Source organism: Chironomus tepperi, unplaced genomic scaffold (assembly GCF_022539635.2).
Source record: "Chironomus tepperi strain 1889 unplaced genomic scaffold, CSIRO-AGI_Ctep_v1 contig_461, whole genome shotgun sequence".
NCBI lineage: Eukaryota > Metazoa > Arthropoda > Insecta > Diptera > Chironomidae > Chironomus > Chironomus tepperi.
This window is the reverse complement of record NW_027226583.1, coordinates 81,428-153,189: the sequence shown is the minus strand read 5'-3', so window position 1 is coordinate 153,189 and position 71,762 is coordinate 81,428. Positions and strand designations below refer to the sequence as shown.

General features: G+C 32.6%; 6 protein-coding genes, 1 long non-coding RNA gene and 1 other non-coding gene across 8 annotated transcripts; all 8 read left to right on the top strand.

Moving 5' to 3' along the window:
* The first annotated feature begins 38,948 nt into the window (after positions 1 to 38,948).
* Positions 38,949 to 42,168, top strand: LOC139099128 (protein takeout-like). Its single transcript, XM_070651529.1, has 4 exons — positions 38,949 to 39,063; positions 39,774 to 40,052; positions 40,287 to 40,389; positions 41,976 to 42,168. The coding sequence occupies exons 1-4, from the start codon at positions 38,949 to 38,951 to the stop codon at positions 42,151 to 42,153; spliced, it is 675 nt and encodes a 224-aa protein (XP_070507630.1). The 3' UTR covers positions 42,154 to 42,168.
* A 3,590-nt stretch (positions 42,169 to 45,758) lies between these two features.
* On the top strand, positions 45,759 to 47,241 carry LOC139099118 (circadian clock-controlled protein daywake-like). The gene is made up of 5 exons (XM_070651517.1): positions 45,759 to 45,890; positions 45,946 to 46,029; positions 46,083 to 46,361; positions 46,583 to 46,686; positions 46,978 to 47,241. The coding sequence occupies exons 1-5, from the start codon at positions 45,830 to 45,832 to the stop codon at positions 47,155 to 47,157; spliced, it is 708 nt and encodes a 235-aa protein (XP_070507618.1). The 5' UTR covers positions 45,759 to 45,829; the 3' UTR covers positions 47,158 to 47,241.
* A 2,316-nt stretch (positions 47,242 to 49,557) lies between these two features.
* LOC139099120 (circadian clock-controlled protein daywake-like) lies at positions 49,558 to 51,226 on the top strand. Its single transcript, XM_070651518.1, has 5 exons — positions 49,558 to 49,671; positions 49,990 to 50,073; positions 50,134 to 50,412; positions 50,473 to 50,575; positions 50,761 to 51,226. Exons 1-5 carry the CDS (start codon positions 49,611 to 49,613, stop codon positions 50,939 to 50,941), a joined length of 708 nt encoding a protein of 235 aa, XP_070507619.1. The 5' UTR covers positions 49,558 to 49,610; the 3' UTR covers positions 50,942 to 51,226.
* Positions 51,227 to 51,893: 667 nt separating this feature from the next.
* Positions 51,894 to 53,501, top strand: LOC139099109 (circadian clock-controlled protein daywake-like). Its single transcript, XM_070651508.1, has 5 exons — positions 51,894 to 51,985; positions 52,044 to 52,127; positions 52,190 to 52,468; positions 52,714 to 52,816; positions 52,978 to 53,501. The coding sequence occupies exons 1-5, from the start codon at positions 51,925 to 51,927 to the stop codon at positions 53,159 to 53,161; spliced, it is 711 nt and encodes a 236-aa protein (XP_070507609.1). The 5' UTR covers positions 51,894 to 51,924; the 3' UTR covers positions 53,162 to 53,501.
* A 411-nt stretch (positions 53,502 to 53,912) lies between these two features.
* LOC139099110 (uncharacterized) lies at positions 53,913 to 55,003 on the top strand. The gene is made up of 4 exons (XR_011545268.1): positions 53,913 to 53,991; positions 54,054 to 54,331; positions 54,479 to 54,581; positions 54,750 to 55,003. It is a non-coding gene; the product is annotated as an uncharacterized lncRNA (long non-coding RNA).
* A 717-nt stretch (positions 55,004 to 55,720) lies between these two features.
* LOC139099057 (circadian clock-controlled protein daywake-like) lies at positions 55,721 to 58,066 on the top strand. The gene is made up of 6 exons (XM_070651455.1): positions 55,721 to 55,809; positions 56,020 to 56,103; positions 56,170 to 56,448; positions 56,507 to 56,609; positions 56,993 to 57,183; positions 58,026 to 58,066. Exons 1-6 carry the CDS (start codon positions 55,749 to 55,751, stop codon positions 58,064 to 58,066), a joined length of 759 nt encoding a protein of 252 aa, XP_070507556.1. The 5' UTR covers positions 55,721 to 55,748.
* A 985-nt stretch (positions 58,067 to 59,051) lies between these two features.
* LOC139099137 (circadian clock-controlled protein daywake-like) lies at positions 59,052 to 60,678 on the top strand. The gene is made up of 5 exons (XM_070651536.1): positions 59,052 to 59,193; positions 59,251 to 59,334; positions 59,388 to 59,666; positions 60,163 to 60,265; positions 60,498 to 60,678. The coding sequence occupies exons 1-5, from the start codon at positions 59,133 to 59,135 to the stop codon at positions 60,676 to 60,678; spliced, it is 708 nt and encodes a 235-aa protein (XP_070507637.1). The 5' UTR covers positions 59,052 to 59,132.
* Positions 60,679 to 65,563: 4,885 nt separating this feature from the next.
* TRNAN-GUU (transfer RNA asparagine (anticodon GUU)) lies at positions 65,564 to 65,637 on the top strand. The gene has a single exon. It is a non-coding gene; the product is annotated as a tRNA-Asn (tRNA).
* The last annotated feature ends 6,125 nt before the right edge of the window (positions 65,638 to 71,762 follow it).

The window sequence follows — 71,762 nt, the reverse complement described above, 5'->3', positions numbered from 1 at the left end:
AAAGCATTTTAAAGAATTTTTGGCAGCATACTAGTGTGATTTAGGCTATTATATCGACTGACATTCTAGGTGACGATCTAACAAAGAATTGTCACTCAAAATTATTACAAAAAAACTTCATCAGGATGAAATTCAGTGTCAATTCTTAGTGAACAAAGATACATGTTAGGAAGGGTTAACATTTAGTAATAGAATGTGTTCATTGGGCGTATTCAGGGGATTTTTTGGGTCAATAAATGAACTAATTAAAGGTAATTGTAAATTAAAGCATTCACAAGTTCGCTATCTCGCCCTTGGTTGGAATCCGAAAAAGAAACGGCAAACAAGAGTTCTAAAACCTACTAAATACAGAACAGAGACCTTGAGTGATGAAAGAATCCCAGTTTAACGTCTGGACAAAGAATGTAAAAACTATGACAAAGCTAACAACAAAGTCAGATAGAAAGCATCTTGCTGTAACCTAAGATCCACATAAGAACATAGTTACAGTACTTAGGTAACAATGACATCTTGTTAATGTTAGAGCAAAGTTTACACTAGAATATGACCTAATTTGAGTAGCATAGTATGAATACCTCTACAGCTGAAAGATAGCTTTAGGTTATACTTGAAGGGTATGCAGATGAACCTACAAATGGTTCATATTGCTTACTTACTTCCTTAACGAGGGCGCTTGATGGCCCATTGCCGCATTTAGAGTTCGTCGGAAGCTGAATCTTTCACAAGATAGCCTCTGCTAGTTCCTAATTTCCAGGACTTTTGCATCATTGCTTACACAGCAATCCCATGAGCTCCTTGGTCTACCATGAGTTCATATTGGTTAATATTACTCTTAAAATAATTAAGACAAACTGCATCCCCATCATCTCCATCATAACCATCAAAAATTCAACATCAAAACTGTGCATTTAAAACTCAAACATAATATAGCACTTTTTATGATGATTAAATAAAAGTGTAGCTTGATGGAAACAAAAAGAAGACATTTGTAATCGAGAATGAGACGTTGATGATGAAAACAGAAGAAAAAAAGAGACTTTGTAAGCATCGACAACATTTTTTATGACATTTTATTGCTTCAACTACGATTACTGCATTAATGGGGGTCCGGAATAAAATAAATAATATTGAAAAATATGGATTTTTATGACTTTGTGACTCTAGCTCTATATACAGCAACTAAATGAGTAAGAATGAAAAAAGAGGAGGCAATAAAATGCCTTTTAATATTCAACTTCACTCCGCTTTTAATGTTTTATTATTTTTATTATTGCAGCTCTCAGCTCTTTTTTTTACTTTTATTTCATATATTAATCTTTTCACTAAAAGGCAAAGGCATACCCCCCGAAATACACACACACACACAAACTGATGTAGGAAATAAAATAAAAATTAAAATCAACGTTGTAAATAAAAGAATTTCGTTGTAAGTCATAAAACATTAGAACTCGGTGGATGAGGAAAGGAATGAGAGAAAAAGAGATAATTTTATGAAAGAAATAAGCAATTTAGTGATGGAGATATGAAATAATTCGTTTAATTGTGCCTTGATATGAATGAAGGGAAATTAGAGATGAGTTTTTGGATGTTTTTGACCAAAATCTTCAGAAAGACGCGATTTAGAGTCCACAATAGTTCACTGTACACTAGTCTATGCCAAAAGTTTTGGAAATGCCAAACTGTATATTTGCCGAATATTGTGTGCGGTTACGATCAATGCTTACCACAATTGATGTTGAGTCCACGTCTTTACAGACTTTACAGACTTTACAGACTTTACGGACTTTACAAAGTCCAGTCTAATATTGTCTAGTCGATTATCCGTATAGGCCATATTCTCGAAGTCGACTTGGATTTTGTATGGAAAAGTTTACTTGGCTCCATATAAACTTCGAGTTGCTCTTTTCCTAAATCTGCCAGATTCTCGGTTGAAGACTTACACTTTACTATCTCAGTATCGAAGTGTTTAGACTACAGATTCTCCAAGTTTCCCTAATTTGCCGTCAAGTTCTTTTAAAATGTCAGTCGTAGTCCATGAGCATTTTCGGATGTGACTTACGACTAAGGAGTGCCGTTGCAAGAAGTGATTTACACCAGGAATTCGAGGATTTTGTTGTAGTCTCGACTGCGGTCTTGATCTTGAATTTTAAAGAGACCGAGATTTCAGCGAAAATCCCCTATCTTTGGATTGATAGCCTATATTTTACTACTTCAAAAACACCAAGGATTATAGGTCACAAATTTGTTAGGACTGAAAGTTTGATGGAAAAGTTGAGTGCTTTTGTGTGGATCGCAGTAATTGAAAGACGTGGGGAAGGAGGGGAGAAAGTTGAGATTTTTGTATCTAAAATCGCAAGCTGATTGAAGAGTTTTATCCAAAAGGAAGATATCACCTTCTAAATCCCCATTGACTCATGAATACGTCTCTAAGACACCGCACTATATTTACAATATCTATAAATATCCAAAAACATTCATTTTTCCCACAATTTTCCCAATATCCATTAAAATTCTTCATTACGTCACTCAACAAACCCTTTATCACCAATTTTAAAACATCCATTAAACCCATCCTTAACATCCATGAGAAAGATTTTCTACACAATAAATCTCAAACTGTCACAAAACTCATGAGAAAAAGCAGACAAACTGCAAACCACACCTCATCAATTCTCAGACACACAAAAAAAAAGATCATTTAGCTAAACTGAAGGAAGACACAGGCATTAATAACTGATTTAATTAAAATTACTCTGCCCAAAACTTTTTCTGAGCACATTTTTGTAGGAAAAAATCTCTGTCTTTTATTGTTTTTATGATTAATCCTTTGTGGCTACGGTAACATGCTGGCATATAAAAAAAAAAAACCCTTTTTTTGCCTTGAATATTAAATTTTATATATACACAATTCCTGCTTATTTCTCGTATTAATATTAAAAACTTTTTTTTTTTATTTTTTATTGTTCTTCACATTAAAAGGGAGAGAATGAAGAGGAAGAAGAAAGAGTTAGGGACAGGTAGGAATGAAAATTTTATGTGGAAACAATAGGGAATATGAGAGAATATAAAGATTGTTCTGAAACAATTTCTATTGTCATCTGCATTATTGTTTGTGCTCTCTTTGAATCTCGTCATGTGCCAAAAAATGTATTTAATTCCTTTTTATTTTGGGAAAGAGGTTTTGTAGAAGTTTGAGTTGATTGGAATGTGATTTGTCTAGTTGACTGGAAAGAAGTTGTCAATCGAGAAGAAAGTATTGCACTAATCAGGAATTTGGCGACAGGGTATGAGGGAATATTTATTTATTTTCACCATGGATCACACTGGATCTTGATCACATTTGATCTGAAGGGCTAAGTAAGTAAGTAAGCAAGAAAGTCTAAATGAATCAGTTCTTGAGGGTTAATGTGGAAGGTTCTTGTAAAATGTGATTTTTTTTTGTTCAGAAAACATCAGTAGACCTCTGCCGACCTGCAGCAGGACTGTAGACCTTTTTAAGCATACGCAGGCTTTCACATCGACTATTTTGAGCCATTTAAATTACCTGATAAGATCGATATCAAACTCGAATAGACAAAAATGAGTTATTACTAGTTAATGACAAGTCAATGTCTAGTTGTAGCAAAATTGATGCAGCCTATTGATGACAGTTCTACGCTGAATCAGATTTGTAGTGTCTTAAGGACATCTAAACCTATATTTCTTCAATGTTTGTACTTTTCCAGTTGTGGTTTGACAAGAGTGGAATCTGAGGTGTTGAACCATATTTAGGTTAAAACCAACTAAGGTATCTATGGTCTCTAAGGCTGACCACAAAACTGATATCTCTAGTTATTTTTAGTAAGTACGTATCTCAATTTCTTTCAAATTTCAATTTCAGTAATTATATGGAATGCTGTCGACATGACAATTTCATGCAGACTCATATGACATTGCACTAGTGTTACAGCCCACAGGATTTTGTAGGGAATAATACTCAAATTGACTATGATTTCATGTAAAATTACAAGGAGCATGCTTAGTAGTATGCTCACAAAATTTTGAGAATGTTTAATTATATTGATAGATTATACTCACGAGCACTCATTTCAGCAAGTGCTCATTTTCTGTTCGGGTCTGAAATGAAGCATTCTATCGAATCTATCCTAATTGACAGCTTGACATCAGAATCTAATACCATAAACTAAACTATAGAATCATTCCTAATAAAAATCACCAAAAACTCAAAAACAATCCCCTTTAGAACTTCTATAAATGCTTCTTTATCCCATATAAATCAAACCTTATAACCCATTCCTAAACTAATCCATTTTCATATGAAACAATCAAGCAAAAATATACGAAAATATAAAAAAAAGAAATCAAATTAAATTAAAAACAAAAGGGAGGATAAAAATGGCAATTTATGAATATTATTGTTTGTTAAAAGCAACTTCCCTTCGGGTATTATTGCAAAGAGCAAATATGAAAATAACAATAAATTTGTTATTTGAGAGGATTTTTTTTATTTCATTATTAAATTGATTCTTTTCTTTGTGTAAATTGCGGATTTGTCAGTCTTTTGATATAAAAAAATTCAATTATCAATTTTGGGTCTATTGTTGCTCGACATTCATGCTTTTTTATTAATTTCCATACATCTGTCATTCGAAATACCAAAGTAATTAAATTTCTATGTGCGCCTGCAATAATAGACTCACTAAATGAGATACAATAAACATATATCCATTATTATTGTTTATCGCAAGGAAATAGCACATTGTAAAAATATCAAAAAAATTAAGTTTTAAATTCAAGGCTGATGGTATAATGTATTATGTGCTGTAAATTAAGTTGAATTTTTGATAGATTGTTGGCATTTTATTACACTTATTGGGCATATGGCTGCATAATAATAGTTATGTAAAGAACCCGAGTAGCACAAATCGGTTAATTAATCAAAAAATTTATCAGACTTTGCATGACTTCTGACGGCAAAAGATGAGGAGAAAACTAAAAGTTCCTGGATTGGATGCACTTGATAAGGACGCCATAAAGCTCAATATCCCAAACTGGCATTATCGAATTTATCCAATAAATAGAGCTATCTACTGTTCTCTAAATGCGACAAAAGACTCACCTTATCCGTGCGTACCATATATGAAGTAAGTAATAGCAAAATCAGAATTGATGCACAAATTTATAACTTCAGGCCGTACTGGCCGTACAGATCAATTTCAGATTATTTGTATTTTTAGATGGCACCTAAAGCTGACTCTATTAACGGCTTCCGATTTTGCTAACCAGAGATTTTCAATTCCAATAAAGTGCAATATGCCTTAAGTATCGTAACAACTTCCTCCCAAGTGTTTTTTTGTCGTCCACGATTCTTTACAATCTAAAAGGAGTCAGATTAAAAGACCTTATTTAATGAAACTTCTGCAAATTTTCTAGAAACATGTCCAGTTCATTCAAGCCTGTTCACTTTGACTCGAGGCTTTAATTAAGCTCTTTATAGAGTTGACCTACCAAGCCGTCATAGTTTAACTACAAGCTAAGAAACCAATTCATGCGAGTCTGAACGAGGCCTATGAACGACGACCAAGACTGCGGTCGGCCTTCAAGCTTAAATCCAGCAACTACCTGAGTCACGCCGATCTAATCTCAAATTTTCAATCAATTACCCAACTTGTGTTATTCGGGCAACAAAATAACTTCCAAAGCCTCATTTTTTGATATAATAATTTCGCATAATAACCCATTGAGACTTTGAGGCACTTGAGGGTAATAAAAAAATTCCATTTAATGAATAGTCGTTAGAATAACGAGGACTTTGCCTTGTTATTATTGATTGTCGGATCGATAGTTTTGCTTGATTCTTTTCGTTCTCAAATTTGTCCTTGAATTTTTGATTTTTTTAAGGGTTCTAAGATATTTTTTTTACCTCTTTCACCTGCTTTCTTGGAAATAGACATGTCTAAAATCGAATAAATCAAGAGAAAATTAATGCTGCAGATGCTCATTTTTTTGATGATTGTTAGAATTGTCTAGTTTGAGATTATAAAACGATTAAGTCTTTTTTGCTAATTTTTAAGAAGAATTTTTGTAAATTTTTTTTTGTGCCTGAATTTATGTGATGTTGATAGACATCAAGAGCATATGTTGAATTACCGTTAAGTTGCTGGATGGATAAAATTTGATGGGAATTTGGTGAATTTTGTGAATATTTGATATGAATTTTGAGAATTTGTTGGGAGATTGAGGATGCATATTTTGGTTAATGTTGCATGCATGGCTTATCTAGGAAGACACTGGGAGCTGAATTATTGACTGAGACACTGGAAAATGTAAGATGACTGCCGGCAGAGTTATCAGGACTCAATTGTAGAGTTACCTCGACTGGAATCTTGACTCAGTTCAGTATTTGTCGGTCTCTAGTGGATATACCTTTTTGGAATTTTGTGGACCGGACTCTTAATGTCCTGTCAACTCTGCCTGCTGGGATATGGTTGATAAAATAGCCTTAAATTGAGTAATTTATCCATAAATATTTGAAAATATATTCGAAAAATTCCATAGGATATTATTAGGTATCCATGCATAAAGTAAGGTAACCTCTAGTTCTGTCTGATTTATTGAGGAACCTTCAAGTACCACTTAGTGATTACCGCTGGAATCAACCATCTCCAGGTCATATCAAACCCCTCCAACCAACCTATTCCGTCATCTCTCAATCTCATCCTAATCAATCAATAAATCAGCAATAAAACTCACCCAACTGCCATTCATAAATTACTACGACAATTGACTCAGCAAAAAATCGCAAAAGCACTTAATCAAGTCAGTAACCCAAGCGAAAAAAAATAGAAATCCATAAAAATTCCATTCACATCAAAATATAATAAAAATACTTTTGATTTCACATCACTTTGTATTATTTTCATGAACTTATCAGCCTTGCACTTGATTCTTATTTTATTTTATTGATCATTTCCACATCATTCATTAACTGGCTTGTTATTGTTCTACTCAAAAGATTTTTTTTAATAAACAGGTGTTAAGTGTGATTGAGATTTGATAAGGAAATGAGTTTATTGCTTATGAATTTAAAAGGGGGCGATAAAATTTTCCATTAACTTATTTTTATTTTTTTTGCTGTAATTAAGTAAAGGTGGCAAAGCTATTGGGCTTTTATGGTATTAAATTTGGCTTCTTGAGTTAAGGAACTAAGGGGCTGATCATTTTAGAGGAGGAATTGGGATTTTGTGACACTTTAGAAGTTCAGGCACAATTTGGTCAAAATTAGCCATCATCGTGTCATCAAACAACGTCGTGTCTGGCCGATACTATTACGTCGTAGAACATTTTTGGGCTTCAAAACTAAAATTTATAATCGAATCGTCCATTGCAAAAGTGAGGTCTTAACTATGGATTCTTGATGCCAAGACCGAGACTTCTCTTCGGAAGTAGCCTTGTATTTGCCTGTGGTTCTGCCTTTGGCTCGGTCTAGATTTAGGAGAATGTCCAGACCAAAATGTGGCTTTCTCAAAAACGACTGTTAATTATTTTCAAAAAAAAAAAATTTTTTGTCGCTTAAATTCAAATTTTTTTGACCGTTACTTACAATTTTCTTCGTAACGTAAATTTTTATTTCAAAATAAGTTGAGTTCAAAATGTTCGAATTCTTCGGTCTATCGGTTCGATTCTAGAGAATATGTCAAGACTGAGACTTCGAAATAGCCTAGTCTTGATCATCTTAGTTTAGTTTGTCCTAGAGCATCCATTAAAGTTCTATCGGATGTGTATCTAAGGTCAAAATTAGAGAGCGTATCCTTAATCCTTGGAGCGTCTTCGGCATTGTATTTGGAGGACATATCCAAGAGCGATCTTAGATTCTAGAGATGTATTCTTAATTGGACAAAATTATTCAATTTGCTAGGATATTTCGAGATGGGTTCCATAACCATCTGTCTTTTCGAGTATCCTGAACCCTTGGAGCGTCTTCAGCTGAGTATTTGGCCAATTGTCATCAAAGAGTGATCTAGATTCCTTCCAGAAGTCGTATTCTTAATTGGACAAAATTATTCAATTTGTGAGTATATTTCGAGATATTTCCATAACCAACTTGTCCTCCTCTCCTGAGTACCCTACGCTTCTGAAGTGTGTATCAATAGACAAAGATTCAAACTGTGCTCATTAGTTGACTAACTTAATACAAGGCATAACTATCAGTGAAAAATCATTTAAAACTTCAACGCCAAATAAGATTGAAGTAAGATGCAATCCACACCTTTATATACTTTTCAAATTTCAATCCCCAATTAACCTTACCTTACAGTCTCATATTATGAGCTCCAACCCCAAAATCATACCAAACCTTACACGCATCAATTTGTGAATAAATTACTTAAAAAATTTCAATTCCAAGTTTTCATCCAAAAAGAAGAATCTCATTAACTTCTCTTACGTAAATCGATTGTAAATTATTCAGCATATCATTCATAATTTTTTTTTTTTCATGACTTAATTTCAGCTTTTAACATTTTATTTCACCAATAATTTCATGCACATGGCAAATAAAATGTCGAAAGATTATTTCATAAAAAAATAAAAATTCGAAATCTTTTCATTGGAATCTCTCTGGCGTATTTAAGCACTTAATACTTTCATAATGAGTTAATAATCAGCATTGTATATCAAAATATATATAAAGGAACTATAATACCAGGTAATACACAATTTACTCAGAATGTTGATTCAGTTGTAAATGAAAAATAAGCACCGAATGAAATAATAAAAAACAATTTTCATGCGTTTATATAGAGCGGATTGTTGGAACTGATAAGCATCTTTTATAGTTTTGCTTAAAGGCAGGAAAAAGAGAAAAAAAGAAGTTTTATGAGCTACGAATTAATTTACAAAAATCACGAAACATTTCATATGAAATTTATGTGAGTTTGAGGATAGTTTGCGTTGTATTAAATGCCGCATGTCGTTGCTTATTAATGAAAATATTCTTTGAGCGTTTCTTGATGAAACTCAGCTCTACTCTAGGGTGTAATTAATTTTTTTTAAATTTCTTTATTTTTAATTTGGGATTATTCGTAAATTACGACTAAAATGATGCAATTTAAATTGGTTTTTGAGTCTCTTCTCTGAATATTTGGGACTTAGCTTTATTTAATGCCAAGTTTTATCCGTAAATGTCTAACTAGTGTTAATTTGGACTCCATAGACTGCTTTAGAAAGGAGCTAGGTTGATGTTAACACGAAATGACAGATTTGATTGATTTTTTTAATAATTTAGTCTCTCCCGGGAAGAACATGGTGTAGGAATGATCAAAAATTCATTTTTAGGCCAACTTGACACTGGCTTGAAACCGAATTTCATCGAATCTGAACTAGGTAAATCTCTAAATTATTATAGGGCTACTGTTGATATAGACAGTATTAAAGTTGAAATTAGTAATTATTTAACGAGAGTCAGTAGGGTTTCCTGAAGCTTCGTTTTCGATAAATTTTTGAAACCGAGACCGAGACCGATACCGAGGTCAAGATTAAAACTACAAAACAATTATTTGAAGTCTTTAGATTTCTAATAAGTCTTGGAGACAGAGACTAGAAAGTCACGAAAACCATGACTATGAAATCTTTATCTTGATTTCAAGAACCCTAAGTAGTCAACAATTGAGACAGCTTTATACGCTATTTAAGTGAGGCTATATACGATATTAATTTAAACATCTATCGAATAAAATGAGTGAGCTTTATCTAGTCAGCCACAGAGCTAGATTACTTCTAAAATCAGGGAATGTTGTCAATCTCTAAGCTGGATTTTTGTATATTAAGATAGTGAGCAATCTGAGGATGATCAAAGAAATCATGAAAGTAAGCCTTTTGAGGTAGAAAAAGTTTTGCATTTGATATTGGAAATTGGCATGTCGTAGCCAGTTGTAGACGACATCTGATGGAGGTCATACCGTAATTGACATAATATCTAGAGACAGATAAATTTCGCATCTATTCTTTGTGAATTTCGCATTTATTATTTTTGAAAATTAAAAATTTCGCTGAAATTTCGCATCAATTAAAAACATGAATTTTATTAAATATTTTGGCAGAAAAAATATAAATAAAGGAATTACAAATCATTATAGCATAACATTGTTGTAATTTCAATGTTATTTTCTGTGAGATTCGCACATAAAAGTTTTAGATATTTTGAATCTCAAAAAACTGTTACTGAAATTCATACCGGAAATTTTTTTTTGAAAAATTTTCATGAGATAAAATTAAATTTTCGTAACAGAAATGACGAAAATTGGGCTCTGAAGTTACATATTCAATTAATTTCCACTAAAATTTCAAAAATTTCGGATTTTCGCTTTTTTTAAAATTATTGTAAATTTCGCATCTATCGCCAAAAAATGCGAATTTTCGCAACAATTCGCAGAAATTTCGTAAATACGAAATTTATCTGTCTCTAATAATATCCAATTATTAAATAGACCTTCCGTTGACCAATAACGTATTCTCTAGAAATTTTCGTAAAATTCGTCATTAGTCGACCTTAAGTCTAGTTATTAATTTGACATTATGTCAAGTTGTCCACTCGAGCATAGATTACAAATGATCTGTATGCCCAACAGAGTAAGTAAGTAAGCACGTAACTAAGCAAGATTATGACCGGAAACATAGTAAAGACTAAAGTGCACTCCATTCACAATCCAAATCGAGTTCACTTTCCTTTAAATAATCAGCTAAAAAACATTTTTAAAAGCGCCAAATGTAAATTTCTATATGTGTTTAAAGTTAAAGATCAGTGCTGTCATGCAATCAAAGAGGCATATAAATATTTATTTAATGAAATATAAATTTATATCTCCATCTCACTTCCATCAACTCTTCTCCGCTCTGATGTTCAATCCATTAAAAAAAATTAATTATACATACAAAAAAAAAAAAAAAAAAGAAATAAGAGAACTAAAATGAAAAAAGATGATGTGAGACGAAAGGAATAAGAAAATAAGCAGCAACAACAACAAAAAGATCCATTCATTCATTATTATTCATTTAAGAAAGAAAATCAGGCAGCTAAATGCACGACAGGCAAGCCTCTTTTCTTCTCTTATTTTAAAAAATGTCACATTGCATTAAGTAGCAATAGCAGCAGCGGCAATTTCATATCAGAGATTTAATTTCATGTGAAATGAAAAGACAAAAAAAAAATCGTATTTTTTTTCTACTCTATGTAATTAAAAGTATGAGATTGCTTAAAGAACATGTCGTGTACGAAAAAATAAAAAATATATTAGTTTGGGGAAGTAGATGAGAATGATTAATTAAGCGCATTTATAGTTGTGGGTGGATATGATGCAAGCCTTTTGTTTTAAATGATGTATTGTATTAATGTTCATTTTAAGTAAGTTTGTTAGAGGCTTATGGTGAAAAATTAGTCAGAACACTACAAATATAAATGATCTTTTAGATTAGGTGATGTAAGTGCTGTACCGAATAGTATTCTATGACTTTAGTGACTCTGGCAAAGTGCCTGATTAAAACAGAATCAGAAAAGAATTAAAACAGTTTTAAGTTAGATTCACGCTGAACTGAGACTGCATTTTTGATCGATTAAGCGATTAATGCTGTTCGGGGATAGTCTTGACTAAAACATTTAGTTTTCTAGTTCTTAATTTCTGAAATTGAAATTGTGGATATACTTGCCTTGACTAAGCAGTCTAAATCGTTACGGTTCACCCAAATATTAACCCCTCTTGATGATATTCTGATGATAATCACTTATCACTGCTCAACAATTTTCTATTGCGTGTCATAATTAATTCAATTCCGCTCTGTACCGGGCCAAAAAGCACACGACGTAAAATAATCCTGAAAATCTGGTGCAAGGACGACTTAATTCTGGTTTGAGACTGGATTTCATTGAATCTGGAATCAGAATGCCGTCCATCTGTAAGCAGTGCAGCTTCCGAGCAGCCTCACCTTCTGGCGTTAAACATCGTCAGTTAAAGACACATAGTTGAATGGAGACAAACGAGGTTCTGAATAATGTACAACTCGTTGTCCTATCAAGAAGTCATCCTTGAATTCAAGCTAAGAGTCCCAATAAAGGAGATCAATAAATGAGATGAATCACAATTGATTTGTACAACCATCATAGTTAGTATGAAACTAATTGACATTTCAAGTTCACTATGGTGTCTAATCTTAACCAAAATATTATCTTTGTACAATTTTAAACTCTCTAATCTCTTAGAGTCAACTAATGAGCATTTACCCGAATATCACAAGTCGGTTAATCGATCGAAAATCCGGCACCAGTGTGTCACCATAGTACCGACGGGACTATAATCCATAACCGGCGGTATTCTGACATCAGACCAACTTAACTCAGTCAATATGTCGGATTTACACTGATTTCTGCTATTCAAATTAAATCGTAAATTTGAATTATAATCGCTCTAAAAACTCAGTTTGTAACAAACTACATTTTAAACAAAATCAGTTTGATCAAAGGCAAACTGCATCCCCCATTACCTACATCATTCACTCAAAAACACTAAAATAAAATTCGAAAAAAAAAAATTAAAATAAAAAAAATATCTAAAGCAATTCTAAATGAACTACAGAACATTAAAAGTGAATGGCAGGCAGAGTCAAAAAAAAAAAAAAAAATACACAAAAAAAGAAGGCAAGATAGATAGATAGAAGGAATATGTTATAGAGTACATCACCATCACATGTGATGAATTATTTTGCCTCGTCTATATTATTTTCTAGAGCACGATGAGTATGTTATTTGAAAAATGTTCGAGTTCTTCATCTATCTCTCATTCACTCACTCCTTTTTTTCACACATGAGATGCATGAAATGTATGTCTATGAAAAATATATATAAAAATGCTCTCCGGATGGCGGCAAAAAAATAAGAACATGTTGAAAAACAAATTACAAGTGGGAGATCAAAATGAAAGTGAAGCTAATGCCTGTACACAGCACTAAATAGCATTACGATATGGTCTTTCGAATTTTGAGATCACAGACAAGGCATACAGGCCATGTGAGACACACTGAGATACGCCGGGGAGGCATAAGAAGAAAATAATCATAAAAAAATATGTCGTCTTAAAAATAAAGGGCACATGATAATACACAGCATGTCATAAATATTCTCTTGATGTGATGTGCCCTCATTATAACTTTTGAAACATTTTATTTAATTTTTTTTTGTCATTATTTGTTTGTTTCAACGTAATAGAGACTCATTTCGTATTACTCAATCGTTGGAATTGAATTATCTTTTTCAATTCTTTTTTTTCTGTTGTTTTACATCATTCTTCTGAGCTTGTTTTCTTGGAATGAAAGTGCTGGTTTGGAGATGGAGATTTTTGAGGAAATTATTTTGAGTACAAGTGGGATTTGGAGTGGTTTGGGGAGTATAGAGTGGGATATATGCTAGAGAAATTTAGAAATTAAGCACTACTCAGAATGAGCTTAGTAATGACTGCTAAAATCAGAGCTTAAAGTGAACTCAAATTTTGTATAGAAATTTCAACTCTAGTCAATTCGGTTCCATACAAAATTCGCGCCATCTTCGAGCTCTGGCTAAGACCTCTTTTAAAATCCGCAAACATTTTACTCTGTAGTGACTGAACAGGCTCTTCTAAATGTGACATATTATTAGGGGAGATATTATTCTCCGGAAGATTATTCCGGGGAATTTTCTTCCGCGGAATATTCCGTCGGGTCCATGCACCTATGCACCTACGCCTATTATTAGAAGACTTTTACATGCTCCGTTAAGGAAGGTTTATAAATCTGACTTTGAAATAGTAAAATATCACGAAGGTGGACTAAGAGTTTATGAAAAGAAGCTGTTGATAGACATTGGCAAGTGGCAAGTGGTAACAAACGATAGAATCAGTTTTAGGTGACTTTTAATGAATATTATGAATCACAAATGATCTGAAAGATTCATTTGAAAGTGGCTGGAAAGTATGTATGACACAAATCCTTTGTATCATTTTTGCTTCTATTTCTGCTGATTTTTGTAATTTTAATGTGTTACTATTATCAACGTGAAGCCTAAGTAAATTATCTACAACTTAGTTTAGAATTGGGTTTCCCGTTGTGTCGTTGACCAACACCCGGTTTTAATCATACAAATATGATTCCAGATTTAAGATTGATTAAACGATTTGTACTATTCGAGATTAATATCGATGGCAATTTCAAAAGATTATGACTTAAAGCAAAAATTGTCTTTATACCATTCATTATGAACTCTGCTATTCCTAAGACGATTAGATTTGACATTAAAGAGTTCAGTTTGAACATTTATTGCAACTGGATAAACTGTAAGTTTATCTCCTGGTACATGATATTCTCAGTTTCACAATAATCACAGTTTCACTAAAGACATGGGTGACTTCATCCAATTATTACTCTAGATACGTACCCTAACAGAGAACAAGACCGCTTTTGGGTACCGTAGTGATATTTCTGTAATATAAAAGTATATTATTTGTCTGTTAAGGTTTTGTAGTTCATGAAACTGAAAATTAATTGTTGGCTAAAAGTTCAATTTATTTTATCATCTATATTTCCTTCTTTACATTGAAATAAGCGGAATTTTAAGTATTAAATTCATCTCAAACATTTGTTTTTCAAAAATTTTATTTCAAAAATATAAATAAAGACATAAAGTCTATCAATAATTCACAAAATACAGCACAAAACTCATTCCACACTCACCAGATTTTGTTCAAACATGTCTCATGCACACGCTTCAAATGTGCTGATAGTCTTATTCTCTTCCATCTTTTTATAGCTCTATCGATTTGTCTGACATAATAAAATGTGACATCAACATGACTTTTTTTTTCAGTTCTGATATTTTTGTGTCTATAAATTTATTTAAAAAAAAAACTAATTTTGACACTCATCCACAGAAATAAAGAAGCAAACTCTTCATAATATATTAAATTTCATAGAGATAAGCAGCTAAGCGATTCTCGTACGAGAAAAATGCCAGTCTTCATTGTCATTTGGCTATTAATAATAATGATAACAATAAAAATAAAAAAGTCAATTTCACGATTCTCATGAAGCAGCTGAAAGCGACAAAATGAGGAATTTTATTAAATCACATTTCACGAACAGCAGTAGGAAGGAAGACAGCATAAAAAAGCATGCACAATATAATAAAATTCTTTTCTCGTTGTTTATTGTGAATAACATCTGTGCAATTAATTTACTTCTTTTTGCAGAAGCATAAAAAAAATAATTTCAGTTCCAACAGTCAAGTTGCCCAATATTTTGGTTTCTGACGTCGAATGGGGAAAAAGACTTGAAAAAATTCATTCGTTCATCAAGACTTGATGGTAATAAATAAAAAAGACACATTCAGCCAGCTCATCAACTGAATGAACTTGCAGGGGAAGAAGAAAAGAATGAGAAGGAAATTAAATAACATTTTTTTGTGCTGTGCCTTGAATGTCTCGTCTTGTTGCGGGGCCTTTTCTGTCAAAAACGAGTAATTAAAAACGACATCTGTACTTGTAATTAAAGATGAACATTAAAAGGCAACACATAGAAGCACAGTGGAACCTTTTTTTGTGTGTGGATGACATAGTTGGTCATTATCTTGGGGTGTCGAGAGAGAACTTCTTTATTGCTTTAGTATTTTTAAGAATTATTTGATGCTTTTGGAGCGACTTGAGGGAATTAGTTTGGAAGGTTTTTGATGAAATTTGATGCAATTTAAGAATTTGATTGAAATTAAGAATGCTAGTGACAGAGGCTGGGTCATTTGCAGATGGCAAGGGGGTTTTGGGTCAATATTCATTGTTTTGCCTGAATTCATTAATTAGTTTTGGATTTTTGAGATCGAAATCACTAGCTCTGAAGGCAAACGGTGTAGAAATGTGCAAAAATCCAGCTTCACGTCAGTTTGACTCTTGAACAAGAAAATATTCGACGAATTACGGTCTCAGACCATACTTTTGTTACCTTTAGCAGTATTTTCGGCCCTTTCTGCGACGTATGCTTTCCGGGAAGCCCTCTCTAAGCCATCTTGGGTACCCTAAAAAGCTAAAGTTGCGCTCCTGGGTAGGGACGTCTTCAGTAGGAATTGAATATTTGGCAAAGTAAGTGCGAGCTTTAATGAGACTCTGGAAAGTCGCTTAACATTAAGTGATTGATTTTCCAGAGATCCAGAGTTAAACACCTAACCATGTTCTCTTAAAGGAGGGAGTTGAGAATAGATCAAAAAGTGAATTTTGGGCATTATGAAGCACCCGAATGACTCCTTAGGAAGCCAATTGATTATCCAGGTAAACAAAGACATAGGTATGGCCTCTGTCTGGTAACATCTTGCAACTTATTTTGCATTTTGCCAAAATCTGCTCGAAATTCTTGATAATCTATGAAATTTCGTGCATTTTTAGTAATAGATTTAGTTTGAAAGAGCCATCTTTTTGACAAGACTCGACTTCATTTCCCATTCTTAACTTTATTAGCAATATCTTTACTAATTCTCTAAAATTCCATGAACCTTAACTCCCCTCAACAACAAAATGTCAAATGACTGCCTCCTAAAATTCCCAAAATGACTTAAAAATTATCATGAAAACTGAGACATTACAGTATATGCCCCCCAAAAAAGTCGTCCATCCTCTCACAGAGCACAAAAAAAAAGTTATTCACAAAATGAATTATTAATTTCACTCGAGAATTCTAAGTAAGCATATTCCCAACTGGGCTGTATTACTGATGCTGCTACTACTCCAATTTCCGTAAGTAGATTAATGAAAAGCATCTCTTTTCTGTTATGCGAGTCGTGGTTGGTATTAGATCAACATTATGTGCTTTTTTAATTAACATTCATTCGCACTTGTTTTTGGGATCGTTGGCGGTTCTAATGTTTCGCAAGAATTTGGGGATTTTTAAGCAATTTTAAAAATTCATTAAAATGTTGATGCACAGCCAAGAATTTTTGTATTTTTAATTTCTCTCGTCACATCCTAATTGCTTTTTTATATCCTCAAAAAAATAAAATGTTCATGTGCATATTTAACGATTTTGTGTCTAATTGAAATCGTGTGTTTTGTGGCGGTGGCTTTAGGTCGATTAAAAATTTATTGGAAATTTTTAAGGAACTAAGTAGTTAATTTGTTGTAAAATGCAGGAAACGTGGGAAATGAATTAAATTTGGAGTGGAATTTAGTGAATTTTTAGGTATTTGGAAGTAATTAATTTGAATTTTTGAAGGAATTTGATGGATGGTTAAGTGGATTGGGGACTAGTTAGAGACTTGCCATTTAGTAGGCTATCAGGAAGCTGTGGTAAGGCTGACAATCTGACAAGATTGCTGACCAACGTCAAGTCCTCCAACTTCCAATTTAGACCCCCTTACCTCACCCAGAATCTAATCCAATAACATCAGAACCTCTAAGCCCCTCTCATCTATCCATCTTTCCGCATCCCATCTGCATCACTTTTCTCTTGCAATGTATTAATGAATGTTTGTGACATTTCTGTCTGACTCATACAATATTTTATATTCCCTTGAATTATGAAATATGAAAAAAACAGAAAAGAAAAGAAAATGAAAATAATAAAAAAGTTTAATATTAATTTATCATGTTTTATTTATGACGATGCTGATGATGATGATCAAAGTCACAGCAAACTTCCTTCAACACTTAATCATTTCAATTAAAAATACACTGTGCTCATTAAATTTGGTGCTTTTTTACTGTGTAGAAATTTAAATGAATTATTGTTGGATGGGTGAGTAAATGAAGCAGTGCATTGGTATGAAGATGAGTGGAATCGATAGAAAATTGGCAGAAATATTATCAAAATTCGGTCAGAAATCCGATCAATCTACCCAAAACAAGTTTCTCAAAATTCAGTTGAAACTCGGCCAAAATTTCATCGAAATTCGGTCAATCTCTCCAAAATTTGGCTGAAATTTAGCACAAATCTCATCAGAAATTCAGCCAATTTCAACTAAGTTTGACTGAATTTTGGCAGAAATCTCATCGAAATGTGTCCAGTTTACCCAAAATTTTGCTAAATTTAGCAAAATTCGTATCAAAAACCGTCTAAAATCTGGCAGAAATCTTATCGAAATTCGGTCAATCTCCCCAAAAATTCGTCAGAAATCTCATCGAAAATTCGGTTGAAGTTTTCCTTAAAATTTGGCTGAAGTTCGTGTGGAAATATCATAGAAATTCGGTCAATTCTCTCAAAAATCGGTTGAAGTTTGACAGAAAATTAATCGAAATTCGGCCGATCTAGTCAAAATCCAGTTTAAATCTCCCCAAATTTCGGCCGTAATCTGTCCGAATTTCAGTAACCTCATGACCCACACCTCTTGCAATAAGTGAACGACCCCATGCATCAACACACTGCCTCAACACAAACTTCATACCAATTGCACTACATTAATTAATCGTCATTGCATGCAATGGATACTTAATGTGATTAAAAGCATGTTATATTTTTTTCTGACAAAAAACCTATGTCAGCAATTTCCAATTGTAATTTATTTATTTTTAGTTACTTTGAACATGCACCAGCAGTTGACATTTTTTTGTTCCATAACATAAACAATCATGAAGTAATTTCGTGTATTTTTTTTATTATGTTCAGGTCGATGTGCAACTGCACATGGATGGAACTACAATAAAAAAATGCTCTACAATAAAAATGTTGCTTCCATTGATGATAATGTTGAATGTTGATGATAGTTTCGCACAAAAAAAAAAAAAAAAGCTATGCGACAACAAATATGCCGAGACTGGTTCATGAGAAATTGCAAATAATTTATGGCTTGAATGGCAAATTGTTTCAATGAATTGTCGTTTAAGTATTTCTTGCCTGACTTGCCATTCAGTCTGAGTGTCTCTGTCTCTTATAATGAATGAGATTGCACAAAAAAAACACAAAAAGTCATTAAAAATGGATGAGTTAAGCGCATTTTTCATGTGATGAGCTGTGAATGATAACAAAATGTGCTAGAAAAATTACAAAAATTGCTGGAAATTGTAATTAAAAATTTAGAGCAGACTGTTTTAATTTGCTTAGCTTGAAGCTATTGGCTGTTGAAAGATCAATTTGTGTTTGATTTTTATTAAATGCTACACGTTTTATGTTCTGTTGATTCAGGCTGAATTGAATTGTTTATTTTGATTCCATTTATTTTGGTGTTGAGTCTTCAATTTTTTTATGGAAATATTATTGCTTTGTACTTGATAAATATTCGATTGGGTCAACATTTTTAAATTAATTAAGTCGAGTCGACTGGATTTTTGGGGGCATGTCATACGATGCTGGACTAGTTTTTACATTTTAGTTGGAATCACAGCCTTAAGGTGCTTTTTGACTAAATAAAATACTTAACAAGCAGTTTGAAACTGGTTACATACTAGTAACTGTGCGTATTTCCCCAAGAAAGTCAAGAAGCAGACCAGCTGACCAATTTTCATTAATAATTAATACTAATATTAATTAATGCAAATAATTGAGCTTTTGGATATAATAAATGAACGACCCGTCACTTACTCACTTCATTGGCTATTCAGATCAACAGTGACTTAAACGACGCCTGAAGCTGACTTAATTGTTGTAGATTTCTTATATCTAGTAAAAATCAAAAAAAAAACAAAAAAAAAAAAACAACCTCATTTAAAGAATATTTTAAGTGCTACTTACTAATTTCCAAAATTCTAAAAAAATTCCAAAAAACACTGACAGTTTTTGAGATTTTTCAAGATATTTTGAATTTTCTCGATTACTCTGAGCCTTCATACTATGTTTATCACTCAGCTGACTTAATTCTACAAGTTAGCCCTTTCTTAGGCTTTAGATATTTTAGGATACGTCCTAACAGGCCAAGAGTATGCGTTCATAGTACAGAACGTACCTGGCATTCCCAAGATACTTAGAAGCGGTCTCCTTGTCGATTAGAGTACGATTTATTTCAAAACTAAACCCGGAAAGCCAACGACGTAGAAATTGTAAAAAATCAGGCACCAGACTGGCAGGACTCAGACTAAAGACCAGATTTGATGAAATATTGCATTAGGACTAGGGGTTTCAATCATACATTTTGATCCCGGGATTGAAAACCCTAATTAGGACAGAGTTAAAACTACTTGTAAAAACTCAGTTGACTTTAAACTCTGGAAACTTCACAATTGAATGAATGTATTTCAGAACCCAAAGCAGATGCCCCATCCAACTCCACAAACGTCAAACCTCTCCAATCTCCCCAATCCACCCAAACACAGCTAACCAGATTAAAACAGACTTTATGAGTGCACAAACAGATAGATGAATCGATAATGGTTAATTACGACTCTTTTTTTTCACTCTGTTTATGTTATTTTACACATAAATGGCAATTGCGCGAAGCAATTGATGACATATCAAGTCAAATTCCAATATAATTCCATCGTCATCCAGTGCAATAAAAAAAGAATTGGAAAAAGGAGGGAAAATTGAAATAAAAATTTTTAAATGAGGTCATAAACATTTGAGACTTGTTAATCAGTCTCTTGACTTATTCGGGGCCTTAAAATAATATTTATTACTATGAGATAAGAAAGTTTATATTTGTTTATGATTTTTTTTTATATTTTATTTGTCATATAAACACGCGATTAAACACAGTCGGAAATGAACCGAAACTATTCTTTTTATTCTCATCATGAGGCTTGATAAGGCTTACGAAACTGTCGAAATTGACGATATTTTTTTTTTGAAGTGTGATATGAATGAAATGTGTGCGGGGTTCTTTGATATTTTCTGGTGGTCCTTCTGTTTCTTTTTATTTGCTGATGAATTTTTTGTGTTTTTTTATGTGTGCTTGTTAGTCATATTTATTTTATGGGAATTCGATGAGAATGTGACGAAATAATGAAGTGCTATTGATGTTTTGTTGTTTATTCTTTGAAATGTCAATATTATGGCAATGTTTTTGACTATTCTAATAATTTAAAATAAGTCAATTATGAATAAGAATATTAAAAAAATATTTACTAACTTCACCAATCTTACTGTTCAATTGTGATTCATGGCCTCTCTTAGTTGGTGTTTGGAGCTAGCTCTATCGCTGGCTTCTCTTTGTCAACTACAAATACCAAATGCTACACTGCCTCTATCAACAACCTCTATTTAACAGTTCTTTGACCGCCCTTGCGCTCTAATAAAGAAATTCAATTTATTGTAGATGATTTATTTGAATTATCTCGGTTTTGTTCTTTATAGGTACAAGAGGCACTTTATGGGTCCTAGAGGGTCTGTACTTCTTGCCTGGATTCTACAACTTAATTGATTAAAGGATTGACCCTAGACTGGCGTGCCTCCAACATGGTTTCAGATTAGGCATATTTTAGAGACAAACTTCATCTATTTTTCTGAGTCTATAATGAGCTTACGAACGAAACTGAGCTTTCTGAGGATGCTCAATCCAATAATAGTGGCATCAGAGCATCAGTGCATCAAAGTTCATCAGAGTTCATCAGAATTGAATGGGATACATTTGAGATTAGTTAAATGGGTTACATGGCTCAGATTAACATGCTCAGCAAAAATTTGGCATGTTTTGAGCTGGCTCTTTGTGCTCTTGGGTTGAATTCTCCAAACTAATAAAACAGTTGCTTTTCACTCAAGAATAAAGTCGAGTTAAAAACGTCTACGATTCATAATGTTTCAATATGAACTAACATGAATAGCACAACACGTATAATCGATCAAAAATCAGGCTTAATTCGGCATGTTTGAGATTTGGCCCTAAATTCTGTTCAAATCCAGAATCCCAGAGTAATACCAACCTAGTTCTGGAATTTAGACCGATTAATCGACTTATGCTTCTCAATTAATGTTGGTCACTATCAATCTCTACAAAATGTCAAAATTACAAGCTTCACAATCTTAAAAAAACTCAAATTAATGTTATTTAATTCTATAATTAATTCTGTAATTTTGAACGCTAATGTAACAATCATTTCCTGTAAACTTCATCAACTTCCTTCCTCTTCCATATCAAGAATCAAAAAATCCCATCCCATTAATAGAACCATTAAAATATTCTCAATTCATTCGAATTGCATCATAAACTGCTCTATCTTATCACTAAAAACAAGCTCATTATACTAGTTGTCTTATGCAATAAAAAAAATTTACAATAAACTTATTTCTCTTCTTGCCCAAGTTCAGTATGTCAAATTATTTTTATTTTATTTTTTTAATTAGCCTCGCGTGTGCTATTGACGTAATGTGAATGCCTCAAAAAAAAAAACTTTTTATTATTCATTCTTTCATTTAAAACGAGTCATGTGTCAAAGTCGACAAAAAATTATTTCTTTTTCTTGTTGTTTAATCAACTTTCTAGACGAGAGACGCATAAAGATTAAAATTAATTGGTTAAAATGTAAAGATCACGACTAAAAGGCTGATAACAGCACGCAAAAATTAGGCAGTAAAGTTTTTTTTTTCAGCGAATTTCTTCTTATTTTTCTAGGTTCCATAATGAAGTATATGAAGTAGAAAAATGGTTAAAAGTTTGAGAATAATAAGAAGTGGAACTAACGTGAATAGGAAAGAAAATCAAGTTAAATATTTCAAGCGAAGTAGCTGAAAATTCATTTGCAGCTCTATTGTTTTATGATCTCAATTTTGTGAATCTCGTGTTGGTTTTTCCTTTAAATTGCCTTCACATAAGCACTGCTCGCATACAAAATTATTCTACGATGAAAGTGAGTTTGATGAGGTGTTTGAGGGTGGATGGTGAATATGGAGCATTTGGGAAGCGTTTGTTATGTGCTTACCCGATATCTGGTTCGATGTTTCCCGGGAAAGTTCCGTCCCAGTCCAGTTCTGAGTCCCGAAAATCTTCTGGGACCGGTATTTCGGAGAAGCATAATTTGGTAGACTAGATCATCAAGTTTGAGATAGAATTTGACATGATTTAGAACTTTTGAAGGTTATTTTGATTCTAAAAGCTGTCGGACAGTAGCAACTCTCCAGGAAGGCTTAAGAGGTAAAAATAATGAAAAATTCGACCTTTTTCCAGTCAACACTTCGATGTTGACTCAGATTTTGTTTGGAAAAGTCGACTCGATTCCATGTAAAACTCAAATCGACTTCAAACTCTGGTCCAATGGGAGTTAGGCTGGTCTAGACCAGGATAACGTCGGCCTATTGGCGAGCTTCTTGCCATTTGTATGCCGTCCGCAAACTTCCTCTTTCTGAAGTGGTTTTGTATCAAAAATGACTCATTTTGAGTAGTTCTGGATCCAGAATCCTAATATTTTCCTGCTTAAAAGCAAACTATCATCCTCTATCCAGTAATAAAACTCTACATTCATCCATCGTCAGTAAAAAGTGATCCAATTCCTCAACATCTCTCCCATAAATTCAAGCTAACGCAAACTAAACAACAAGAGCCATAAAATGAAAATGAAAAACTTTTTTTTTTCCTCTACTGCAATAAAACTAAACTTTTTTTATGTAATTAACGAAAAAACTCCGAAAATGTATATACGGTCTTGATAAATACTCTCAGATAAAATGGTAAAATTATTATCTAGTTTTTTTCATAGCTCTTCGCTTTCGTGTGCGCTATTAATCGACCCCGAAAAAAAAATGTATAACTTTTTTGTAGCTCTTACCCAAATACATAAATTTCTTTTTTTTTCGCTACTTCTTCTCGAGTTTGTTCTTCTTTGCTCTCGGTTCGAAGAATTATTTACATTCATTTCGAACTAATTTTTACACGATATATATTTGAAATTATATTTTTCTTGTGCGGACCGAAAGGGGGGTCGTTTAGTTTTTAGGTAACGTAGTCTTGAGGGAGAGCAGGTCAACACCTTCACTCCTCAAAGAATGTGGATTGATACCTACAATTACCTCTAAGAATGTGTATATTACTTTTACGGACTTACGGACCTAAGGAAGTCGTTTACTTATTAAGTAACGTACTCTCGAGAGGAACCAGCCATCATCTACCTCCATCTATGAACATATGTAGATTAACATCCACCCCACATGCTGAGAGTGCGTATATTTGTTCTTAGAGGATCTGAGGACCTTTAAGGATCTTCAATTATGATTTAACGTATTCTTAGAGGGAACCCGGCTCAAGAAACGTGCATTATCACCTAATCCAGCCACTAATAGCATGGATTATCACCCATTCCATCCGCTAACCACCCACTTCACCCGCTAAGAATGTGTTTATTTCTTCTACAAACCTATGGACCTTAAGGATGGTTATCTTACTGTAGAGCGCTCTTAGGAGAGGATGGTTCACGTTATGTCCACTTTTTGACCCATCCGCTTACTTCTTCATAACACAATCTCTGAATTCAATGAATTCAATGTTTGAGTCATAACAAAATCTCAAGAACTCAATCAATGGTCCAAAGGAGAGGGGGCTAAAAGCACGTCACATAACTATCGAACGACCCCTCAAAACGAATGAACGAAATAAAAAACTCAAAAATTAAATTCTCATGATGATTGCATTGCAAATTATATTGAATGAATGAATGAATGAATACTTTACTCGAGGGCCTCACTTCCTTCAACAAAAGAATCTCACTGTGTGTATATACTCAATGATTTCACTGTTTAAAATAAAAAATTGTGAAAATTTCAAATGTGAGGCTCTATGTATAGTCTCTTTTGATGGGGAGAAAATAACATTCATTAAAATAATTCTTTTTTTTTTCGTACGAAATGAGGAATGAGAACATCAAAAAAAAAGGGTTAATCAAAGTCAATTTAGCGAAAAGGCATAAGTACAACATGATGATCAACAATAATATTCAATCAAAATGGAATAGAGTGAAGAAGATAATGTGATGTGTGCTTATAAATGATTGTGAATAGTTGGCCCTTGTGTTGAGTTTTGGGGGAATGTACTGTGGATGGATTTTGAGTTTTGTGTTGCTTGTTGTATGTTGGCTGTTTCTAACAGACAAAGAGACCGCTTTTAGGTATCTTAGTGGTATTTCTGTACCATGAAAGCATGTTCTAGCAGATGGTTCAAATTTCACTAAAAACTGTAGGTCTAAAGGATGTTGTTCAACAGATTGTTAGTCGCAGTGTCTTCAACTTGCTTTCAACTTGCCTCCAACTTATAAGAGTGGGCCCTTCGAGCATTATGCTTGCATGTTCGTTATGTAAAGGATTTTGTCAGTGTCTATTACTAGTATTAATAAAAACTAACGACAATTAGGTTTATTAATCGTCAGAGCTCAAGTTTGTATGCTCCTTGAATTCTAGATATCCCAAACAGAACAACGTGTTTGATGGGGCTCTACTATGTCCCTGTATCTCTACTACGTATTTGCTAGGGCTCTACTACGTCGCCGTAGTAACAGTTAGACGCAAAATTGACCTGAATTCACCATAACGACTTGTTTTCACTCATGGCTTTATGGTTTATGGCTAAAATTGCAGTTCATCGCATTGTGCTGCTTGAGTAGGTTATTTTAAAGTCTTTGATATAAATGGATGTGCTAAATCGAGTATTTTTTGGAATTTTTGGCAGATTGGTATCTAATGAAAATCGAAATTGACCTAAGCTACACATAATTTAGCTCTATGCTCTGAATTTGAGTAAGAATCACTCTCAAATCTTCGTTGATTATGGTTACATTCCTAAAGTCCCCGATTTGATGTTTACATCTTTATCTTTAAGTCTTACTTTCATCCTTTCAAAAGAAACTCCATTAAATGACCTTAGTTTTGCTATAAACTAACACATCTGCTTTATAGCACTCAATTAATCCTAATGAAATTCTAATAAAATCCTGACAAAATCCATTAATCCACAAATTGATATCAATCTTAAAAATCCACAAGTCGACCTTCAAAATCCAAGAATATTCCCAAAACTCCCATCCCTATAATCATCCCAAGGGACTCCAATAGACACCAATTTTATATCAAAAACTAAGTGTTCAATTAATTTCAATTGATGGTCATCTATTCGATATATGTTCTCTAAATTATGTTCGTGTCCATCACCTAAAAAGGGATCGTTTATTTAGGCAATAAATGTTACGGAAAAAAAGAGCTTCTCATATGAGCCTTACTATAAATATATTTTTTCTAATTTTCCACTCCATTAAATTTTAAATTAGTTTATTGCTTTATGCGCTCTCTTTCTTATGTATATATGTATATACAAGTATGTACGAGACAATAACAACAATAAAGACTCAACATGAAAATTATTGCTCATAAATAAAAAATTGTTGTTGTTGTGTATATCTATCACTTCAAATCTCAAAATGACGTTTAAGCGAGTTGTATTTATTTATTAATATTCCTTCAATTGCTCATTGTTATTTATTATTATCATCATCATCATCATCGCAATTGCCCTCCTCTTACTTCTATTTTTAATGCCGCTATCGTTTTTATACAAAAAAGGCCAAAGCTATGCTCGTCGTTTAATGTCATTTATAAATTTTCTCTCGATGTTGTCTGCTTGTATCGCTGCAATGACTGTTCTTTGTCGCTTTGTTCAAATCATCATCATCGTTATTGAGTCATAGTTAGGGGTCTTGATTGAGAGTTATTGACCGGAATCGAAATATGTATGATGGGAAAATTGCTTTGGATGTGATTAGGCAGAGAGAGAGAAATTTAGTATTTTGAAGATGGATAAAGAGATGGATTTTGAGTTTTTATTGGACTGGAGTTTACTAAGGTAATGTTAGTAAACTTGCAAGGGTCGAACACTATTGAAAAATTTTATAAATCCAATTTTTACAATTTCTTCCATATAGAAATTGTAAAAATTGTAGAAATTGCACTTTACAATTTTTCTCCATATAAAAATTGTAAAAATTGTAAAAATCAAATTTCACAATTTCTTTTCATACAAAAATTGAGAAAAATTTTATTTTTACAATTTTTATGGAATTATTATGCTACACGTGCTTTCTATAATTATTAGAGATTAAAGCGTATAAATTCATTTTTTAGGGGTTTTCACCTTAGTAACAGAAAATTGAGCCTAAATTTGGTTTTCCTGTGGATTTTTCAGTCTAATATAAGAAATTCAATAGAAAATTTGATTTTTCCGATGGGTTTTTCACTTCGAGTAAGAAACCCGAGGCGAAATTTGACTTCTCTGAGAAGTTCTTCGTCCTTAATGAGAAACCCGATGCAAAATTCGGCTTTTTTGAGAGGTTTTTCGCCCTTATTAAGAAACCTGAGGCGAAATTCGGCTTTTTTGAGAAGTTTTTTGCCCTTAATGAGAAACTTGAGGCGAAATTCGGCTTTTCCGAGAGGTTTTTCGCCCTTAATGAGAAACCCGAGGCGAAATTCGGCTTTTCCGGGAGGTTTTTTGCCCTTAATGAGAATTCAGAAGCAAAATTCGGTTTTTTTGAGAGGTTTTTCGAACTTATTAAGAAACCCAAGGCAAAATTCGGCTTTTTTTGAGAAGTTTTTCGGGACAAATTTTTAGAGAAAAATAAATAGAAATTAGAATTTTTCAGAGTTTTCGCTTTGTTTTAAGGAAATCGACCCAAAATCAAAACGAATAACTATGAATTTCAGTGTTTTTAACAGCACTTTCTAAGTGTAAATAATTAAAAATATATAAATTAAATGAAAAATACTATATTTTGTCATTTTAGTCATTAATATCATCAAAAATTATAGAAAGCAATCTGGAAAAATATTTTTCTCTTTTTAAAGACTTGAAAAAATTTTCAGTTAAAATCAAAAAGAATTACAATTTTTACAATTTTTCACAATTTTTTCTATACAAAAAATTGTAAAAATTGTAGAAATTGTAAAAATCCAATTTCACAATTTTTTTCTAAGAGAAATTGCAAAAATTGTAGAAATCAAATTTTTTACAATTTCTTCATACAAATTTTAAGAAATTGCAATTTCTACAATTTTAAAAATAGTGTCTGACCCTTGTAAACTTGTGTACTGAGGAAAGATGAACAAACTTAATTTTAGGATGAGAAGGGATTGTAAGGATTTTTACTTAGCTTAACAGTCAAAGAGACCATTATTAGGTACCGAAGTGTTCTATCTGAGTCATGAAGCCATGAAAGAATGTTTTTTGCCTGTTAGGGTTGGTATTGGTAAATGGTCGATAAAAGACAGATCCAGCACCATCTAAGGGAGGCGATAGATCAATACCAAGGACGCATCCTGTTGGAATGAGGGTCTGAGATGAACCCCTTTTTTTGTAAATATTCATTTTCTTAGAACGTTTCGTAACAAAAATCTTGTAAAAATCCAAAAATCCAAAATTTCAAGCTACAATCCTGATAATAACTAATCTGAATGACCAATTAAGTAAGTATGTAAGCAATCTAAGAGGATCTGTCAATAATAATAATAATAATAATATAATCCTTTATTTACTTCAGTACATAGGTCGGAACAAAAAAGAGTCTAACTTGATATCAACCTCGTCGGTTTTAAATCAAATACATTAATGGAAAGTGATTCGTAATATGACATGATGTTTGCTTTGAGCAATTGAAATGTGGTCAAAAAAAGTTTACAAAAAGACCAATTAGTCTGTCAATAAAAACCAACGAAAATTGAGTTTTTCTCATTGTCAGAGTTTAAAGTCGACTTGGATTTTGAATGCTAAATACGACATGACTTCATTTGCAATTTAAGTTGACTTTAAGCTTCAAATAATTCTCGGCAATGGCAATAAATTTTCCGAGTGGACAAAAATACGTTAGGACTAGACATCAACTGGATATTAACGTTCCAGTAACTAGTTATAACGTAATTTTGTCCACTCAGATCTGTGTCAATCGAACGGTAGATAACATATAATTCCCGTATGTTTTGCAGCCTTGTATCAAGTTTTGTTGCAGTTCATCCACAAAATATTGTTTAACTGCATCAAAATTAGTGTTTAAAAAATTACAATTTCAATCGTAGGAGTGAAATTCGAATAATCATTATTGCATTGAAAAAATCCAAGTTTTTTAATGAAAATTCAAATTTCATTTCAATTAAAATCCCATTTTTTGGATCGAAATTCGAATAATGATTATTCAATAATTTCGATCCTAAAAATTGGATCAAAATTAAATGATTCGATCCAAAGATTTTAATTAAAATGATTTGTATGAAAATTTTCTTTGTGTTTTGAAATGATGAATGGAATGCATTTCTCAAGGAACTGAATGCAATTTTGAATGAGTTACTGCATATTTGAGTTCAAACTGGTCATATGGTCTTTAATAGACATAAAGGAAGTAGTGGAACTGCTTAGTTCCGCAGATCTGACCCCTCTCTAAAATGTCATGAAACGTCCAGAAATGAAATAAAAAAATTTTTTTTTGGCAGTTCCAGTCATTTGGACGTAGCCGATGGACATGGTAAAACATTTTTAAAATTTTTATAGAGAACCGTGAATGCTTAAGACACAATGTAATATCAATAATACTTAATCACTTCCTTTACTGGAGCGCACGAAGGCTCATTGCCGCGTTTAAGAACATCTGTAGAAAGTTCTATCTTTCGATAAATCTGTCCATTGACTATTATTGTAATGTTTAGTGGCTTAAAGTTGTTTAACAAGGGTGGGCTAACCAGGCCACACGTTCATACTTAACCTTCTCCGTTAGTACCGCACCGCTTGAGCGGATTGGCATAGCCAGGAATGAACCATGGGGAGGTGGAAGTAGGTACTTGGGTAGTAAAGGCAAAAGAACGTTGGACACCTGTAGTGTGCGTCAATACCATTTGAAAACCCTCATAATAGCTTAAGATATTACTAATACCAGCACGGTACACGTCGAACTTTAGACTCTCCTGTATCAAGATGGAACCGAGTGGAATGAAACCATAACAGAATTACGGGAATTGATAAACGTACATTATGTATGATTCGATTATCAGTTTTCCCTAACGTTTGATGGTTATACCGGTCATGTCCAACTGACTGGAACTGCCAAAAAAAAATTTTTTTTATTTAATTTCTGGACGTTTCATGACATTTTAGAGAGGGGGTCAGATCTGCGGAACTAAGCAGTTCCACTACTTCCTTTATGTCTATGAAGGACCATATGATCAGTTTGAACTCAAATATGCAGTAATTCATTCAAAATTGCATTCAGTTTCTTGAGAAATGCATTCCATTTATAATTACAAAACACAAAGAAAATTTTCATACAAATCATTTTAATTAAAATCTTTGGATCGAATCATTTAATTTTGATCCAATTTTTAGGATCGAAATTATTGAATAATCATTATTCGAATTTCGATCCAAAAAATGGGATTTTAATTGAAATGAAATTTGAATTTTCATTAAAAAACTTGGATTTTTTCAATGCAATAATGATTATTCGAATTTCACTCCTACGATTGAAATTGTAATTTTTTAAACACTATTTTCAACACAGATTTTTATTTTCAATTCTCACGAATTTCAGTTCTGTCGCTTGTACATCAATTGTCTCTGTAAAAATTGTAATATTCCCCCCAAAAAATACATCGGAGTGATTCTACAAAATGTAGCTGGAAAAACTACATTACTTAATGTAGTGTAAATGATTATTCATTCTGTACATTGACAGATGCTCAATTTATTTCATCCAATAAGAAGCACGACATGTTGACGTTAATGTTTGTGAAAATTGTTGCTGAATTCAAGTGAAATTTAAATTGAACAGTTTTTTTGCATGTTCTTGTAGATTGAATGGGAATTGAAAAATTTTTCTCTAGATTTATATGGTTGAGAAATGAAGAGAAATGTAATGAGTAGATGATGTAATTTGGTTTCTCTTCATTCTCGTTGAATTGACTCTTATGTAATTTTTGCGATGAGATGAAAATTGAATTGAGAAATTTTTTACTTCTTTTATGTTGAGAAATTTGTAGAATTTATATGGAATATGTATATGGGTATTTTGATGAATGAAATGAGATTTTGGATGATGAATCTAATGAAATATTGAATATACATGAGTATGAATGTGTTTGAGTTAGGATGATTGGGTGCCTAGGCTCATTGACTCTTATGTCATTCAGCTAATATTCATTCCTATTCATTGATTTGACTTTATTGCTAGAAAATAACAGTATTGTACCCAAGCAAAAGGTGTGTTCTCAAGATCAGAGCAATATGAGAGTAATGCTCCCAAAAATGTTTAATTCGTGTGTTTAAGTAGAGCTAGTTCTTGAGAGAATGCTTATTTCATGTTAGTAGATGCATTTAGTATTGGAAATTGACAACCGGTAACCAGCAATAGGGCCAGTTTCAGATGACATTTTAAGGTATCAATGGAAGACAATTGTACAATATGTAAAGCCAGCGAAGTAAGAAACTTACTTACTTCCTTGGCTGGGGTGCACGAGGGCCCATAGCCATGCGTAGAGAATGTCTGAAGACAGCTATTTACTTCGAAACCAGTTCTGGCCGTTCGGGATATTAAGGACTCTAGCGTCCTTTTCAATACATCCAATTCAGAAATTCTTTGGTCTTCCCGAACAAGTAAGTAACTAAGCTACTCAATAAAAATCCCCAAATTATCTCAATTTTAAATCATATTTCCATCAAAACACACCAAAATCTACATCACGTACCTAAAAATGTGCGTAAAACCCCTCAAATACTCATAGTCATATTCAATGTTGTACACATCCTACAAGAAAGTCAAACAATGTTGTGCACAACAAAACTCAATTAACCGCAACATTTCCTCCAAAAACCCACACACCAGACTCCTTCAATTGGAAGTAAAATTTTGAAAAATATCAATTTAAAGTAATTCGAAAAACAGAACATCCTGTGCTCTTGAAATTTAATTAATTTTAAAGATTTTTTTAAGAATTTTAACAGCTGTAAAGTGAGGCTGTATAAATTACATCGCATTATTTCTAAGAATAAATGAATTAAAAAATGTAATAAAATTTAATAAAAAATCACATAAAATAAATTAACTCATTTTACAGCATAAAAAGCAATTTTGTCCGTTAATTAAGTTTTGTTAAGTCTTTAAAAGCTAATCATTTGACATAATAATTGCCTTTTTTTCTGCAAAATTATATATGTGCTAATAAAAAGTTTTAATTATCTATTATTCATGTGCAACTATTCAATATTGGTAATGTGAGTCACAAACAACTCATAAAAATTAATCTGCTCGATCGAGGCTCATGATGGAAATAAATAACCCGAGAAACCAGTAGAGGAAAGTCTATTTCTAAGTAATGTCTCAAGTTAATGCGTATAAAAATTTCCTTTAATGCAACATCCAATATGTGACACAAAATATGACCGTTTATGATTACTTCTTATGCGTCACAAAAAAAACTTTTAGGATTGACTTCTGACGATACTTTGGGGTAAAGTTGGGGTAACATTGAGCATTTCAAGTAAATCTCGACAAAAAGACAATTAAGGACATTTTTGCAATTTTTAATTTCTTTAGTTATTTGTTTGCATAAAAACGTGTTTAGTGAATTTGATGTAAAATAATTAAAAAATAGTGGATTAAGTGCTTGAATTGTTTGAAAGTGAAGTGAAAAAGTTGAAATAGAAGGAAATTCACGAATTGGGTGAGTAAAATCAATATAAAACATTAAAATTTTTAAAAAATTTAAAATAATCAAATTAATTCTTCTTTTGTCATTTGTATAGACATTAATCTTTAGTTTATCGTTTTTTAGGTCTTTTAACAGTATTTTAATCATTTAATCATTATTAACATTACATTTTTCAGGAATTTATTAATTAATTAATTTATTTTAAGTGATCTAGGATTAATTTTTCAAGTGTATTTCAAGTGTACGTGCATTAATGTTAAAATTGTATATCATTTTTTAGTTAATAAAATTTAAAATTGCAAATTTTTTAGTTAATTAAGAGAATTAAGTGTTTTTTATTTCATCATTTTGTGGGAAAATTCGGGAATATGAAAGTAATGGGTCATGCTGCAAGTATAACTTTATGTTGACTTCAAGTTAACTTGCAAGTCAGGCTGAAGTAATCATTTTAAATAAGCTTGAAGTTGACTTAGTGTTACCTTGAAGTTACCTCAAGGTTACATCATAAGTAATACATATGACACACTATAGGATAATATATTGAGGACTAGCTTGCGCGCGGACAAAGTATGACTTGAGTCAGTACATCAGACTGCCTGTTATCACTTACTTCTTGTCTTTTATACTTTACTTGAAGTGTGACTTTTAGCTTACTTGTGTTTCTCGGGTAAATAAATAAAATATTGCAAGAATTACATCATTTCGATTTCCGAGGTTCGTAATAAAATAAACAAATGTCTAGAGTTTTATGACTTTTTTTCGGGGAAATGTGCATGAGCTTGCAAAAAATTACATTTGGGGGAATCATGAAAATTATATGAATGAAATTTGAAAGTCGTGAGGCTTTGGGTCATTGAATATTTTTGTGGTATATTTTGAAAAGTATTGAATTTTTAGTGACAATTGGGAATTATAACTATGCATAAATGACTGTCACTTGCCATAAAATTTTCGAAATGCTAGGTTTTGTTCTTAATAGTAGGTTTACAGCATTGGACGGACTATAAACATAACAGGCAACTACTTTCAAATTACATTACAAATTACCCAACAGTACCTGAAAACGGTTTCTTTGCCTGTTATTGGAAGTCACAGACGACAACTGCAAGTTTGTGCATCAAAAACACACGAAATACAGCCCTCTGGTTCTTGGCCGAACTCTACAAAACTCTGATTAATCTATAGAAGCAGAACTATTGGTTTTTGATTTCAGGAATGGAAAATTAGAACAATTTTTGAATACGTTGGATTGCATGAAGGACCAATGATTGAATGATCCTTGCTACATACTCACCCAGAAAGCAAACGGCGTAAAAATGACCGAAAATCTGGCATGTTACATGTACGTTGCTATTCATACAAATCAAATGTTATCCTTGACTTGTCATAAAGGCAAAACCATGCTAACTAAGTGCCTGTTCTTAGCTGAATTCTAGCTTTAAAATGACAAAACCACTAAAAGACAATGAGCATGCTCGTTTATATGGATTCAGTATACTCATGAACACCTTCAATTCGGTTAGCATACTCAATGTCTTTTAGGAAACGTTCTGGATTTTTTCCAAGTTTAAGATTTCATGAAAGACGCGCAACTGGAATATATAGACAAAAATTGTAATTTTAGACCTGAGAAACTCTGACGTTTAGCCGAATTCAGTAAAATTTGAGCCATTTTTCAATATCTTACCCCAACTTCCCATCTCTCGTCAAAGATTAGATCCTAAATTTAATCAGAACCAAAGAAAATTGAAGACCTTATTGTCACTTACTTTTGAATTCAATGAACTAGTGTTGCATTCATTCATTGTTTTTTACTATCAAGCTGCCATCACACTACAATTTGCCACAAAAAAAAACATTACATTTTATTAAAAAATCTCTAAACAAGTTCCACATTAATTCCCACAATTTCCCACAGTTCCCATCTCCATCACAAGCCATAAACATCACATCAGATTGCATTAAATTGAAATAAAAATTCAATTTACTAAGAATAATGTATACACAGTCGTCACTGCTTCTACTGCCTCACATCGATATCTTTCTCATTTATAAAACCCATTTTTTTTTCTCATTCACTATTCCATTTCCGTTGAAATTGTATTTTGTATGTTTTTTTTACATTCACATTCGCCTTGTCGTACTTTGTAATAGTTTTTTATCGGGGCTTATGTGAGCAGAAAGAGGCAAAAAAAAAATGGAAAAAGGAAACATTTCAAATTTAATGAATGAAAAATCTGTTGGATGTTGATGGAAAGATATATATTTATGCATATATATCTACATGTTTATTGCTGTTTACAAAGTAATGTTTAGAGTTACGGGCGGTTTCTTGATCGAGTTTTTGATTTTTTTTCTGTATGAAGTTTAAATTGAGTTGTAGGATCTGAGTGGGGAAAAAAGAGTTTTAATTAAGCGCAGTTTTGATTTGAAATTGAAATTTGTTGTGATTTGTTTAGTTTTAATTTGCATCGTTTCATATTCAATTAATGGAATTGTTTAGTAGTTTTGTAATGAATACAATGTAGTTACACCGTGGGATGCAAATGAAGAAGGCATTGACTCTGTAACTCTTAAGGATTCGCTAAAGCTCTTCTACTAAGACGAAATGGAAGCCACCTCTGTGGTTGAGCCTTCTTCATGTGTGTCGCACTCGGGTAGAATGGATTACATTGTAATCTTTGTCTATATCCAGACTACTAAATCTAAATAGCTCAGTTAACTTGTTTGTGTAATTTATGGCTGCTTTTCCGATCTATTGCTTAGAATTACTTCCTTTACCGCAATTAGAGTAGTCAGAACTTCGGGAGTCCAGACTCTACAATAATCAGACTCTACTTTAGTTGGATTCTACTGAAGTCAGACTATACTGTAGTCGGATTCTACTGAACCCGGGCTCTTCAATAGTCAAGCTCTACTCCGAATTGAAGTCCTTCTAACTCTGACCCCAATATACTCTCAATATACTTAATATACCCTCATTTTTGAGCAATATTTGCATTGTATAAACTTTTTCTCAAAATACGATAATTGAGAAGCCCAAGTCGTTTAATCGATCCAAATTCGTTTACTAGGCCGACATGACTCTGGCACAATGTCGGATTTAAAAATAATCCGACACCAAGTCAGAGTTATGATGAGCTGGGTTAGAATTTTGATTGATTTTCCAATTTGTACTATTTAAACATAATATTAGACTAGTTATATTGATTGGGTATCCCGGATGGTACAAGAAGTAGAAATAGCCAAATATCCGACCTCAGGTTAGCTTGACTATGGTCTGAGATCGGATTTCATGGAATCTGGTTTGGGATCTGAGCCACAATGGTCTGGCCTTGGAGCTAGATTTTCGGCCATTTTTACAACGTGTGCTTTTGAGGTATTTTCATGATCGTTCATTCTCATTCAGGTGACTGAATAAACTATAAAATTTAAAACTATTAACTATAAATGCGGCAATGGACCCTCGTGCATCTTCGCCAAGGAAGGAAGTAAGTATATTCATTTTCAGCAACATAGAGATTCCAGCAAGCTGACTAAAAAAGCGTTTTTTCAACAAAACCCATAAAATCCCTAACCGAGTCCACAAAGCCCTCCACAAACATTCATTCATTATTAACCTCCACTATAATCCGTTCTAATAAAACAATGTCAAATTCAAACAACAACAAATTCCATCAAAACACGACAAAGTCACACCATAACCACATTTCATTCCAGAAATTACAGCCACTCAAAAAAAAAAAAAAAATGAAAAGGAATGAAAAATATATTAAATGAATCAAGTCAATGGCTGAAACATGTAGCTAAATGCCATATCTCGATATATAGACTACTTTTTTTTTATTTTTAATTGATAAATTTATTACTCTCCTCGACATGAAGTCGCTTTTCGTGTTTCTCGCTTTTTTTTCGGACTTAATGAAGTCATGTCAAGTGTGTTTCCAGAACCCGAAATGAAGTTTATATATGAAAAGATATGTAGATAAATAAATATAAATATAAAATATTGTTTTTCAACATATTTTTCGTCTTTGTAAAGCCTGTACGTAGAGTCACTTAATATTTGAACAAATGGGAGAGGCAAAAAAGCCACTTGAAACACTCGTTGTTTGTCGTTGACGTCGACATAATAATGAATGTGAACTTTATGTCATTAGGATGTGGCTTGGGTCTGAAATGTTATGTTTATATGCATTACTTTTCGGGGCTACAATAGGAGACGACTGTTTGTGGTATTAATTCAATATTCATGCTTCTAGTGAGAGAGCATTGCATATATATTTGGTTTTTTTATGATTATCATATTCTGTCAATAATTGTAAAATATACAATGTGACATAAACAATGGATTGGTAAGAAATGGAAACCTTTAAAGACAATCATTAGCTTTGTGAGGTGAGTTTTGAGTTTTTTGATGTCGATTTGGGTAAATGTTTGGATTTTGAATGGAAAAGTTGATTTTTGCATGAAAAAATTTGATTTTTTATTAAAATAGTTTGTAAATTCTTTATTAATAGCTTAAAGCGATATTGAAGATCATGCTTGCCACTTTTTTGAACATTATTTTGCATATTTCATGGCAAAACATTAAGCATAACCAGAGAAATAAGCGAAAAACTTTTCGAAGTGAGAACATCATTGACTTTGGATTATTTTGTTGATTTTGAATTTTCAAAAGCCGTTTAACATTTTTTTAATAAATTTTGAAAAAAATTTTTCATTAATTTCCACGTTGCAAATTTTAACATTTTTAATGCTCTTAACCTCAAAAATGCGCTTTTACCTCAACATTCCCATCCAAATCTATTCCTTCATGGTTTTCGACTTCTTTTTCGATGTTCTTTTTTACACAACAATATTATTTTCATCCGATATTTTGTAATTTAATATTTTTTTTAAGAATGAAAAGAAATAAAATAAAAAAAAAATAAAAACACCCAGCACGTAAATTGAGGAAGATGTGACGTGACTTAAGTTGTGAGATCATGTGAATATACGAAATTTGATATGCTTGTTGAAAATAAATCTTCGCACGTTTTAATATTACATTTATTATATATATTTTTTTTTGCTGTATAATTAATAATTTTTTTTTCACAATTTAGTATTTTCATTAATAATCTTAAGTAATTATGGAGTACATGAACTGTCTTGTCGATGATGATAATGAATATAATTTATATACGCGATTATTTAATGACATGGCAGATTTTTTTTTTGCTCGCTTTTCTTTTAACGGCAATAAAGGAAGTAAGTTTGATAGGAAGTAGAGAGATTTGACGCAAAAACGCAGTGATGATTCCAATTTTATGGAATTTAAAAATAGCAAAATATTCAAAAAATAATGATTACACCCAAACCTTGGAAATGGCTTTAAGTCATAAATTATGAGATTCGAACTCCAAAACTTGATATTGTCAAGTAAATTTTAATAATTTACATTATTTTGTATATAAATCTATTACAAAAAGCATATAAATAGGTTTATAAATTGAAAATCTGACCCCAGAGAGATCTACTTGGTAATGATTCTGCATCGGATCTGGTTTAAGTCCGGCGTCATACCTGAGTGAAGGAATTGCCTAAGTAGAAATGGTTCTCCATGCCGAAACCGATACCGAAATTTCCGAAGGGTAGTCTCGGTTTCAGTCTAGGCTTCGATCTCAGTTTCAGACTCGGTTTTGGGTTCGGTCTCGGTTTCGGTCTCAGTTTCGGATTCGGTTTCGTACTCGGCTTCGGTTTCGATTTTGGTTTCGGTCTCGATTTTGGTCTCAGTTTCAATCTCAGTTTAGGTTTCGATCTCAGTTTCGGACTCGGTTTTGGTTTCGGTCTCGGTTTTGGTCTCGATTTCGGTCTTGGTTTCGAGAATTTGTTAAAACCGAGACTCCAGGAAACCCTACTAAGTAAAGATGAAAATTCAGGATATCCCAATTCTCTATAAATCCCAAAACACCCCCCAAACTGCCATTAACATCCCCAATCACCCCAGAAAACCACACATCGGAAAAAAATTAATTTTAATTAATATTTAAAGGAATTTTTTTTAATATTCATATACAATGTATTAATTATTGCCTTTCATATTTACCGTCACTTCGTCTAAAATGACATTTCACATTTTACTTATAATATAAATATCATGAAATTGTAAGACGTCAGTTCTAGTTAATCGTAATACTTGAAATCTCACTTTTTGAAACATGAATACGAGACAGCTTATATTTATTTTTATAACATCAATATTGAATTGTGTGTCGAATGTCATTTGTATGTAGGTTTTGTTTTCAACAACATTCGAGTGAAAATAAGAAAAAAAAAATATTAAGAATAAAGAATTTTAGTTCTATTAATAATTTTTCACAATTTGTCTAATGATTGATTTTTTGATAGCCGATAATGACAATGAAGATCTACGGCGTTGTAAGATTGATGATGAAGATTGTATCTTTGAAAATGCTAATATTATTTTGAGAAAGCATTTTAAAGGTATTGAAAAATTTGAATTGATTTTTTTGAATAAATTTTAATTTGAAGGTTTAAAAATTGTTTATGAAAATATTAAAATTTTTAGACTAAAATTTAAAAATTTTAATTTGAAAATTTAATTTTTTTTTAAATTTAAAAATTTGGTGATAAATTAAAAATTTGATTTTGACAAATTTAAAATTTCAATTAAGCAATTTTAAAAATTTGATGTTGAAAATTTAAAAATTTGAGTTTGACAAAATTAAAAATTGAAATTTGAAAATTTAAGAATTAAATTTGAAAATTTAAAATTAAATTTTAATTCTTGGCAAATTTTGAAAATTGAAATTTGAAAATTTAAAAATTAAAATTTGAAAATTTAAAAATTTAAAAACTGAAATTTGAAAATTTAAAAAATTGAAGTTTGAAAATTTAAAAATTGAAGTTTGAAAGTTTAAAAATTTTAATTTGACAAATTTAATATTTTGAATTTGATTCCGAAAGTTTAAATATTTGAATTTGAAAATTTAAATAATTTAAATTTGAAGGTTTAAAATTTGATTTGTCAAATTTAACTTTAAAAGCTTTTAAAAATTTAAAAATTAAAAAATTTAATTTTGAAAATTTGGAAAATTTAGAATTCAAAAATTTGATTTTGAAATTTTGAATTTTAAAAATTTTTTGCTTTCAAAATTTGAAAATTCATTAAATTCTCTCCAAAATCCACACAGGCCACGACGAATTAGGACTCCCAGCACTAGATCCTCTTAGAATCGACCAACTATCCGTCATTCAAGACCTCAACGCCGTGAAAGTTGATGCAAAAATTTACGATTTAGACATGACAGGAATTTCAAAAGCAAAATTAGTAAAACTATCTGGAATTCAAAATCAAGAGGTCGAACTAAGATTCGTAATACCCTCTGGTGGCATGTACGGACCATACAAAGTAAAAGGAAAATTACTGAAATTATCAATTGAAGGACATGGACAGTTAAAGCTAACATTTAGTAAGTTATGCAGAAGAATTCTTAAAAATATCAATAAATTTGATTATTTAAGACTTCCTGAACTTATCGACATGAATAAATTTCTGTCAACCGTTAACCTTCAATTTTAAAAATATCAAATTACTGACAACAAAATTAATTAAATTGATAAAAATTTAAATCAATTTTTTACATCCAATCTTGGACATAAATTTAAAAACTAACAACTTTTTTGTTTCCTACTTTCTAATATAGCGAATATGGATGTCGGATTAAAATTCAAGCTTGTTAACAAGACAGTTGACGGGAGGACATATTTTCACGCTGTAAAACCAAAAATGACAATGTCACTTACAGGGTATGTGCTATTTTAGGCCTTTTTCGTATTTATATTATTGTGGTTATGGAAGGTTGGAGTAATGAGATGAGAGTAATTTAAATGGAGTGACATTTTTATAATTTTGCACTGCTCGCATTTCACGTTTTTGACGTGATTGTTGTGCGTCATCAACAGAAATTACAATAGATTACTATTAATACAGTTGTTTTCTCACTAATCGAAATATAAGTGACTCCAAGTGTCACCCTGTGGTAGTAAACATATTAGTAACTTCTGAAATCACTTTGTAGCTAATAAGCTGATATATTGATGAAGTACATGTGACTTATAATATCAAAATATCGATTAGGGTATTCAATATTTAGTTTTTATACCCAAAAATTAATGTGTCTTAGATAAAGCAACAAAATTGAAAATTCCCTTAAAATTCACTTATTACGTTCACTTTTTAGGGGGAGGGGGTGTTCTACGATTTTTTATTGTGTGGAAATTTTGTAACGAATGGGGGTGTTTGTCTAGAAATTTTTTTTTTGCGCAACATATTAAGTGAACGGTCCATAGAAAGCTAAGAACATGCTCTCAAAAGCAGATTAAGCTAAGAGTAAGGCTCTCAAGCATGCTCATCTAGTTTATTTTATTCAAAATTGCTACAAATTTGTTAATAGCTAGTTAGTGTCTAGCTAATGACTAGTTCTAACTGTGTTTTGTTCTATCCGAACTGGCAAAGCCTGGTAAACCAGGTTGACTCATCCCATCAAACTATAATGATGATTAAATGGATAGTCAAGTAATTTTTATGAATATGAATCAAATTGTTTTGAATTATAATTCGAGTATAAATTTTATAGTCTGAATTTTAATAGTAAAGTAACCAAACAATTTCAAAGTTAACAGTCTTGGTTCTGACAAGAGTCTAACAGGAGTCTAAAGGAGATATGTCTTCGATGATATGTCTTCAACTCTGATTCAGACTCCCATCTGAAATGAGTGAAAAAACTATCATTGATTTTTGGTTCATGATCTGTTTATGCCTTTGAAGGTCTAAAGGGACCACTTTTAGATACCGTAGTGTTTATGCTTTCACGCTATCGTGATCCGAAAAATCCCGGGATACCGAAAATTTCAAAAGTCGGGATCAGAATTGAAAATTCCATTTATAAGAGGACTTTTACATTTTAAATGCCAATTTTTAAAATTATTTAGATTTTTTTAAAGGAAAGTACCATGAAAGCATTATCTTTGTCTTATTAACGATTTTTTTTCCAAAAACTAACTTTAGCCAACTATAGAATTCTCTCCAGCAGTTTTCCTTAAACGTAGTGCTGCATATGCCACACTATTGACCAGTGATGAGCAACCTCTGACTCTTCGGGGCACACTTTGGTGGTATACCAAGGCCGAAACCCCATTTAGCTTATGTTTAATGACATTTTCAAGAATTTTTGGTGGTACACTAGTATTTCACTAGTATCACCGGTCCATAGATTGCCCTTCACTGCTATAGAAACTACAGATACCCCTAAACACAATCTCCATATTCAAAACAACTTAAAAAGTATCTGACCTATAACTAGATTATTAACCTCAATAAATTTTAATTCCAGTGGAACAGCAAACTTGTCACACCTGGGCTCAATAGCCAATTCATTCATAAATTGGAGTTTCGTGACATTAGTGAATGCCGTCAAAGATACATATTGTAAGCCAATGTCACTGATTTATATGGATAAACTTAATGCAATGTTCCTTAAAGTTCCAATCGATGACTTATTTTTACAATAAATAATAAAAAATTGATAAAAAGCACGGAATTTTAATGGCTTTATTTAGTACTGATTAATTAGTATTCAGTGTAAAGTATTTTTTTGTATGATATTAATGAGTGTCATAGGACAGATATACAAATAATTATAACTTATCGTCCTTCTCACAACGACTTTATTTCCCCGTACTAGACTTCCACAGACTGTATAAATATGAGATGAATTCTAAAATACAGCTTCAAATCTACATTTCATATTTCAGTGCTAAGTAACACATTTTTTAATAAAAAAAAAGCAAGTAGCGTCAGATTCTTGGCGAGTGATGTTGTTCACATATTTTATAATCTTTATTTTATCATTTCTAAAATGTACAACATATGTGTTATGTAAGTATGACAACAGAGAACAGTCGTGTCTGCTCAAAAAAAATATATAATAATTTACATATATTCATTTTTCACATGAAAAGAGGATCAACTTTCATATTCTTCAAAAAATATAAAAGATAAATAAAAATTAGGGATGTTTATAGTTATGAATGGATGTTTGCATGTCATGTGGTTTTAGATTTACTAAGTCCGAATAGCACAAATTGGTTAATATATCAAAAATCCGATCTCGTCCCTGATGAGACTCTGAGAAGGTGTTGATTTAGGTAGAATTGCTTAGGTTCTTGGTAGAATCTTCGACTTCGTTCTTAGTTGAACATTTCAACTATGCAATATTGTAGTCATTAAATTGACCTAGTTTTGTCACCAAAAAATTGATGGTCTAAAAATGGCAATGAATCCGACTGACCCACCGTGAATTTGACCTGGAATCAAGATTTAGTGAAATCCGGCCTTAAACAAGATTGAATGCCGACCTTGAACTAGATTTTTCGCTTCGTGCGCATAAAACTCAAAAGCTCATCTTGAATTTGATCGAATCCGACTCGAAGTCAGAGTCACAAACTATTTACTGACCTTTTCAGGCCGTGTGCTTTGCGAATATGTTACTAATCCGGAAAGCACACAAAGTAGATATGCTCAAAAATCCAGTTTCAGGCAAACTTGCTGACTTTTTCTAAGCCGTATTTCAATAATTGAGACGTGATTCAAGAGTCACTCTGGCCTAATGTTGGATCTTCGGTCATTTTTATGTCGTGTGCCTTCTGGGTAAGCCTCTTAAACGTAAGATTCATAAAGTAACTACGAATGCTCTTAAGACAACGTCAAGAATACTTAAAGTAGATAAAGCAGCAGAATGTGACAAATCGCATTTTTCGCCGTTAAAATGAGTCAAAATCAGCCATCATGGTGCCGTTAGGGTATCTTTGCACCCTTAACAAGTAAAGCAACTATAAATTTCCTTAAGACAAGTTCTAGGGCTAACCAATGCAAGTGCTTTTATACCCTCAGAAATCATAACTGCTGTCTATTTCTTAACCTTTCCTGCTTTCAACCAGAATCCTCATACACAATTAAAGACCTCTAAAATTCACAAATTCATTCTGATTTTCAAACTTAACGAGCACTCAATTCTAGCCTTAAAAATAGCAATAATAATAAAAAGTAACATCCTCTCCAAAAAAGCAGCATCTTCAAGCATTGAGAGATGTAAAGTGAGTGACGAGACGTGCATATTAAAAGTGGCGAATGATGTGCTGCATGAGAATTATGAAGGTATTTTGCCTCAAAAAATATTTTCTTTTATTCTTTTTTTTCTCATGCTTCTGTTTCTACAGGAAATTCAGATATTGCCTTACAGTCAATTGATCCCATAAGATCCAATGTTATGCGAGTCATTCAGGATTCCGGTCCGGTTATGATTGAGGCAACGATGATGAATTTAGAGATTTTTGGATTTTCAAAAGGAAAATTTTACAAATTTAGAGGATTTGAACATAATAAGCTTGAAATTGGATTAAAAGCACCAGCAGGGCTGTTTAAAGGTCCATATAAAATTAATGGGAAGATCCTCATCATTCCAGTGACGGGTGAAGGCACAACAAAAACAAAATTCAGTAAGTTTATGCTTAGTTCCTCAAAATTTATTGATTAATTTATTATCAAGTCATCAACAGTCGATCTTGACATGAAAATAACATTGCCCTTGACAAACACAACAAGGAACGGCAAAACGTTCTATAAAATTGTCAATCCAAAAATGACATTTGACCTTTCCGGGTAATTAATGACCATGATTATAAAAATAATCTATGCAAATGTGTGACTAAACATTTTTTTTTTTTGCAGCGGCGACATCTATCTATCGCATTTAAGCTCATTCGCTAATACATTCATCAATTGGAGTTTTGGTATTGTTGTTAATGCTGTTAAAGGTGCTGTCAGCATACCGATGGTACAACTTATTACGGAGAAAATGAATGCTGTGTTTGATAAAGTGCCATATGAAGAATTGTTCCTTGAATCGTGAGACTTATTCGGTATTATGGGTATTAAAATTAAATAAATTTTAGGATGTGATAATAAATGAAATTTGTTTGAAAATTGTGGTTTTGGTTCTCTTAAATTTTAAGCATGAATAGCTCAATTTGGTTGATTAATCAAAAATCTGGCAAACAGGTTGACGTGACTCTGGAATGACTGTGATAAATTTAGCACCGGATAGAACCGAATTTGGGGACTAGAAAAACGATGTGTCCCGGCATTCAAAAGCAAGTTAGAGGCATAATGTTATCATAAGATGTCATAATACCTAACTTCAATCAGAGACCCTTGAAATGGTATTGATTTAAGTCAGAACTTGGCAAGTTAGAGGCATTAACATGTTATCGGATTCAAACCGGACCCAGCACCAACTCAAGTCAGAGGCATGATCATGAAATGAAACTCGAATTCAAACAGAACTCAAAACAAATCTGAGAAATGACCTTGAAATGGTATTGGATTTAATCCGAATCCGGCACAAAGTTAGAGGCAAAACCTTGACAATGTTTAACTGATTTGTGTTATTCTGAAACCTTGAAGACCCAGGCACCAACCTAGGCAAGTCTTGAGACAATGTCAAAATTGATATGAAGTAACTCGGATTCATCAAGATCGAATCTGACACTAAGTGTCTATAAATTGAGTCACGCATTCAGCCTAATGCTGGATTTTTCCCCCAAATGGTACAATTTCGGTGCCATAAAAACTCGAGTCTTAATTGTGGCGCATAGTGATCATTTAGTGTGACAGCCTAGACATTCGAATATTCAAATTCATTCAAAAATCAATTTCTCGAGTGATATGTCACAAGGCGGCAGATCGCTTATTTTTTCAAAAAACCCTTAACAAATTGTTACCAAAATTCGCCTTGAAAAATTGTACAATCTTCGAGTCTTAGCATTGATATATTTATTCTTCCTTAACTACCTGCTTAAGTGTTAAGTGTGTAGCTTAAGTAATTTAAAATCATTAATGAAGTATTCATGACAAAACAGATTCTCTTAAGGGGTTTAAACTCTCTCTTAAAACAATACAGCAACAAATTAATTTTAAATAAATATGCAAAATTTTTAATTAATTTGCTGTTGAGAGAATCATCAAGAACTGATTAAAGTCATTAAATAACCAATACTTTTAAGAAAAATGTCATTAATATTTTTATACACAAAGATTTGCATTTTGGAATTAAAAAACAAGATATTCCCGAAAAATTGATTCAGTTTTGAATCTTTCTACATTGAATCCACAAGTGTTTCCGTAAATATGCCAAGATTTTTGAAGTTTATTGTTCTTTTAGCATTTTGTGATACAGTTTTTGCGCTACGTGAGTGCTAAACATCCAAAAGTTGCTTAATAAACAGGTTTGATTCTTTCTACAGCCAATGATATTGAAAAGTGCAGAATCAATGATGAAAGGTGCTTAATAAATTCATCAAATAAGGTTTTGAGGAAGTATTACGGAGGTGACATTTGACAGAATTTTTGAAATTCTAAGTTAATATGTCTAAACTTCCAGGAATCACCGAAATTGACCTACAATCTCTTGACCCATTTATGGTTGACAAGCTCAAAGTTCTTCATGATTACGGAGTTATCCAAGGCAATGGAACTTTGTACAATATTAAATTGTATGGTCTTAAGACTGCTACAATTGAACGAATTTATGGATTTGACAAAAATCAGCTAGAAATTCATTTCAAAGTGCCAAAATTTCATTTTAAAGGATTATATAAGGCACAAGCATATGTGTTTGGATTTCATTCACAAGGCGAAGGGGTTTTCACCCTGAATTTTTGTAAGTTTGTTCTAGAGTTTGTTCACTTATTGCGGGATGAGGAAAATTTGCAATTTTTCGATCTTGTCCTCTTAGAATGGTTGTTCCTCCCAATTCTTGAATGGGTAGGGGTCCCTTCGACAATATCGAAATCTCCTCGAACCTCATCTTTGTGCAATAAGTGACTTCACAATATGTAATGTAATTAAGCAATTAAGTTAAATGATTTATTTTCAAATCAGACGACTTTGCCGCCAAATTAATTATTAAACTCCAACGATACACAAGAAATGGAAAAACATATTTCAAGACAGTTGGATCCGATATCTCATCTACTGTTAGAACGTGAGTATATTGTAATGAATCTTAGTTAAGTATTTCCATAACTTAATCAGATAAATCATTCAAAAAAGTAATAATAATCATTAGCATTTCTCATTCTGTCTGTGACTCCAGTCTAAGCTCAGCTCCATTTTTTTAGACCATTTTGATAAAGTTGAGCTTCTTAAGCCCTGATAATTCCCATAGAAATCCAAATTTTATCCGTCCTGTTTGATGGGATTGTACCCTATTTTATTTTGTTTTTAGTCAATCATTTCTAATCAATACTGTCTAAAAACTTAAATTTTCTTTCTAGGGAGATATTGAAGCAACTTCATTGAGTCGAGCCTTAACATGGCTAGTAAACCAAGGTTTCGATGCGGTTCTAAGAAGCAGTATTAAATCATATGTTGGAGATGTGTGGACGCAGTATTACGAGCAAAAAATCAACAATGTTTTGAACAAGGTTCCAATCGAAGAGCTGTTCTTGCCATAAAATAGGGCCAAAATCAGACATCACGCAGTCGTCATAGCGGTGGCCTAGCAATTACATTATACTGGTCGGGCATGAATTTAAAAATAAAGGGATGATTTGTTATTTAATAAAAATTCAACAAAATACAGATGTCTATTTAATTATTTTTATAATTTCAATTTCTCCATAGCTGCATGAATTCAGCACATTATAAAGTTTCAGACCCAATTACCTTCATAGTGCTCAAATATACATATTTTCCCAGTTTCAATACCAATCGATTATTAATAATCATGAAAATAAAACAGAACATTTTAAAAATAAATTCAGTTGTTAATTGATATTCGCTTAACCTACAAGTGCCTTTAAGATGCGAAAATTATTTCACGTTGTAGTTTTCTTCACATTTTTCGATAAATTATTTTCATGGCGTAAGTTTTTGGTATTATTTCTGTTACAAATTCCAAATTTATATGTTAACAGCACAATATATTGAAAAATGTAAGATTGATGACGAGGCTTGTTTACTAAGATCTTCAAATACAGTTCTACAGCGCTACTATGGAGGTGAAATTTCAAAAAAACATATTTTAAATTCAAAGTACTAATTAAAACTGTCTAAAATTCCAGGAATCACCGAAATCGACCTTCAATCTCTCGACCCATTTATGGTTGATAAGCTCAAAGTTCTTCATGACTACGGAGTAATCCAAGGCAATGGAACTTTATACAATATCAATTTGATTGGTTTAAAGACTGCCACAATTGAAAGATTTTATGGATTTGACAAAAATCAGCTAGAAATTCATTTCAAAGTGCCAAAATTTCATTTTAAAGGATTATATAAGGCACAAGCATATGTGTTTGGATTTCATTCACAAGGCGAAGGGGTTTTCACCCTGAATTTTTGTAAGTTTGTTCTAGAGTTTGTTCACTTATTGCGGGATGAGGAAAATTTGCAATTTTTCAATTTAGTCTCCTTATGAAGTGTGTTAGAACCGATTCCTCAGAGGATAGGGGTCTAAAACCTTAAACAATTTAGAAATCATCCTAAACCTCATCCTTGTGAACGCAATAAGTGAATCCTCACCATATGTTATATAAATAGGCAATTAAATTAATAGATTTATTTTCTTATTCAGACGACTTTAGTGCCAAACTAATCATTAAACTCCAACGATACACAAGAAATGAAAAACATATTTCAAGACTGTTGGATCCGATATCTCATCTACTGTTAGAACGTGAGTATATTTTGTTAGAACTAACCCTAACAGACTAACAGACAATGAGAATTCTTATGAGTATGATCACAAAATTTAAGGATGCTCAACTTTATTAATTGAGTTTTTTCATCAGCACGCTCGTTTAGTTGAGGATGATCATTCTCAATAAGATAATAGACATTAACTGGGTTGGTCCTTGCCAAGGCTCAGAAACTGGCAGAAACTCAAACAGAAAATTGTAAAATTGCACAATTTTTATGGTTGCCGGAGCCTTGGTCCTTGTTTAAGTAATATCCAAATAAAATTGTCTAATTTATACTTTTTATTTCTAGTGGAGATATTGAAGCAACCTCACTAAGTCGATCCTTAACATGGTTAGTAAATCAAGGTTTTGATGCAGTTCTAAGAAGCAGTATGAAATCCTACGTTGGTGATGTTTGGACGCAGTATTATGAGCAAAAAATCAACAATGTTTTGAACAAGGTTCCGATTGAAGAGCTGTTCTTAGTTTAATATGATTGCAGATTATTTAATAAGAAATGATTTATAATTTATTAAAAAACTAGTTAGTGATTTTTGTTCAATAAACTTGTTTTTCAGAACAGAAATCTCTTGAAGATTTTTCAAATCACCCTTAGGGTCAAGCGTCTATGATGTCTAATGTTTTAGTTGGAGGTAAGAGTATGAATGTTTTGAATGACAGTGAATATAGTCACTTAAGTAAGCATGCTCATGAGTATGTTCACAAAATTGAGTTGTTTCTTATCTTTTCGGGTACGCTGATTCATGAAGGTATATAGTGGGTTACTAGAAAGTAAATGACGTGAACTGGCCAAAATCCGGTCCCAGATTGACTTGATTTTGGCCTAAGGTAGAATTTATCAAATCAGCCTAGCAACAGAGTCACTGGCCTCTAAATCCAGATTTCAGCCAATTCGATGTCGTGTGCCTTTCGGGTAAGTGACAGTTAGATCAGTGTGATCATGATCAAGCCTTAGTAGTGGGTAGCTGAGTACGAAATCTATCAATCAGTGAAAAATCTAAATTTCTTAATGAACATCACACATGAACAATTCCCCATTTCAGATTAAAAATTAACACATAACATCTTTTCAAAATATATATTCAAAATGTCAAAGGACTTTAAAGAATGCAAAATACAAAAAAAAAAAACTTGTAGTATTTTTTTTATATTCCAGACGTTCATTCGTGTTTTAGCGGTTGTAAAAGTAAAAAGTGTCTTTAAAGATGTTTACAGTTTTGAAGTTTCTATTCATTGTTTCAATTTGTGATCTAATTAGTTCACTTCGTAAGTGTTTAGTGAAAGCTACATGAGTATAGGGGTTTATTTTTGATTTTTGAAGGGGTTTGACTAGTTTTTGATCGAGATCAATAATTTTTGGGGAATTTGAGGATTTTTGTCTTAAAAATTCCTACAAAATTGAAGAATTTTATCCAATAGGATGGTTGTTGGGGTGTGGGCTAGTTATGTGCACTCTGGGTCCATCCTTTGCTAGCTGTGTGTCTAATATCATAGATAACAAAGTGTATCCCAACGATTCATTCTTTTCCGAATTTATATCAACATATTATCCTAATATCCCCTAAATTTTATTAATATTTACAGCAAATGACATTGAAAAGTGCAGAATTAATGATGAAAAGTGCTTAGTTAGATCATCAAATTTAGTTTTGAGGAAATATTACGGAGGTGACATAAGCTGACATTTTCAAAATCTTAATAATTCAAAAAAGCTTTCAAAACTTCCAGGAATCACCGAAATTGACCTTCAATCACTCGATCCTTTCGTGGTTGACAAATTCAAAGTTCTTCATGACTATGGAGTCATCCAAGCTAATGGAACAGTATATAATATCAAGTTAAGAGGACTTAGAACTGCCACAATTGAACGAATTTTTGGATTTGACAAAAATCTTCTCGAAATTCATTTTAAAGTGCCTGAATTTCATTTTAAAGGATTCTATTCAGCATCGGGAGTTGTCTTTGGATTTCCTAGTAAATCTGATGGAATTTTTACACTGAATTTTTGTAAGTTTGAGTTGATAAATTAGAATTTTGTTTAATTTTTGATTTTTACAATGAAAACAGATGATTTTGTTGGGAAGTTGAAGGTCAAACTTGAACGATACACAAGGAATAATAAGCAGTATTTTAGAACTACTGGATCAGACATAAGCTCAACTGTTAGAACGTGAGTTGAACTTATTGACATTTGCAGATATCTGCAAAATATAAGAACATTAATTTAACTATAGAGCAGTGGTGGACAATCTGTTTTGTGCCACGGCACATCTCAGTCCTAACACATTACCTGGGGCCCACAGGTTGCCCATCACTGCTATAAATAATCTTTATCATCCTTATATTTCTTTACAGAGGAGACATGGACGCAACGACATTGAGTAGACCAGTAGTTTGGTTGTTAAATCAAGGTTTTGATGTTGTCCTGGGAAGCAGCCTTAAATCTTATGTTGGGGATGTTTGGACTCAATTTTATGAGAAGAAAATCAACAATGTTTTAAACAAAGTTCCTATTGAAGAGCTGTTTTTAGTTTAATAAGTGTTATATCGAGCATCATAATGCAAACTATTTAGTTTTTTATAATAATGGGTCAAATTCAGCACGATGCAGTTGTTAGGGTAGCGTTATTATATTGTGCTGCTCGGATATACAAACACGAATTTAATAATAAAGGAATTATTTGTGATTTAATAAAAAAAACTTAAAATTCAACAAAACACTTTAATTTTTTTGACAATCCCAATTTTTCCTTAGCAAAACTGAATCCATACATCATGAAGTTCCTAGTCATGATATACATTCCACTGATACTATTTATGAATAACTAAATTCAATCTTAAACTTTTTGCATTTAACTTTAATGCAGTCTCAAAATATGCAATTACATGTTTTATCGGATACAATTCGTCACCTTACGATGACAGCTTACATTGTAAAATTCAGATGCTTCTTAAAAATGTCAAAATAGCAACAAAAACATTTTTAGCAAGGTGTATAGCATTATAAACTAGATAAATAGTTGCTAATTTAACTCATTCCAAAATTACTGGTCCAGTAAGTAACAAGTGATGAAAATGCAAAAAATATTTAAATTTATTGTTCTTCTCGTGGTTTTGAATAAAGGATTATCATTACGTTAGTATCTTGGTAGTTTTTTAATCCTTTAATATTGATTAATTTTTATCTTCAAAACTAAATTTTTAATAAATGCTGTTTTAAAATGAATTAAATTGTCATTTTTGGGTGTCATTCACTTATTACGGAAGGCTCCCAGAGGGGTTTCATTAAAATTTCAGCTATTTCTACTGAAATCTTGTTATGTAAGTGACAAGGGGGCTCAAAATGTAAATTTTTCGCATCACCTAACAAGTGAACAGCCCCTTACGATGAATTACGATAAAATAATCCTTAAAAATGTCAAAATGCCAGGTATTTCAGAGAGATACAAACTAGATATTTGCAATATTCTTCTCATTCGTGAGTGACTGGTTTTATAGCCTACAAGTGTTTCCACAAAAATGTTTAAAATATATCAGTTTATTGTTATTATTGTTGTGGCTGATAAAATATTTACATTGCGTGAGCATATTGAAGTTATTTTAATCACTTATTGTTGACTTTATTGTCTCGATTGCAGCCAATGACATTGAAAAGTGCAGAATTAATGATGAAAAGTGCTTATTGAGGTCATCAAATAAAGTTTTAAGAAAATATTACGGAGGTGACTTTAGCTGACATTTTAAATGTTCTAAAAATTAATTAAAATCTTCAAAATATCCACAGGAATCACAGAAATTGATTTGGTTCCACTCGAACCGTTTATGGTTGACAAAATTAAGCTTAATCATAACATTGGTGCAATTAAAACTAAAGGAAATGTCTATAACGTAATGTTGCAGGGATTTGCGACCACAACAATAGAAAGTATTTCAGGATTTGACAAAAATCTTCTAGAAATTGATTTTAAAACTCCAAGATTTTCATTTAGTGGATTTTATAAAGCTACTTCAGAGGTCTTGGGCTTTCCAATAGTGTCGGAAGGCAAATTTTTGATGAATTTTTGTAAGTTTTGTTTTAAAACTTGTCTATTAAATTTTCAGAACTTGAATTCGACTCGGATTTTGTATGAAAAACTCAACCTTGTATCGATTCGACTCCTTTCATCCCTCGAGTTTGCTCTTAAGCCTGATAATTTACCTAGCTCTTGTTCTTGATTTTAGCAAGCTATTTGCCTGTTTAGGACTTCGATACAAAATTCGAGTAATTAAATGAGCTCTGAAGCTCTAACTTCTAAAAAATTTGAATAGATGACTTTGCCGGCAAATTGAAAATAAAACTTGAAAGATATACAAGAAATGGCAAAACATATTTCAGGACCAATGGATATGAAATCTCGTCAACACTCAGAACGTAAGTAGTTTAATAGTACAAGACGGAGCTCGATGGGACTCAGATTTTTATGGAAAAGTCTACTTGATTCAGACTGGACTCCATAGTTAAATTCTAAGTCGACTTCGAGCTCTGGTTTAAAATTCTTGGTTAGCACTATAATTTCCAAAATTTCCATACAGTGGTGATGTAGACTGGGATGGCGCTGGGCGATCAATACTTTGGCTAGTTAATGCAAGTTTTGATCTTGTCATCAAAAGCACTTTGAAGTCATATGTTGGCGACTTGTGGACGGTTTATTATGAGAAGGCCATCAATAGAGTGCTGACAAAAGTGCCGATTGAGGAACTGTTTATAGTGGATTAATTTGACAATATTAAATGATCTAGATCATGCATGTAACCAAAATGATCCTTATGTATTACGTTAATGATTCTGAGGAATATTGATGCAGTACATATGGAACATTTTGGTTACGTGAGCAGTGATGGGCAAACTTTTATGTTTTGCGGAATATCTTGGCTACTAAACCTCAAACAAAAGCGCTAAGGACGTACGGTTTGTGGCAGGTAGCGGTTAACAGGTTGCCCAACACTGATCTAGATTCTAGGAACTAAGAATTTGCTAGAAACTATTTTTATCTATAATAAATGAGCTCACTGTCTATAAAGAACTAAATTTTCAATAAATGCTGTTTTAAAATGAATTAATTTGCTATCTTAGGGGTAATTCACTTATTACGGAAGGCCTTCCGAGGGGTTTCATTGAAATTTCAGATTTTGCTACTGAAATGCTGCTGTGGATGCGGCAAGGGGTCTCATAATGACAATGTGAACATTTTGAACAAGTGAACAGCCCCTTACGATGATTTACAATAAACTAATCCTTAAAAAATGTCAAAATGCCAGGTATTTCAGTTTATTAAGAGATACAAGCAACATTCTTCTCATTCGTGAGTGACTGGCTTTATAGCTTACAAGTGTTTTTACAAAAATGTTTAAAATATATCAGTTTATTGTTATTCTTGTTGTGGCTGATAAAATATTGACATTGCGTGAGCATGTTGAAGTTATTTTAATCACTTATTGTTGACTTTATTGTCTTCATTCCAGCAAATGACATTGAAAAGTGCAGAATTAATGATGAAAAGTGCTTATTGAGGTCATCAAATAAAGTTTTAAGAAAATATTACGGAGGTGACTTTAGCTGACATTTTAAAAATTCTAAAAACTCATAAAAATCTTCAAAATATCCACAGGAATCACAGAAATTGATTTGGTTCCCTCGAACCGTTTATGGTCGACAAAATTAAGCTGAATCATAACATTGGTGCAATTAAAACTAAGGGAATCGTCTATAATATAAAGTTGCATGGATTTGCGGCCACAACAATAGAAAGTATTTCCGGATTCGACAAAAATCTTCTGGAAATTGATTTCAAAACGCCTCGATTCTCATTTGGTGGATTTTATAAAGCTACTTCAGAGGTTTTGGGCTTTCCAATAGTGTCGGAAGGCAAATTTTTGATGAATTTTTGTAAGTTTTGATTTAAAGTTATTTATTAAGTTTTAAGGGAGTCCCTAATAGAGCTTGGAGTCGACTAGAATTTGATAAAGAGTCGAGTCGACTTGAATCCAAAATTGGAGTCGACTTTGAACTCTGACCCTTTCAAAATTTGAACAGATGACTTTGCCGGCAAATTGAAGATCAAACTTGAAAGATACACCAGAAATGGAAAAACATATTTCAGGACCAACGGATATGAAATCTCGTCCACCTTAAGAACGTAAGTTCCGAATAGCACAAGTCAGTTATTCCATCATAATCAGGGACCCAGTCAGAATCACGCAAGACTAGAGCCGAATTTTTGGTTGATTGACTAGCTTGTGCTGTTCAGGAGTAATTTAAGATTCCTTAATAATAACAATAATAAATATCCCAAATTTTCATACAGAGGTGATATAGATGCGGATGGCGCACCCCGATCATTACTTTGGCTTGTTAATGCAAGTTTTGATCTTGTCATCAAAAGCACTTTAAAGTCATATGTTGGTGACTTGTGGACGGTTCATTATGAGAAGGCCATCAATAGAGTGCTAACAAAAGTGCCAATTGAGGAGCTGTTTTTGAACTAAATTTAAATGGTTTTAATAAAGAGTGAACCCGAGTGGACAAAAATACGTTTTAACTGGTTGATGACTAGTTAATGTCAAGATGGCAAGTTAATGCTCAATTGACGACTAGTTCTAAGGTTTTTTCGTCCATTTTCGGGGAATTAAGGTATTAATTTTTGGAAACAGATAACACATTCTGAAGTTAGGTTTAAGCGTTGCAGATACATGTAGTTAATGTAGTTTCAAATATTTAAATAAAGAAAATCTGGTAAAATTATGAAAAAATTCATACAAAATTATTGAAAATAATCAATATTGACAGCATTTTTGATGCACAGATCTGCAGTTTTCTGCTGTACCTCATAGCTCATCCAAGGTTTTAGACCTGCGATTTCGGATGATCCCCACAATTTTTACATAATTAGCTTACAAATTAAATTTAAAGAATTTGTAGCTGATTATATTGAAAAAGTCTAAAATGAATTATGAGGAATGCCTCATTAAGTCATAAAATGAGGTTCTAAGGAAATATGCTGACCAGTGATCTACGTTCCAGAAGGCATACACCATTAAAAAACAGATCCCACACTACATCAGCACGTAATAAGTGAACGACCCCAAACTAGTTTTGTTAAATAATAAACAGAATTAAGCAGATTCCTTTAACGTGTTCTTTTGGTCAAATCAGTGGCATTTCTCAAAAATGTCAAAACTTAAGCAGATTATTATTAAAAAATATATTATTTATTTATGGGAAATATTAAAAAACACAACTTGATTCTCAAATATTATTTCAGTATAAAACTGACGTTTCTCTAAGCTACAAGTGCCTTTTTGAGATGATAAAATTGTTGCAGGTTGCTATTCTTGTCTTATTTTGGGATGAATTGTATGGATTACGTGAGTTTTGAGTATATTGTCCTAGCAGGTTGATAGGTCGAGTCGAGTGATCTTGACATATTGTCTAGGTAATAGCTAGAGCTACGGTCGTCTAATGACATAATTTATAGAACATTCTAGCATTAGTTGACCGTAGGTGTGGCTATTAACAGGATATTGAGCCAAATTGCCCACTCAGCTAGCTCTGATCCTAATTCCACCTTTTTACAGCCAACGACATTGAAAAATGCAGAATAAATGATGAACAATGCTTAATTAGATCATCAAACAAAGTTCTAAGGAAGTATTATGGAGGTAATTTCAAGGCACAAGCATTATCCTTACTAAAATTCCATTACAACTACTTCTCATCAATTTCAGGAATCACCGAAATCGATCTTCCATCACTCGATCCATTCATAGTCGACAAAGTAGATTTGACACATGATTATGGAGTCATTAAAGCTCGAGGATATATGTACAATGTTAAGGCACATGGATATTCAGCAGCAACAATCATAAAATTTTCAGGAATTGACAAAAATCTTATAGAACTTCACTTTAAAGTTCCAGTAATAAAATTTACTGGATTTTATAAGGGAAGAGGTGAACTTTTGAGTATTCCACTGCAGGGTACAGGGCCATTCACTGTGAATTTTTGTAAGGATTGATACTTTTGATATAAATTTTGGTAAATTAATTAATTGCTTGACTTTAGATGACTTTTTGATAAGATTGAAGATTAAGCTTGAACGTTACACTAGGAATGGGAAGGAATACTTTAGAGCTGTTGATACTGACATTTCGTCGACTGTCAGAACGTAAGTATCTTGGAAGAATCGAGAGAATCCGATCCCAAGCTAAACTGTAGTACTTACTGTACTTACTTTACTTACTGTACTTACTGTACTTACTGTACTTACTGCACTTACTGTACTTACTGTACTTACTGTACTTACTGTACTTACTGTTGTACTTACTGTACTTACTGTACTTACTGTACTTACTGTACTTACTGTACTTACTGTACTTACTGTACTTACTGTACTTACTGTACTTACTGTACTTACTGTACTTACTGTACTTACTGTACTTACTGTACTTACTGTACTTACTGTACTTACTGTACTTACTGTACTTACTGTACTTTTGGAGTGTACCTGACCCGTACTTAACATCACTAATTAAACCATTTATTTCACAGAGGCGACCTAGATCTTCCAGAAGTCGGACGAGCTGTAAATTGGATTTTAAATACAAGCTTTGATGTTGTCCTCAAAAGTAGCATGAAATCTTATATTGGCGATGTATGGAGTAAACTTTATGAGAAGAGATTTAATGATGTTTTTAATAAAGTTCCTATTCAGGATTTGTTTTTGGTTCGATATAAGAATTGTTTGAATTTTTTTGGGATTTTATGTAGATTTACAGCATTTTGTGGCTACTGTTTGATTAACGAGAGTGGGCTCGCCGGTCCTCAAAGTCAAATTTAACCTGCTCAGTTAGTACGGTACCTCTTTAGCGGTTGGGGATAGACAGGAATGCACCACGGGGAGGTGGTTGAATGGTCGAAGGGTTAATCGCTGGACCAGTCTGGATTTATTCTATTCTAAGCCCGAACAACACATGCCACACCCTAACAGGCAAATATACCGCTTTCAGGTACCGTTCTGGCCTTTTTGTACCGTTAAAGCATGCTCTTTGTCTGTTAGGGATATTCATGGCATGCCATATATTTCGACATAATAAGCCATGCCCTTGTGTGCATGCTGTGCCCTTCGAGGTGCTCTTTGAAAATTCTAGTTTTAATTTACAGCTTCTTGGTGTCTAGCTTCTTAAACCATCAAAAATGACACCTCAAAAATTACTTCAAATCTCATAATTAAATCAATCATCTTTAATAAGCTACGGCAATTACCTCACTTAATTCTTCTAAGAACAATTTTCATATTCCGCTGTCATTTGCAAGTCATTCATCCAAACACCAAAAATGATGTATGTACTTCAACTTGGTCTTATTAAACACTTTATACTGAGTAAGATCAAGAGATTACATCAATGTATAAATTATACTGTTTAATCAGCTGAATGTCTAATAATAAAAAAGTAAATCTTGACCGTCCTCAACACACAAAAAAAAAGTTCTCATGACAAGAGACTCATTGCCATTTCGTCCATAAATCTCGCGATTGTAGAGAGCAAAAAAAATTTACATTTTATGTTGAAAATTTTTGCAGATACAATCCTTAGTACCTTGACATCAGATCGTAAAAGTTGAAATAAAAATTGTCAACTACAAAATTTATTGACTTAGGGATTATTCGTAAATGAGGTTTGTGGAAAAATTAAACTTCTTGGCTCTTTGTTGCTATGAAATTTTGAGCATTTTATGGCAATTGTACCTTAGTTCAACTTTAATTGCTACAAAACAGAATTTTAAGTTTAGGGAAGGTTAAGTAAGCTAACATGGACTGATGATGTCAATCGCCGGTTCTTCCGGTGGTTCTACGATACAGTAGGTACGGCATATGAACAGTACAATTGTGCATCAGGTTTGGCTAAATGCTATATCTGTCCCATACCAAACGATGCACCGATGACACGGTTTAGTGGAATAATGGTTCAGTGTACCAATACTGTTTCATCCTACCACCGGCACCTGTATCGCACCCTTCTCTAATCTCGTGCACCAATATTGTACCATCGCATCACTTTACCGTGTCACCGGTGCACCATCGGAATTCCACTGGTGTATCATTGGTTCGAGACAAGAATACCACTTTGCATACAAGGTGCATCATTGCATCGTACCAATTATATACCTTTGCCGTACCGTACCCCACCACCCAGAAAAATTGGCTCGTAATGCAAAAATTCAAGGAATGAGGTAGGGTTTAGGAATATTTGAATAAGCAACTCGAAGAATTCATCCAAAATAGCATGAAGGGATGGTAATTTGACCTCTGCCCGTCACTCAAACTCTCATCTCTTCTACTAAGCATTAGACGTCATTCTTAGACGACCCTTCTGCGCGTAGCTCTGATTGAATATGTCTGGACTATGTTCTCGTTTTGTTGTTTTAATATTTTTTTTCTCAAATAATATTTTGACGTCAAGTGTTAAGCAATTAATGGTCATACCTATTGTTCGGGACAAAAAAAGTCTATAAAGAAGCACCAAATAAAATAAAGCCTGGTAAAAATGACGAAATTAAAGATCGGCAATTAGATAGAGGCTCTTGTACAGTACATGGATAGTATAAAACCTCAAAACTTTGCAAAAATTATCTCATTTGAGACTCATTTGACCAGCTGTTGGATATACATTTTTTTGTGCTAGGTACGATGTCTAGATACGCTGTTATTCTCGTGATTCTTACAATTTGTGATAAAATATTGACATTACGTGAGTGTTTGATTAGATCACATAATCATGATAATAATCATATATCTTACTTTATAGCCAATGACATTGAAAAGTGCAGAATTAATGATGATAAGTGCTTACTTAAATCATCAAATAAAGTGCTGTGGAAACATTATGGAGGTGAATTTTGAGTATCTTATCATAAATTGTCATTGAGAATGTGTCATTTTTAGGAATTAAGGAACTGAATCTTGCACCACTTGACCCATTTTATGTGGATTATGTAAAAATTGTTCAAGATGCAGGAATTGTTGTTATCAATGCTGTTGGAAATAATACAAGTATTTATGGATTTTCAAAAGGAAAATTTGAAAAAGTTACAGGATTTGATGTCAATAAGCCGGAGATTGTGTTGAAAGCACCAAAGTTGAACTTTAGTGGATTGTATTCATCAGTTGCAAATGTGCTAGGGCTGTCGATTAATGGAAAAGGAAGTTTTAAGGTGTCTTTTAGTAAGTAGAGTGTAGAGTAAGGTGGTTAGTGATAATGGCTTCTAAATTGAGGTTTTGGATCTAATGATCCAATATTGGTTAAATGCAACTGCATTTTGTTATGATTCTTAAAAATTCAAGGAAATTTGTCAGGAAATGTCCTAAAATGTCGCGGTTTTAAATTTCTAACTACTTTCTTGGAGAGGTCTTCCCGAAGTCTGATTTCGGAATTTTCGAAATTGAGATCGGAGATTGTAATCGAGACAGAGACATAGATCAGGACTCAAACTGAGAGAAAGTTAATTACACGAACCGATTTCATTTTGACTGAAATCTTAACAGACACTAAACAGATGCGTCTGTTAGGTCTTGGTGGTCTCAAAAATCTTTACTTTACGGTTAATTCTAACCGAACATCGACATGTCGCTTGATGGACCTTCCCACTCAAATTCTGAAAACTCACCAAATTCATATAACATGAAACTGCAACTGTTTGAAAATTCTCTTTAATTCTAGATAACTTTGTTGGAACTTACCGGATGAAATTGGAGCGTTATCAAAAGAATGGCAAAGAATACTTCAAAGTTTTGAACTCCAAGTTGACGTTTGACATATCTGGGTAAGATTCAATTTACTTCTACTTGAGTGTTGCTTTTAAATCACAAAATTTAAAACTGAACTTCAACTTTACACGAACTTTTTAATTTTTGAAAAAAATTTGAAATTGATGAAAATTTTGAAAATGCCAACTGAGATTTTTACCACAACTTTTTGAGTTTAGAAAAGAAAGATTACTGTGATTTTGATTGATTATTCAATTCTTGATCACATTTTTTTATCATTATTTTTAGCGGTGAAATTGATGTCCCCGACCAAGGATACTTCACAAATGTCTTCTTGAATGCTAGTTTTGATGCCATCATCAAAAGAAGTTTAATATCCGTCATCAGTGAGGAGTGGACTAAGTTTTTCGAAAAGGCAGTGAAAGCAGTATTCAATAAGGTTCCCATAGAGGAATTGTTCTTAGCTTAGAATATACGATTTCGTTATAGACAGCAGAAATATGTAAGCAGAGTTTGAATTTAGATCGGATTTTGGATGGGGATTCTAGCAGACAATGAGCACGTACTAAGAGCTTAGTAAACTAAAAACAATGCTTAATAAGCATGAAAAGCGTGTATTGTTAGTGGAGCTAAGTTTCGATTTTTATAGAAGTCGACTTCTTCTAGCTTGTTCCTGTTAGGGAAAGTTCAAATCAATTCCATACAAAGTTCGAGTTGAATTCAAGCTCTGAAATTAAGAGGCCTAAAGAGTCAGGTTATATTGTAGATGAATGAGATTAGTTAAAATACTGTAATGAATTTATTTATTAATTTATACTAGAATTTGCTGTATTAAAAGTACTCTTACACATTTATTTTATACTCATACTTGGTGATGTGCTTATTTTGTGAATAGTTCTTATGCCAGCCTGGTACTACCGAATTCTTTAGGGTCAGAGCTCCAAGTCGATATGCATAACTCGATTCTCAGCAAATTGTCCTAGCTCGCTGCTGCTCCATATTATCCGTAGATCAATTGTGATCCATGACTTCACTTAGATAGAGAAGGCTGTATGTGTTATTACCGCTTGTTGCCGATTGCCAATGTAACATTCAAGCACTAGAACTCATTAAATATAGCATTTTGCAGGCGACGTCATCTTTCAGATGACGTTTATGGATCATGGATCATATTGATCTGTATGACAATTGAAGTAAGTAAGTGTATTCTTCCCTTAACAACAGTTCATTTAATATATTTAGACTCATAAATGCATTTATATTCCAGATATCCCAAAATATTATCTAAAATAATCCCAATCACCTCTTAAAATGTCATATCCATAAGTATAATCTCAACTATAGCTTTACTACAAATTTCCTGCAAACAAGATGAGAAATTACTAACAGCACAAAATGACATGTGAGTTTTCTGTTCATTTCTTCTTCCACCACCACCACATTAAATATTATTTCATGTGCCATAATGAAACAGCACAAAAAACTCAAAAATAATGCCAGTCGCCACAACCAAAGTCAGAATGAAATAACTCATTTCCGTTGTGCTATAGATAATTTAATGTCAAAAAAAAGGGAAAAAGAGAATAGACCATAAAAAGATATGAAACATAAGCTGATTCCTTTTTGGTTCCACACTCATAATGTGATTTAAGCAAATTGCTTTGATGAGATGAACATTTTCATGTTACTTGCTTCCCTTTTTTATTTCCATTCGTCTGTTTCATTTTTGGGTCATTAATTCGTGAAATGAATATAACATGTGCGTATGCGATGTAGAGGATGGCTGTGGTTGACTGTGCGGTGAATGACAAGTAAATTAACCATTCAGCCATTCAATGATTTATTTTTTTTTATTTTTTACATGCTTTATATTCTGTGATGTGCTTAGAAAATATTCATGCTAAATATTTCATTTCAAAAGAGTCTTTTGAGGGTTTTAAGAACTAAATGGAAATTCTTTTATGATGACGAATGTCATTTCAACATTCTTGACTATATTTGACAGCATGTTCTTGTGGTTTTTGGATGTTTTAAATGATGGTGGTACTTATTGTGAGTGCAAAAAGAACGTAAATTTTTTTAGAACCTTGACACTTGAAATGGCAAAATAAAGAATAATGACTCATTAAAATTTCGTTTTTTTTTTTGAGGATGTTTGTAATGAACTCTTGGATGATTATGAGGTTTTTGAATGGGAATTGATGTGTTTTTTGGAGAATCGAGTAGAATTGGGAGTTGAAAAATTGATGTCATGACGCTCTTTTGTGTTCTCTACAAGACATATTAATAGATAGTCTTATAGACATGTTTAGAAGAATCAGAGAAGTCATAAAGAATCAATTCGATCTAAGTGTCACATCACTATCTGAGTTCTAAAGTGGTGCAATAGCCATTTCAACAGAATGTTATATAGACATGTTTAGGAAAGAACTTATAGGAGGCAGAAAGGAGCAATACAAGTTCTATTGCTAAAGAATCTAAATCGATCCAAAATCTTGAACCAGGCCGATTATTGTGTCAGATTTAGACTGAAATCTGATCAAATCAGAGTCACGGTAATCTAGCCGGATCGATTAACCAATTTGAGCTATTCAGGTTGTTCCTTAAGGATCAAATTGACCCTATCTGACTCAATGAGCCATCATGTATCCATGGTAATAGAAAATTCTTTAGAGATGTCTAGAAAAGGTCTCGTAGATTTCTTCAAAAAAGGAGCTCATACTCTTATTGAGTAAGACTAAGGTTTAGAAAATTCACCTATTTTTGAGACACAAAATTATTTTACCCAATTAAGTGTGTCACATGCAGGTTAATCAATGAAATCAATTGCTTCATCAAAATTATAGCGGAATGTGTCATGAGGTTATTTCAGATTTAATACAACTCTAAAATTTAAAAATTTTTCCCATTCGTTTTGATCACTAAAAAGTCTTCGAACGTCCTAAGAATATGGAAGGGGGTGTTTGATCGAGTTGGGACGATGCGTTTGCTTGTTTCGATATTGCCGTCAAAAATGAGGTGGAATTAAGGGTCATACACTTTTCGTCATAAGCCGGCCCTAAAAACATTCCTAATTCTGTTCTCATACCATTTAAGACCAGCAAAACAAGTCTAACAGCATCTAACATCATTCCATTCATTATCACAATTACCTTTACTTCACTTAGTCAATACATCACTAATTCAATTTGCATAATTTTTGTATTCCTTCAAATTTTCAACTTATGAGAATGTTCAAATATTATTCACACTTATAAATATTCATAAAGTGATGCACATCGACCGATGATTGATTATTTGACAATCGGTACATCTCATTAATATTGACAACGGGGCTTGTTTTTCTGTTCGAATGGAAAAAATTTCTTTTTTTACACACTGAATGACAAAATAATTCAGATTTTGTGGGTTATGCGGCACCCGAAAGAAGACGCAGTTTTTGCTATTTTAAATACGGGTGTGTTCATTTTAGCGATGGAATCAACAAATAAGTAGCAGTAAATATCAAAAAAAAAAGTCAATTTCAACTCCCCGCAATTTGCATTCAAACGACTTAAATAAGCAAAGAAACTTAAAAGAAAACAAATTGTGTGAGTTGATTGCATAAATATGTTACCCTCCATAAACGACTATATCGACTTTAGACTTCTTTTCGTCTCATCTTTATTCTCAATGACAAGCATTGGATGTTAATCGAATTTGATGTGCCTTCCTTTGTACATTAACAAAATGTGATGTCTTCAATATTATTAAAGATCAGTGTTGGGGAATCTTTTGTTTTTTGTGGCACATCTTGATGGTAAGCTTCTATTGGAACCATACACGGGATATTGGAAATTGGCAAGCGGTAGCCGACGATAGAACCAGTTTCAGGCGGCATCTGAGGAGGTCATGGATCACAATTGATCGGTACGGTCAGCGAAGTAAGTAAGTAAGTACGGCTCATGGTATATTCAAAAAATCTTTGTCTGCGGCACAAGGTTGCTCACCACTGATGAATATTATTAAAAAGTTTTAAGAAATTGAGGTTTTAAAGAATCTTTACTTACTGCTTAAAATTCAATTGTGATCAATGGCCTCTCTTAGTTTCCATGAAGCTGGCTCTCAAATCTACCTAAGAAATCTTTAGTAATATCTTTGAACCCAATAAAAAAGATTAAAAGCAACTCATTGAAACTACATACTTAATCATTAACACAGCACATTACCAAGAAGCGGCAAAAGCAAGGGACATTCAAATCATCTAAGTAATTAAAATGGAAGTCACATAACATATACTCAATGAATTTTTAATGATCAAACCTTAAAAAACCACACTCTGTTTCTACATTTTAATCTCAGCCATTACAAGCCATTACCAAGAAGCAAAAAAAGCAACATGAACCAAAGAATGGGCTCAGTAATTATAAATGGAAGCACATAACATATACACAATAATTTGTAATGATCATAACGTATAAATGTACAATGTACTCAATTTTTCATGCTATATAAGCTTTAAATATACATATTTTTTAACACAATCCGAGCGGCACAGTATGGTGTGCTGCATTTTTTACTGTAGAAATGGGTTGCAATCTAGAGTAACGATGTCGTTAGGGCAATTGTGTGTCTTAATGTTAATATGGCTGCTAAGTGGACAATTTTCCAATGTCAAGTAAATAACTCTACCCTACGGTCAACTAATCGACTATTAATAGACATTATGTCAAGTTGTCCACTCGGGATCGACCCTTAACAGGCAAAGAGACCGCTTTTAGGTCCATGCTTTTAAGTAAACGCCTTTAGGTACCGTACATGCATAAGAACATGCTTTCATGGTTCAAAAATACTACTACGGTACCTAAAAGCGGTCTCTATCCCAGTTAGAGAGCGTAGCATTGCCCTTGCGATCACACTGTACTGTTCGGCACAACTTAAGTCAAATTGTAAGGCACAAAATGTGAATGATTGGAATACAAAATCACACATCAATGTAACAAAATTTGGTATGTTGACAGATATATTTTAAAACGCAATGTGAATAGCTGGAATAAACATATTTTTTTATTGGCACTTAAAAATATCTTTCAGGCACTAAATTTAGTCATAATTTTATCAACATCTAAATTTAGAGCATCAGATGCATGAAAACTGTAGATTTTAATGACATAAGCATTATCAGAATTTTATACTTTTTTTGTTTGTTAAAAATAAGTACAAGGTTTTTAAATGGCATCAGCAGAATATATAAATAATTGTGGTAGGCAACAATAACAAATGGAATATGACCTAAAAAATGTTGTGTTCTATGAAGATGATACGTGTGTTTGTATATAAATGTATTTGGCAAAATTCGTACACAACAATCATCTGCTTCTGTGGCGCAATTGGTTAGCGCGTTCGGCTGTTAACCGAAAGGTTGGTGGTTCGATCCCACCCAGGAGCGATATGTTTTTTTTTTATTTTTTTTTAATAAAATCTTCAACTTTTTTGTCATTTTTCATACTTTTTTGTGTCTACACCGACATTAAATTTCCATTATGGCTATCTGAATAAAATTATTATTTATCTCGACGGCTCTTAGTGAATTAATTTATTCATATAGCTACACTGTTCAGTTCCAATATATTCATTTTATATGCGACGACACAATACGATGAGTAATTTTTAATTTCCGCAATGCTATGCCCGAGCCCGGGGTCGAACAATAAAGTTTCTGTATGTTTTAATTAACATTTTAATTGTTCAAAGGTGCGAATGCAAATTCATTGAAAAATACCTCCGAAAAAAATAGCTTAAATAATTCACATTATTGTTTATATCCTCAATTTTATAATTTTAAGGGCAATGAAATATTCATTAAAATTCTTTTGTTGGATATTATGCTTAGCATTTTTACGCAGTTGTAGCTAATTTGAGTGATTCACTTTTATTGTATTAAATTATAATAAAAAATTATCTCATTTTGATTGATGGAAAGCATTTTATAGTAATTTTTATTGAACTTCATTAAGGTGAAACAGGGTTGGTATTGCTTGGTTTATTGAGGTGATGCTTAGGAATCGTTTGCTTAGGAATAGGCTTTATTGACTCCGTCCCCCTCCTCCAAATGGGGTTTGGATGAATATGAGTTAGATAAACCCTACTAAAAATGCGAGAATTGACAAATTTTTGGTATTTTTCTTAAAATCTTTCAATATTAATTCAGACGATAGCCAACCTTTTGGATCTTCCTCCTAAACCTTTCTTTGCATCAAAACCTCCTCAGAAAAGTCAAAGAATTGCTCCAAAAGGCTTATAGAATCTTGAGTTACTACTAGTATGTAATAATCAACCTAGTATTGTTCTTACTATTTTGGAACAGTCTTGAAATGAAACACTAGCTAACATACATAGCTCTGAATAGAATATTTCTATATTCTTGACTTTAATTAATATATATTATTCCGGACTAAGTTTCACTGAATATCGAGTTAAATCGAATTAATGGCAAGTTAATATCCAAATAATACTTGAAGACTTACTTGACGTTACTACAATGCTTCAATCTGACTCTATTGCTGGCTGTATAAGTATGGATGTATCCAAATAATGACTAGTTTCAACGAATTTTTGTCCACTTGGGTTAAAGTCTGTCTACAAATAAGTGACGTCCGAACTCCATTCGAGTCCATGTAGGTGCAATGAAGCTTAAAATGACATTTAATCTTGAAACCTTAACAGATAAAGAGCACACTTTCAGGTTCAGTATGTATCTATGTAATAGCATTATCTCATTGTCTGTATCTAACATTCCAGTAGAGACCAGAACTTTCAGTTGAATTTTGGTATTCCATAATTAAGTCCTACCTACTCTGTTTGAAAGTAATCTGAAATGAAATGACATGCTATTACTCAGACATGTTTAAACATGCTCATTTGAAATATAATCACGGGTATTTGTCATTCTAGATGTCATTCCGGTCTATACTCCGCTAATTGGGGATTTTACCCTAGTTGTATAAGTACATGTTATATATTAGAGTGTAAGTTGAAGTGCAATTAATGATTTAACAGAATCGAATAGGCAGACCTTCTCCAAATATAGAGTCGGCTTTAGATGTAATTCCGCGGTTCAACTGAACCTCAGTGTGTTCAACCAAAGGAAGTAAGTAAATAACGTATTCAATTCATTAAACGTAAACTAATTCCCCATCTCCCAACTCTGCCATAAAATTATGTAAATTTTAATATTAATTCATCTTATTCAATACGCTTCCCCATCAACTTGATTGAAAATGAATATAAAAATTAACAGACGAATAAAAAGAAGTGAAAAAAAAAGAAGAAAAAAATGTGATTAATTTGATGATAAATTATTGAATTGTAAATGAGAAAGCTGTCAGCCAATAAAGCTTTATCTTATTAAATATTGAATGTTTATAACTAGATGCATAGGTGTTGCCTCATGTACATATTGACTATTGGATATATCTAGCCAATATGCGAATGAATTTATATTTAATTAACCTTAAGAGCGGAAACTAGAAAGTAAAGTTAAATCCAAACGTATAGGAGATGCTCTTTGCTCAATATATATGCTAATATAGCTTCAAGATATGCGCCGTGTAAATAATTTATTCACAATATTTTTTTGTGTGCGATTCTTTCCCATACCCGTATAGTCGCTGCGGGCGATCGCGCTTGTTCCACCAAATAAACAGAAAAAGGAAATTATTTACTCATATATACATTTTTATTATCATCATCTATGGACTGAAATGTGTAAAATTTAGCAAGTAATAAATGCGTAGCTGACAATCATTCACATATAGCTTCTATGACTGAAATGTGACAACAAAGACTTTTTCATATATTATATTATATTTACACAAATTGTTATTGAAAATGTCAAATGTGTTATTGTAGCTTACTATATAATTTTTTCAGGGCATTTGCACGAAATGGGGGTCGGGATGACAATTTGTCTCTGTTCTTGACTGTTTATTGCTCATCTATCAATCTTTTGTTCACAATTGCAGTTTATTGAGGATATTTAGAAGACGATATTTACTATTAGTCATTTGGAATGAGTTAGATGAACTAGTTTATTGTTTTTTATATTGCAGTAGATTTATTATTACTGTCAGTAAGTGTGGAGAGTAATGGAAATGCTTTAAATTGTGGTACAATGCTATAGGAGTGCTAATGACCAGCTATGTGGAAGGTTAACTCTATCTAAGATGGGATGTGGGGGGTTTCTTATAGGTCAATTGAATTATTGTATGAACAACCTTGAAATTATGGCTTCCTCTCCAAGAATGATGTCCCAATCTCCTGGTACCAACGCCTTGTTGTCCAGAATCTAACCTAATCATAAGATTCAATTTTAAAATTGTGTGCTGTAATAGTTACATAATGAATAGAATGGAATATTCATCAAATGTTTAATGTGGATGAGCAGAAATGCAGTCAAAGGAAGAGGTTCGAATCCCAATATAAACTGTACCAGGCACTTAGCAATAAGCTTATCCACTCGGAAGACACAAAGTGTAAAAAATGCCCGAAAAATCCGACTTCAGACAAGCAAGACTCTGATTTAAGGTCAGATTCGATGAAATTCGGCCTTAGGCCAGAGTCAAGTCGGCCAGTCGGGAACAGATTTTTGGTTATTTCTACGCAATGTGTTCTCAGGACCAGATATGTATAATTGCGAAAATTTAAATGAACGCCCTAACACTTAGGGTGACCAGAGGATTTTCGCAAAATATCGGGACGCTTTTGGAAAAAATCGGGACACTTCTAAGTTTGGCACTATTGGGGTTCTTTTGGGATATTCTGAGTCTTAATATTCAAAGAAACTAGTCAAATTAGGTTAGAAACTTGCATAAAAGTGCAGAATACATTTGATATACCGAAAAAAAATATTTTCAGCCCGGGGCTTAAATCCGGAACTTAAGGTTGGAGTAGAGGATAGGGAGTAAGGTCTCTAAAAATTATTATTTTGCGTAAAGTAATAAATGAATGATCCCTAAGAGTACAAACAACTCCAAATATCCCGATTACAACCAAATCACATGATAACCCAAAAATGCGCCTCAATCTCCTCACACATCCAACAATCTCCACACCTTTCCTAATTCCCATATCAAACGTTCCCCGCAAATTTACTCGCATTTATATTATTTCATTAAATTTGCAAATCCAGCATATGCTGTTAATCCTTTTGACATTTAAATTGAATGTAATAAAAATTTCCAATTTAATTCACAGCCATCTCAAGGAAATTGTCGATGCCGACAGAAACGATAGAGGAAAATAATAATAAAAAAAATTACACCTTATTCTCATCCTCAGTAATTTCCCTTGTGACTCTTTTGTCATTACAAATATTCTTTGTCATTAATGTCATTTAATCGCCACAAAACGTAAATTAATGTCTCGTTGAAAAAAAAATTAATATAATTAATTTGTTTATTTTTAATAGTTTAATTAATTTGCGTTTAACTCATAAAGATGGAAAAAAACATTTTAATGATGATAATACTTCCATATGTTCAGCTAGTGCAGCTTTGTTTATGAATTTTATTGTTATTTTACACTTGATTGGGAAGTTTTTTGATGTCATATGTGAGGAATTGATGTGATATTGGGGGTCAGGTTAGTGAATGAGGTTTGAGATGCTAGCCTGAGTGACATAAATAATGAAGGAACTGCCATGGACTTTAAGCCAAGCGAAGCTAAAGGCTCTACTAAACCTCTAGCTTAGTACTTCAAACTTATGCCAAGCGAAGCTTGGCTTATCGGTCTAGCTTAGTTCTTCAAACTTATGCCAAGCGAAGCTTGGCCAATCGGTCTAGCTTAGTTCTTCAAACTTTGCCAAGCGAAGCTTGGCCTATCGGTCCAGCTTAGTTCTTCAAACTTATGCCAAGCGAAGCTTGGCTTATCGGTCTAGCTTAGTTCTTCAAACATATGTACGAAGCTTGGCCTATCGTCTAGCTTAGTTCAATTATGATCCATGACCTCCCTTAGTTGCGTCTTCAAAGCTGACTCGAATCGCTGGCAACCTTCAAACTTATGCCAAGCGAAGCTTGGCATTGTTAGTTCTTCAAACTTATCCACGAAGCTTAGCCAATCGGTCTAGCTTAGTTCTTTAAATAATCTTTTGACTAAAAAGTTGAAAATAAAATACTTTATAAAAAAAACTTTTTAAAAAAACCTTTTAAAAAAGGAGAAAATAAATTTTATTTTGTATTGAAGCTTCCACAGGTTACTCCAACAACATGTCCAACCAAAACGAGGGCCAAACCTTTGATAAAGTTGACCGCCCTCGTTTTAAGTTGACCGTAAGAAGGCCATATGGCTGCCAAAATAGGGTCAAAGTTTTTTTTATAAAGTATTTTTTTAATAGTTTAATTAATCGAGTTGATCTCAATCATAGTTCATTAGTGCAGCCTTGATTTACTGTGGATTAGTAAGAACTAATCATATTTACTAACTTTTACTAAAATAGAGGCCGCTTCTGGCCGTGATAGATCAGCTATGTGCATCTGAAGTTGACTCTATTCTGAGATTTTAATAATTGACGTTGGCTGTCCTTCGTCAATTAGGGTCCAATACCAAGTGCTAGTTCATAACAGAAATAAGAACTAATTATATTCACTAATTCATCAAGATCATTAATGCCTTAACGTTCTGTCCCTGGTCAATTTATCAAAATAACCTTCAAAATATGAAAATTTGCATTGAAATCAAATTAAATAAAAAATCCCTAAAAATCTAGGTCACATGCATCTCCATAAATAATTTTTCAATAAAATAATTGGACACATTTTCAATTCAAAAATAATCCCCACAGCTGCAATTAATTCTCGAGCATGCAGCATCAAAATTAAAATTTTTAAATCATATTTCATATTTTTTTAATTGATAATTTATAGAAAATTAGTTCAATGTATTTTTGTTGTATGAAACTTAATCACCCTCAATTATAATAATTATGGATCACTAATAAATCATTATAATTAATAGAATCATATTTGGTTAGAACTAAAAATATCATTAGTTCTAGTTGAAATAATAACAAATCGTGAATTGCGATAATTTTTCATTTTTGTGATGGGGGGTCATTTGGGTATGATGTTTGACGTATTTAGGTTGGATCTGGTTAAAAACAACAGGTTGGCATTTTGCTGCATTTTAGATGCAAAGAGCTATAGTATTTAGACAAATTTAACATTTATATGAGAAAAATAGGATCAAAAACCCAAAAATTCCCGCACAAGTCGCTTAATCGATCAGAAATTCAGCATTAGGTCAGTTTGACTTTAGTATGGTGTCGTATTCAACTTCATGGTAGAGTCACGTTGACTTGAGAGCCTGATTTTTGATTGATTTACCGATTTGTGCTATTTTTGGACAGTTTTGTGGCAATATAAATGTATATTTTAGCAGCACAACCTAACAGACAATGAGCATAATAACCTAAGTCTGATTTGTACTTATGAGTAAACACACTCAGTACAATAGAATATGCTCAATTTTGTAGCCTTTTGTAGTAACCTAGGCTCTAAATCGGAGCATGGTTCCAGT

Bases quoted from the DNA above. Each gene is read 5' to 3' on its own strand.
- LOC139099120 (XM_070651518.1), top strand. From the start codon at position 49,611: ATGTTTACAGTTTTGAAGTTTCTATTCATTGTTTCAATTTGTGATCTA. The intron at 50,413-50,472 runs GTAAGTTTGAGT...CAATGAAAACAG, and splicing joins AATTTTTACACTGAATTTTT to ATGATTTTGTTGGGAAGTTG. The intron at 50,576-50,760 runs GTGAGTTGAACT...ATTTCTTTACAG, and splicing joins ATAAGCTCAACTGTTAGAAC to AGGAGACATGGACGCAACGA.
- LOC139099057 (XM_070651455.1), top strand. From the start codon at position 55,749: ATGATAAAATTGTTGCAGGTTGCTATTCTTGTCTTATTTTGGGATGAA. The intron at 55,810-56,019 runs GTGAGTTTTGAG...ACCTTTTTACAG, and splicing joins GGATGAATTGTATGGATTAC to CCAACGACATTGAAAAATGC. The intron at 56,449-56,506 runs GTAAGGATTGAT...GCTTGACTTTAG, and splicing joins GCCATTCACTGTGAATTTTT to ATGACTTTTTGATAAGATTG.
- LOC139099109 (XM_070651508.1), top strand. From the start codon at position 51,925: ATGTTTAAAATATATCAGTTTATTGTTATTATTGTTGTGGCTGATAAA. The intron at 52,469-52,713 runs GTAAGTTTTGTT...AAATTTGAATAG, and splicing joins CAAATTTTTGATGAATTTTT to ATGACTTTGCCGGCAAATTG. The intron at 52,817-52,977 runs GTAAGTAGTTTA...ATTTCCATACAG, and splicing joins ATCTCGTCAACACTCAGAAC to TGGTGATGTAGACTGGGATG.
- LOC139099137 (XM_070651536.1), top strand. From the start codon at position 59,133: ATGTCTAGATACGCTGTTATTCTCGTGATTCTTACAATTTGTGATAAA. The intron at 59,335-59,387 runs GTGAATTTTGAG...TGTCATTTTTAG, and splicing joins GCTGTGGAAACATTATGGAG to GAATTAAGGAACTGAATCTT. The intron at 59,667-60,162 runs GTAAGTAGAGTG...CTTTAATTCTAG, and splicing joins AAGTTTTAAGGTGTCTTTTA to ATAACTTTGTTGGAACTTAC.
- LOC139099128 (XM_070651529.1), top strand. From the start codon at position 38,949: ATGATTGATTTTTTGATAGCCGATAATGACAATGAAGATCTACGGCGT. The intron at 39,064-39,773 runs GTATTGAAAAAT...AAATCCACACAG, and splicing joins TTTGAGAAAGCATTTTAAAG to GCCACGACGAATTAGGACTC. The intron at 40,053-40,286 runs GTAAGTTATGCA...TTTCTAATATAG, and splicing joins ACAGTTAAAGCTAACATTTA to CGAATATGGATGTCGGATTA.
- LOC139099118 (XM_070651517.1), top strand. From the start codon at position 45,830: ATGCCAAGATTTTTGAAGTTTATTGTTCTTTTAGCATTTTGTGATACA. The intron at 45,891-45,945 runs GTGAGTGCTAAA...TTCTTTCTACAG, and splicing joins TGATACAGTTTTTGCGCTAC to CCAATGATATTGAAAAGTGC. The intron at 46,362-46,582 runs GTAAGTTTGTTC...TTTTCAAATCAG, and splicing joins GGTTTTCACCCTGAATTTTT to ACGACTTTGCCGCCAAATTA.